The 57,708-nt window shown below is 37.6% G+C and overlaps 1 protein-coding gene, 4 long non-coding RNA genes and 1 pseudogene across 24 annotated transcripts; 3 read left to right on the forward strand and 3 right to left on the reverse strand.

Moving 5' to 3' along the window:
- The first annotated feature begins 10,245 nt into the window (after positions 1-10,245).
- On the forward strand, positions 10,246-10,674 carry LOC121770317 (secreted RxLR effector protein 161-like). The gene has a single exon (XM_042167067.1). It carries the CDS (start codon positions 10,246-10,248, stop codon positions 10,672-10,674), a length of 429 nt encoding a protein of 142 aa, XP_042023001.1.
- A 1,994-nt stretch (positions 10,675-12,668) lies between these two features.
- Positions 12,669-14,653, reverse strand: LOC121771184 (annotated as a pseudogene).
- An 801-nt stretch (positions 14,654-15,454) lies between these two features.
- Positions 15,455-29,116, forward strand: LOC121770672. 19 transcript variants are annotated; one of them, XR_006043795.1, is made up of 16 exons: positions 15,455-16,847; positions 17,015-17,110; positions 17,547-17,706; positions 17,971-18,040; positions 18,294-18,357; positions 18,536-18,610; positions 18,846-19,162; positions 21,562-21,626; positions 22,063-23,470; positions 23,937-24,047; positions 24,128-24,715; positions 24,822-24,932; positions 25,013-25,200; positions 25,442-26,293; positions 26,438-26,530; positions 28,075-29,116. It is a non-coding gene; the product is annotated as an uncharacterized LOC121770672 (long non-coding RNA). The 19 variants fall into 19 exon arrangements; XR_006043788.1 differs by having other exon boundaries at positions 22,063-22,551; positions 22,705-22,814; positions 23,381-23,470; positions 24,128-25,200; XR_006043792.1 differs by having other exon boundaries at positions 22,063-22,153; positions 22,238-22,327; positions 22,404-23,470; positions 24,128-25,200.
- On the reverse strand, positions 21,941-22,601 carry LOC121770675. Its single transcript, XR_006043804.1, has 2 exons — positions 22,478-22,601; positions 21,941-22,335 (listed from the first exon to the last, which is right to left on the reverse strand). It is a non-coding gene; the product is annotated as an uncharacterized LOC121770675 (long non-coding RNA).
- A 6,276-nt stretch (positions 29,117-35,392) lies between the features above and the next one.
- On the reverse strand, positions 35,393-37,465 carry LOC121770674. The gene is made up of 3 exons (XR_006043803.1): positions 37,329-37,465; positions 36,001-36,072; positions 35,393-35,453 (listed from the first exon to the last, which is right to left on the reverse strand). It is a non-coding gene; the product is annotated as an uncharacterized LOC121770674 (long non-coding RNA).
- LOC121770673 lies at positions 36,080-37,855 on the forward strand. 2 transcript variants are annotated; one of them, XR_006043802.1, is made up of 3 exons: positions 36,122-37,110; positions 37,430-37,495; positions 37,705-37,855. It is a non-coding gene; the product is annotated as an uncharacterized LOC121770673 (long non-coding RNA). The 2 variants fall into 2 exon arrangements; XR_006043801.1 differs by having other exon boundaries at positions 36,080-37,110; positions 37,430-37,855.
- The last annotated feature ends 19,853 nt before the right edge of the window (positions 37,856-57,708 follow it).

The following is a 57,708-nucleotide window of genomic DNA, read 5'->3' on the forward strand; positions in this document are numbered from 1 at the left end:
AGTACAAGCTGCAGGGATTCAGCCTTTCAGAGTGCAGCCACTGAGGTGCAAATTCTGTTGGCTGGACTTGCTCCTTTCGACCAAGATCTCCTCTTTTCTTTGGAAAGGTAAGGCTACTCATTCCCTTTTAATGTAGGGTGCTAGTTTGTCTTTTATCTCATGCACTTAAATTCCATTTTGTGTGCGGTTGGCAGGGACAAGGGAGACCTATTTCCTCTGGCTGCAGCCCCTCTAGTTCGGCCCATCGGACCATCGAGAAGATCTGGGCTGCAAGCACGTTCTGAAGAGGCCCAACACTAGTTTATTCTTTCATTTTTCTCTCTATAATGTAATCGAGTAGTTCTACTTGAAATCTCTCTTTTCTTTAACATGTAATAGTTATTTGGTGTGTATTACTTTTCAAGCATTTGCACTTTATTAGCTTGAAATTCTGAAATCTTGTATTTCTTTTACTCTAGAAATAAACAAATGTTCTTTCATTGTTTTTATCAACATCTGTCATTCAAGGCTTAACTCGATATACTAACTGTTTTGTTCTGTATGTTCAAAGCTATGAATACTCTTTCTTTTCTTTTTAATGAATTCTAGTATTTATTTCAAAATTCTCGAGAATCTAGGTCTCGGCTATTACATTCTACCTCCTTTAACAAAAATTTTATCTCGAAATTTTGTCTCGGTCATGCAAAAAGCTCTGGGTATTTCTCTTTCATCTGGTCCTCAAGCTCCCACGTCGCCTCCTCGCGGCCGTGGTGCTTCCATAGGACTTTCACTGTTACAATGGTTTTATTTCTCAACTCTTTCACTTTTCTGTCCCGAAATGCTTATGGCTTTTCCTCATAGCTCAAATCTGGTTCTAACACCATTTTTTCTTGGTGTACTATGTGTTTGGGGTCAAACACATATTTTCTCAAACTGTGATACATAAAACACATTGTGTACATTCCCGAAGCTTGGCAAAAGTGCTAATCTGTACCCCACAGGGCCGACTGTTTCTAAGATTTCATAGGGTCTGATGAAATGCGGTTTTAGCTTGCCCTTGACGCCAAATCTAGTTATCCCTTTCGACGGGGATACTTTCAGAAAGACTGTCTCCTGCCCTGAACTGTAAATCGGTTCTGCGAGCATCTGCATAGGATTTCTGTCTATCTTGAGCTTCTCTGATCCTCTCTCGGATCTGTCGGACTATCTCTATCATTTCCTCTACAGAGTCTAGTCCGAGAATTCTTCTCTCACCCACTTCATCCTAGTAATGCGGTGATCTACATTTCTTTCCATAAAGTGCTTTATATGGGGTCATATTGATGGTTGTCTGATAACTGTTATTGTAGGCGAACTCTATAAGTGGTAGTACTGTTCCCAGCTTACTCCACGGTCGAGCACTACGGCTCTCAACATATCCTCTAGCGTCTAAATTGTCCCCTCAGACTGCCGTCCGTCTGTGGATGGAATGATGTGCTGAAATTCAGCTGAGTGCCTAACTCTCGCTGTAGGCTTATCCAAAATCTAGAAGTAAATTTTGAATCTCGATCCGAGGTGATCGTCACTGGTACACCATGCAGGCGCATGATCTCTTGCACATAAATCTGTGCCAACTTATCTGATCCGTATGTGATACGAATTGGTATGAAGTGAGCACTTTTGGTGATGCGATCTTTAATCACCCAGATGGCAGTATTTCCTCGCTGTGATTTTGGCAATCCTGTCACAAAATCCATTGTTATATGCTCCCATTTCCATCCTGGAATCTCGATAGGGTAGTTGATGTAAAGCCTTTACTTGCTGACAAGCCAGGCATCTTTCTACAAACGATGCCATGCTTCTCTTCATGCCATCCCACCAAAATTGTTTCTTCAAGTCCTTATACATCTTCGTACTTCCCTGATGGGCAGTGTAGGGCGTCTCATGAGCTTCACTCATGATCTCGTTCCTAAGTGCCTCATCATTGGGTACGCACAGTCTTCCTTCGAAGATGAGAGCGTTATCCGCCTCTTGGCGGTAACTGTCCCCTTTGTCGGTCCTCACTTTGAGACGAGTCTTTTCTAAGGCTTCGCGTCTTTGGGCGTCGATGATTCTGGCTCTCAAGTCTGGTTCTATGACTAAGGTGGAAATTCTGCTGTCCACCGTTTCTGGGGCTCTTACTATCTCCAGTCGCATCTTGGCGAATTCACGGAGGATCTCTTCCTCTTGTGTGAGGAAAGTAGCCACTTGGGGTGCAGTCTTTCTGCTCAAGGCATCTGCTACCACATTGGCTTTTCCTAGGTGGTAGTTTATACCATAGTCGCAGTCCTTGACTAATTCTAGCCATCTGCGTTGTCTCATATTCAGATCCTTTTGCTCAAAGAAGTATTTGAGGCTCTTATGATCTGTGAAGATCTCACATCGAACTCCATAGAGGTGGTGTCTCCAGATCTTTAAAGCGTGCACCACTGCTGCCAATTCCAAGTCGTGCGTCGGGTAGTTCAACTCGTGCGACCTTAGCTGGCGTGATGCATATGCAATCACCTTGCCCTTCTGTTGTCTCTATGTGTCCAAGGAAGTTCACTTTGCTAAGCTAGAACTCATACTTGCTAAACTTAGCATAGAGTTTCTCGGCTCTTAACGTCTCTAAGGTGGTCCTCAAGTGCATCCTCAAGCTCCTTCTCGTTCTTCGAGTAAATGAACACGTCAGTTATAAAACTAGAACGAAATTGTCCATCTATGGGTGGAATACGCGGTTTATTAGGTCCATGAACACAACTGTGGCATTTGTAAGCCTAAAAGGCATTACAGTGAACTCGTAATGGCCATATCTGGTGCGAAATGCAGTCTTAGGTATATCGTCCTGTCGGACTCTCAGTTGATGATAACCCGACCTCAAACCCATCCTTGAAAATACTTCGGCTCCTCGCAGCTGGTCGAAGAGGTCGTTGATTCTCGGTAGGGGTACTTGTTTTTTGAGTGCTAACTTGCTCAACTCTCAACGTTCTATCCTTCTTCATGAAGAATTCTGGTGTACCACATGGTCACACACTGAGTCTAATAAAACGTGGGCCTAGTAGTTCTTGTATCTAGATCTTGAGTTCTGCTTGTTCCCTAAGCGTCATTCTATCTAGTGACTGAGATAATATGACTGATTCGAGTCATCCATTAGACGTTTCATTTCAACTGGCTGTTGAAGCCATTCCTGGCTTTAGATTTCATCGTCAGATATTGATTTCTCTAACACTTCATCGATCGTAATCGTAGTCATTGCGCTGGCATAACGACCTCGTAACCTCTCGCTTAGCTGAGGTAGTCTACTTTCACCGCTTTCAAGATGCTTTTGTGCTTACCGTGATTCTTTCGTCATAATTTAGCACAGACTTTGTTCTACTCGCGTTAAATCTTTGAATACTGGATTAGTGCATGTGGAGGTGTTGGCTTCTTTCTCCCAACGCTACTGTCTCCATGCCCTTTTAGTTCGACTGAGTGATTCGATCGGTCAAGCAGTTATATAGGTCTTTTACGTCATCGGATGCCATTCAATCCACATATATTCCTTGACATTTCTCTATTCAAGTCTAGTTACTTCTCTACGTAACATAATATTCAATTTTTTTCTACCAGCTTGTTACAAGCGGAACGTAGACGTGAAATATTTAACGCTTTGTGCTGTCGGTTATGCGACGCTTCTGGTTGGTGCATCATTTTCTGTACGTGTCTCAATAGAGACATATTTGTCATGTGTATCTGAAAGAAACTGAGACCATGCCTTTTCTGATAGTCTCGTATCAATAACTCGATGATTAATCTAATAGTCTTAACTTGGATTATTATTCACACAGGAGAGTATGACTGAAAATTTGAAGGGCTCCTAAATACCCAACTGGACAAGAATAACATCTCTTGTTCAACTCATAAGAATTTTCGTCGATAATCGACCTTGAAGGTAAGTACTGAGTTCATTCAAAGAACTTCGTAGCTCAACTGGTTTCAGATAAACTCATAGAAGCTGAGGCTCACCCCTGGTGGGAGCTAGAAATAATCATGAGATAGGTCATGAAAACTAGATGGAAATGAATTAAATGTAAATTTCCATAGTGAGCGGCCAAATAGAGCAATACTATTGTCCAATTAAACTGAAAGGATCTGAGCATCAAGGATAGTGGTTCAAACATGTCACCGCCTAAGATGATCAACCGCGAAAATTTAGAAACGTAGGCGATTGCAATGAAGGAACATTGATCATGCTTCAAAGGAATCTGGATATGGAATAACAGAATCACATCAATGATCTCATAGGTTCATTAAAGGTATTACACTGAAATGAACTATTCAGAAAAAATCAGCTAAGCCAAGCTCGTTAGGGAAAAGTGCAATATGCTTGCCTTAAAAAAATTCCGAGACTAGGAATAATACATGTACTGGAACCGAGATAGAATAATTTCACCTCTGTAGGGAAAATATTGCTACAAACGGTTTCAAAATAGGGAGGTGAACAAAAGTTCCAACACAGTATGAAATTCTCTGAGGAAATATTTAAATGGTGCGACCATTCTGGAGATCATAACTGTAAGCATCATAGAAATGAAATTTCATTGCATGAGTCCAAGAAATCGGGATATGGATCCCCTATATTGTGGCTCAAAGGAGACAACAACAAATAACGATGCTTGAAAAATAAGAGTATCCCAAATTTGGGAACTGAAACTGAGTCACCGCTTTCGTGAAAAGAATAAAAGTGGCGTACTACTTGCAGAACGCGAGTCAATCAAAAGTCTTAATAGATGACAGGATATCGTTTTCCAGGAGGTTCAAAGAATGTCTGAAGAATAAGCGTATTCTGAAGGTCATATATTTGAACATCTGTAGAATTTAAGGTTTATGACTGGAGCTTACACAGTCGAAACTTTACTCTTTATGAACGATGAGTCAAAGGACTGTAGTCCATAAACTGGAAGTGAGTCAAATCTCGCATAGAAAAAGGAATACTGACATGTTACTTGCTAGTCAAACTAAAGTCTGAATAGACTGGGGTACCATCTTTTGGAAGGACTCTTAGAAAGAATTTCATTGGGAATCCAAGTAAGTACTATTGATTATAATCATCGGTTCTAGTTATGTGACACTCCCCTGTCTGTTCTTGTGGAGCTCGGACATGATAACTGTGTTCTAGGAAATCATACATTCCAAGATGGGGTTTCTCATGCTGTTAAACTGATAACTGTAGCTGGAGGTCATACTTTCATATCGTTCTCGATAACTTAGAATGCTGATTCTTTTAAAACATTGCGTTCTCCATCGTGCTTCATAGCACGCTATAAGTATCGTTTATGGGTCACGTAGCCACTTGGGCCTGTTACGCCAGCTTAGATCACTTTACTAGATCGCGGGTATGATCTCTTTTCATGTAGGGACGTATCTCCCGAACAGGCTTGAAAGTATACTATTTTCGTTATGACTTGGTCTTTATAAAGACATTGGGAACTTCTTGGTTCATCGTCTAGTATACGTATATATGTATACTATCTGTGTGCTCAAAGGAATGGACTTCCTTTAATTGCTGTCTATAGGTAATACAATAGTACTTTCTGGTTCGTCTTTTCTTTCTCATAATTTCTTAGAATAAGAAGCTTACCCAAACTGATGGGTGTTAGTTGGTCTCATCGCCCTGAAAGGCGGTAACAAATTCTCGTTCTGCTAGAACTTGGTCGCACGTGTCTCACCTAAGGTACTTTTCTAAAGCACTCTAAGGTTCGCATACATGGGCCCACATGACAGCTATACATTTCTATCAAGCTCTTTGAAAATAAATCACAGATATGATCTAAATAGCGGCAAGACATTTGGGGAGTCTGTAACAAACCTCGCTGCTTTAAATAGCGGCATACGCTATGATCTAAATTATCATAGGTCCATTTTACAATTTAAAACCTCTTGGATTTAAATACTTAATTATTCTTGGATTAAGTATAAAATATAATTGGATTGGTGAGGTCCAATTGAATTAAAATTCCATGGTATAACTTCTATTGAGGGCAGAGGTCCAAAAACGTGGCCCCGAATAATTTAAATAAAAGAGCCCAACTCTTTCTCTTACTTTCCTTTTTTTTGAACTCCTTGGCCCAAATTAATTTAAAGGAAAGGACCAAATGTCTAAAAATTTCTAGTAGCCCAACTTAAATAAATGGGCACTGGCCCAACTCATATTACTATAGCCCAAAAGGGCTGGCCCAATCTGGAGTTATACCCCATTTCCACCATCGACTCTCATTTCACAATCCAGCAAAAATCCCCAATTTCACTCTCAACCATAACCTTCGATCCCTGAATCGGCGTTAATCACCACCGCCGGACCGCCATTCACCGTCTCTGAACCTCCGTCGCGATGGCGCGACGGAGCTACTCTACTCATTCGGATATTCCCAGAAGGAATTAAACCCCTCCCCAGTAGGGGAGAATCGAACCCCGTCTGCATCTCCTATCTGCGGCGAACCTCGCCGAAATGCCGATCGTCGGGGATTCCGCTGTCATCCGCCGTGCGCTTGCGTCAACGGAGGGAGACGTCGACCTTCTTCATCCCTCCGATTCGAGCTCAGACTAAAATCTTATCGGCACCTTGGCCTCGAGTGTCGGACGGTTCCTCTCCGAGACTTCTCTCTCTCTCTGCAGCTGGTGCCTCCGATATCGCCGCTGGCTACTCGCAGCGACGGCTCCATCTCTCGGCGTTCATGGGCCGCCGGCGTCCCATACTGGCGCAACCTCCGCCGCATTCTTCCTTAGAGCTAAGTCTCCATTTTCTATTACCTATTTCGTTCTATTGAAGTTGTATGTGATCTAGTAGCACTAGGGTTCTGATTTGAGGCATGTTTATGGTCGGCCAAAACATTGGTTAAATCCTTGTTGGTTTCTGAGAAATTGTTGGTATCTAATAGCTCCGTTATTGAGCTCTTACTTCCTATGTTTTAACGGCAGGGGTGTGTGGAAGTTGCACTACTTCTTCTTACTCTATCATTCTGCCTCAATATGCATGGTGTTGGTCTAACATGCTTTAAATACTTACATGATGACATGGGTTTAAAATGAATTCGAAGGAGGTTTTACCTTCCCTGCTGCGTATCTTGTTGTTCCTTACTCTCGGCTTTGATCCCCTCTACTCCCTCTCGCTGCCTCGGTCCCTTTCACTCTATGCCTCACTGTATTACGATTGATTTGTGGTGATGGGGAAGGGAGGAAGAAGCTTAGGCCTATTTATACTCGTTTCCTAACTGAACCCTGAGAAAAGTTGATGTACTTGGCTGAAACGTAGTCCTTGATGGACTGGGTTGGCTGTTTCCTCTGCAGCAAAATCGCAGGGTGTACTCGTGAGCTGGATGAGCCTTTGGCTCCTGGCTATATTCTGATGCCATAACCGAATTTGGTGCTTTGTGCTACCTTGTACCCTAGCTCATTCATGGGTTTTGTCTCCTTTTGGCAGGTGCACAACACGAGCAGGCATTTGGGTGGCTGATTTCTGGACCATGGCAGGTATAAATGAAGTACAAGCTGCAGGGATTCAGCTTTGCAGAGTGCAGCCACTGAGGTGCAAATTCTGTTGGCTGGACTTGCTCCTTTCGACCAAGCTCTCCTCTTTTCTTTGGAAAGGTAAGGCTACTCATTCCCTCTTAATGTAGGGTGCTAGTTTGTCTTTTATCTCATGCACTTAAATTCCATTTTGTGTGCGGTTGGCAGGGACAAGGGAGACCTATTTCCTCTGGGCCGCAAGCCCGTGCTGAAGAGGCCCAACGCTAGTTTACTCTTTCCTTTTTCTCTCTATAATGTAATCGAGTAGTTCTACTTGAAATCTCTCTTTTCTTTAACATGTAATAGTTATTTGGTGTGTATTACTTTTCAAGCATTTGCACTTTATTAGCTTGAAATTCTGAAATCTTGTATTTCTTTTACTCAAGAAATAAACAAATGTTCTTTCATTGTTTTTATCAACATCTGTCATTCAAGGCTTAACTCGATATACTAACTGTTATGTTCCGTATGTTCAAAGCTATGAATACTCTTTCTTTTCTTTTTAATGAATTCTAGTATTTATTTCAAAATTCTCGAGAATCTAGGTCTCGGCTATTACAAGATTGCTCGACAAGATGGTGCGGCAATGCTTGCTCACGGACCCACCACTCAGGCGACTTGACTCTGGCACCGAAGAATGGGTCATACTTCTCCAGGTTATCTAAAATCTTTATTTCCTAAACTTTTTGTTCCCAAGGATTTTTCGTGTGAAGCTTGTGTTTTGTGATATTTGTCGATGTTTGTAGTAGAGTCACATGGGTATATTTTATGAAACAAAAATATGAGGTTGTCGAAAAATTCATTTCTTTCTATAAAATGGTCCAAACCCAATTTCAAACATCCATTAAAATCATGCGATCAGATAAGGGGGGGGGATTTGTAAACAATTCTATGGCTCAATTTTTTAGGGATAATGGGTTAATTCACCAAACCTCATGCCCTCATACACCCGAACAAAATGGAGTAGCGGAACAAAAAATCTGAATCATCCTTGAAATGACTCGAGCCCTCCTTTTTGATTTAAAAGTCCCACCGTCTTTTTGGCCCGAAACTATAGCCACTTTCGTTTACCTCAATCGACTCCCCACCAAATTACTAAACTGAAAAACGCCCCTACATCATTTGGCCACTATGACACAAGTCCCCTCAGCCTTATCCATCCCACCCAAAACCTTTGGTTGCACTGTCTACGTACACATCCCGAAACACGAAAAAACCAAATTTTCCCCATGTGCGATTAAGTGTGTATTTGTGGGGTATGGGATCAATCAAAAGGGTTATCGATGCTACGATCCGAAAACCAGACGGGTAATCACCACCATGAATTGCAACTTTCTCGAAACAGAATTCTTTTACCGCTTTGGGACTCAAGGGGAGTGTGAGAGACAGGGGGAGACCCAAGAAAATGACTCCCGTCGATGGTATGTGCCAAGTCACTTTGATGTGGGACCAATTGAGCAAGTTGGCACTATTCATGAGCCGACCTCATCTACAGAAACAAACCCAACGACGCTTCCGCCGCGTTCCGATGATCCAGCCGTAACGGAATCCGAGGTAATCTCTGGCTCATCTCTTGAAAGAGGAAGAGGATACTTCGATCGATCAAGATACTGGGCAATATGTGCTTCCTCCAAGGAGCACGAGAGGAATTCCTCCCAAGAGATACTCTCCTGAAAAAATTGGCATGAAAAGCAAATACTCTGTAGCAAACTTTGCCGAAGCCAACATCTCCAAAACGGCAAGGGCATTCCATGCTGCACTGTATGAGGAAGAGATACCTCAAACATTTGAAGAAGCAGTGAAAATCAAACATTGGAGGGAGGCAATTCTAGTTTAGATGAAGGCATTAAAAAGAAATAGAACTTGGGAGGTCAGTCCGCTGCCCGATGGAAAGCCTACATTTGGGTGCCGCTGGGTCTTCACAATTAAACGAAGACCAGATGGAAGCATTAAGCGATACAAAGCTCGATTGGTAGCAAAGGGGTACACTCAAACTCAAGGAATCGACTACTCTGAGACATTCTCTCCCGTGGCAAAGATGAACACCGTGAGAGTCCTTCTCTCTATTGCAGCAAATAGGGACTGACCACTTCATCAGTACGATGTGACCTACGCGTTTCTTCATGGAGAGTTGAAAGATCCCATCTATATGGAGGCTCCACCAGGATTCTCAGAAGAGTTCGGGAAAGGGAAAGTATGCAAATTGAAGAAAACACTGTACAAGCTAAAACAATCTCCAAGGGCTTGGTTCGAAAGATTTACAGAAGTGATGGAGAAGTATGGATACAGACAAAGCAATTACGACCACACACTCTTCATCAAACAGGAAGGGGTGAAGATCACATGTCTGATAATCTATGTTGATGATATGAACATTACTGGACACAATGTCGAGGAAATACAACAACTCAAAGAACACATGGCTGCAGAATTTTAGATGAAGAATTTTGGCGATCTCAAATATTTCTTCGGGATTGAAGTACTTAGGTCAGGAAAGGGAATTTTATTAGCCAACGGAAGTATGTTCTTGATCTTTTGACAGAAACATGGATGTTGGACTGCAAGCCAGCAGACACCCCAATCGTTCAGAATCACGGACTTCAGCTCGTCAAAGGGGCAACCCCCACTGATCGTGGAAGATACTAGAGACTAGTTGGGAAACTCATCTATTTGTCCCATATCAGGCCAGATATTGCATATGCAGTGGGAGTTCTTAGCCAGTTCATGCATGACCCTCAAGAAGAACATCAGGAGGCGGCACTTAGAGTGGTCCGTTCTTTAAAGGGAACTGTCGGACATGGAGTTTTGTTCCTGAAGAATGGGCACCTAGATTTTCACGGATATACAGATGCTGATTGGGCAGGGAACCTAGTCGACAGACGTTCTACTGGTGGATATTTCACCTTTGTTAGTGGAAATTTAGTCATGTGGAGGAGTAAGAAGCAAAAGGTAGTGACTCTCTCAAGTGCCGAAGCCGAGTTTCGAGGCATCAAGAGCGGTTTAACCAAAATCCTTTGGCTTAGGAGATTGATGAAGGAGCTAAACTTAGAACTTGTAAATTGTTGTGTGACAATAAAGCTGCAATCAGTATCTCGAAGAATCCAGTACAACATGATAGAACTAAACACGTCGAAATTGATCGGCACTTCATAAAAGAGAACCTTGAGGAGAAGATAATGGAAATTCTGTATGTGAAATCAGAAGACCAACTGGCTGACAATCTGACCAAAGAAGTATTGGGCAAGTTAAGCTTCGGGAATCCCATCACTTAACTTGAGGGGGAGTGTTGGAAGATCCGAAATATTCTGCAAGGCAAAGAAGATTGCACAAAATCAGCATAAGATTGCACAAAATCAGCAGAAGATTATACAATATTATGATCGAAAATTAGGGAGATATGATTGAGGGAAATCTTACCTTGTATAGCTTTATTCTAGCCTATATATGATGTATAATTCCGTTGTGAATAATATAACAAAGATTTACCCAATTCTACAATCTTGGTTGTACTCAATGCCAGTGAATGTTTGAGAGAGCAAAGTTTTACCATAATATGCAACAACAGCTCCAATTGGTTTGCAAATGCTCAAGATGGATTTTCTCATGACTTGGAGTTAGAATAAATCTTAGTTGTGTGTGTTTTTATGTAGCATTTGGTTGTGCTTCCATCTTGAGGGAGGGTGTTGAAATTAAAAATAAATTGTAAAGTTGATATTGTTTTTCTTTTATTAGCTAGTGTTTAGTATTATATTAGTTAGTAGTTTATATTTTTCCTTATCCTATATAAGGCATCTTACTGTAATTTGTAGATTAACACTTTCAAAAATGTAGTCAATTAGTGAAATTTTTCCTTTTCCGCTCTTCTCTCCTGCACTACAGTTTTTCTCAAATTTTATCAGTTTCTTCATCCTTCATTGATGGAGGTTTCAATCCAAATCAATTCTACATTTTCAACACATTCCACCACGTATCATTTCAAACTAATATCTACAAATGAGACTCATATTCCACTAACTTTCTTCCACCTACTTTTCTAACTTTCTTCTACCTACTTTTCTGAATATTTCTTTAAACTCATGCCAACGCCGGAAAAAATGGGAATCCTAATTGTGGACGGAGGAGTAGATGCTACGAGTGGAAGATAAGCTTATTTGCAATCTAAAATGGGTTTTTGAGCAAGGGCTGAGAAATTTTCGTGAATCACAGTTTATTTTAGAATTGTAGTGACAATGATTATGTGTTGCTTATTGTCAATAATTGTATGAAGATATTCATGTGGAAAATAAATAAATCGATTTTGCAGATCTTATTCTCTCTCTCCACCGTTAAAAGAATTATTTTGCTATTTTAGGTTGTCAATAATTTAAAAAACCATCTATTTTTTTTCGCTTTCATATACAGACCCTATATTTCATTAACTTTTTGCACTAATAATTCATTATAAAATTAATATAAAAATGAATTTCTCATTCCACTTACTTTCTCCCTTTATTTTTCTCCACAAAGGAAGCAATTTCTTAAAAACCTTGCCGAACCAAAATGACTCTTTAAATGATGGAGGGGGGGAGTACTATGTCATGTCGAGGAATGATATGCTACATAAGGTACCTTATGTGAGCTCCTTTTGTAAGCACTACTCTCGTTTGACGCATGTTTAACTTTGTTCATTTCGATTTATATATTTAGTTTGATTCTAATAAATTAAAAAATATTATTGAAGTTTTTAATTTCACAAAATTTTATAAAAATCAAAGCTCGATTTGGTCGTTTATTAAAAATTATAGAGAAAATGAGCAAATCGAGCTTTGATTTTTATGAATTTTGTAAAAATTTAAAAAGTTTTATAACATTTTTTAATATATTAGAATCAAACTAAACATATAAATCAAAACGAACAAAGTTAAACGTGAGTCAAACGAGAGTGGTGCTCACATAAGGTACGTAGCATATCATTGCTCATGTCTCTGCAGATATAAAACTATTCTCAAATTTTAGTTTTAAACTGATTCTATATTTCTATTATCGCTTTTGGTGAGTAGTATGATTTGAGTTATATATTGGCCAACGGAGAATTTAATAATTTTGGATCAACCCAAAATTTTATAATTATCTGTTGGTCTTGTTGAATCAAGATCGAACCCCGGAAAATCACAGATTCCATTAGTTCTTCATCACAAAAGAATCACACCTCTTTCACTAACATATTCCTACACTCAAAAACTCGTAGCTACTGTCTAACACCAATTCATCTCAGTACACAGACTCACCAAAATTCTCCACACGAACACACCCCCTCTCTGAAATGGTGAAACCGATTATTGTCCCTCACCACGATCTCGCGCCCCGTTACAGCCGAAGCAACCTTCATAAACTGATGGCAGTCCCCACAAATCCTCAGATTTTTCATGATCCTTATCGGAACAAACCAAGACAAACACATCAACCCGAAAGTAAAAGCCAGCTTCTCACTATGATGCTTCAGCAGCTCCCTCTTGCAATAATCCTCCACATCGTGCAGATCGTGCTCAACTTGCCCTCTGAACCCCGACTTCTCCATCTCCTCAAGCAAATCATCCAGCCTCGCGTATATCTCCCCCATCCACGGATGGCTCCTCTCCCCGACCATGAACGAGTGAACACTGTCTTTGATCTCAATCCAGCTCTTCCCCTTCTCCTTCTTGACTTCACTACTCTTGAGCAGTTTCCTTGCTGATGCAACGTCGTCCCACCTCCCGCTTGCAGCATATACGTTTGACAGCAAAACAAGATTCCCAGCATTGTTAGGCTCGATCTTGAAAAATTTTCTTGCAGCAACCTCTGCCACCTCTACGTTTTTATGAACTCTGCATGAGGCCAAGAGCGATCCCCACATGGACGCAGTGGCCTCAAACGGCATTTTCTCAATCATATCCTTGGCCTCGTCAATCCTCCCCGTTCAACCTAGGATATCAACCATACACGAGTAATGCACAGCGCCCGGATTCAAGCCTTGCTCCTTCATCATGTCAAAATACCTCCACCCCTTCTCAGCCAATCCCATGTGAGCGCTAGCAGATAAGATAGAGACATAAGTTACCTCACTCGGATACAGAAATGCCTGTTGCATCTTCTCGAATAGCATCATAGCCTCCAAGGGCCTAGCGTGCCTTGCAAAGCCCGAGATATCGTGTTCCAAAGGATCACATTTCTCTTCTCTGCTTCGGAGAAAACAGAGTGATACTGATGAATGCTACCACATCTTGCATAAACATTGATGAGAGAAGAAACAACGTACTCGTTAGCACCAAAACCAGCTTTACACACGACTGCGTGCACTTGCTTCCCAATGCCGCCAAGGCAGCCGAGGCATAGAGAACAGAGGATATCATGAAAATATTCATCTCGACTCCATTTCTCGAGAAACAATCTCAATGCCTCCTCGTACAGATCGTTCTGCACGAATCCAGCCATCATCGAGCTCCATGTCACTGCACTCTTCTCCGGCATGGCCTCAAACACGTGCAAAGCGTCGTTGATGAATCGGCATTTTGCATAAACATCAAGCAAAGTTGTGCCAACGAAGGCATTCGACTCCATCGACGACTTAACAACTAAGGCATGTAACTATTTGCTCTCAAAGGGTAAAAAACTCGAGGCGCAAGCGCATAGCACGCTAGACAAGGCGAATTCACTGAACTCCGATCCTTCTCTGAGCATCCAGGCAAATAGAGACAGAGCTGCTTCGCCGTTGCCGTTTTGAGTGTAGGCGCCGATCATGGTGTTCAATGAAACCACGCTTCGCAGGCGCATTTCGTCGAACACCTTGCGGGCATGATCCACGGCGCCGCATTTGGAGTAGAAATTGATGAGCATGTTGGAAGCGGAAGTGTTTGATTGTACCGAAATGAGTGATCTGTGCGTGGGAGGATTTTCCTGACTGGATTACTTTCTGTTTGGTGCATTTTTGAATGATGGTTTGCTGAATTTGAAGAAAAACTTGTCTTGTGCATACCCAAATATGGGATTCTTCGTCTTCTTGATTTTGTTGGTCAGTTTTAGCTGTGCAGATGGTTGAAATGCGTTTTTGATAAAAGGTGAATGTTATGCAAGATTTAGTTTTTCTGTGCAATAATTTCATTTGGAGTGTCCAAAACGGTTGGGAAATAAATGGGAATCAAGATTTTATGTTACGACTTCATTTGGTTGGTTACTTCAAAGGATCAGAATAAAAAAGGGGATTGGTTTGTCAATTTTATTGGTACACATTTGGCCATTATTTGTCCCATTTTTCAATTTTTTGACATGTCTCTTAATAGATTTCACATTTTATTTACTTAATTTTATTCATATTTTATCATAAAATTATACATAAATATGACTAGTACATCATTAACTTTTTTACATTTATCAAAACCCATATTGGGTCAAAATGGAACATATACTGGAGACGGAGGGAGTACATATTTTTAAAGTTGTTTCCTAAAATTAAACCAAATCCTAATTAGAATTACTTAAAATTAGATAATTATAGTAAATTTTAAAACTGAAAAATCAAAATTGAAAAAGAAAAATCTTGAAAACTACTCCCTCCGTCCGTGAAATGTTGTCCAGTTTTGTCATTTCGTTCCGTCCGTAAAATATTGACCACTCTGTTATTACCCTTTTGACTAATTGACCCCAAATTATTTAAAACAAGCCCACCGTCAACCCACCATTAATGAAATCAATATAGACCAATGAATTATTCAACCCTTTATAATCCATTAATTAATCTAGATCAAAGAATTAAACAATCAGCCAATTTAAAGAATTATTTAAATATAACCCATTTAAAATCAGCCCTAATTTATTAAACTCATTGGGCCCATCATGGAATTAATCCCAGCCCAAAGAATTATCCTTTTTAATTAATAATATTGGTCGACAACTAATTTGAATTCCTCCCAAATTTCAATTGCCGTTAGAAAAAGCATGACTCCCCTCCACCATCGGTATTCACTCCCTCATTCTCCATTCACCATTCACCATTTTCCCCAAATTGAGATCCCCAATTTGAGCAACCCTTAATTCCCGTCGCCTCCTCCGACTCACTCTACGCCGGCGACCACAACGCCCTCTCACTCCCTTCTACGTCCTCTCTACACTCCGGCTAAACAACACAGTCAAGTCACGATTCGCCCTTCGTTCCACCACCGCCTTTGCTTTCGGTTCGCGAGGTCTCATCACCACCACTCCGTCGCCGTCAGAACGGAGTTGCTGTGCTACTGTTTGGAAGCCGCTGCCGTGGAATCACCGCAGCCGAACATCAGCGCCTCATTGTCCCAGCTTTGCCGCAATGTCTCGCCGTCGCCACTGTTGCCTTTTTCCCTTGTTTATTTGTATTTGCCTTTTTGTGAAGCTATTAAACTTGTTGTGATGTCCAAACATTCATGGGTTGAAAGAGCACGTCACCGCTTGCTTATTTGTACATTGGTGTTATCCCTTTGAGCATTTATCTTAAAATTTGGGCTCAGCCATTGTGAAAGCTAGACCCAATAACTCTCTATTTCTCTCTCGGTTTTGGTGATGAAACAATTGTGTGATAGTGAAACTGATTGGGAGTAGACAACAAACATAAATGGATTGAAAGAAAATCTTTATTTTGATTTGGTTGCTTTACTAGCAACTTTTATTCTCTTAGAGTGATTTTTTCCACTGCATCATGTAACAGTCTGTTTGCTTTCTAAGGGTATTACTAAGGGTCCCACTATGTGGTAAGAAAATGTGGATTTTGTTAAATGTGTCTTTGGAAGGTTGAAATATAAACTAGAGTGTGTTTGCTTTCTAAGGGTATTACTAAGGGTCCCACTATGTGCTAAGAAAATGTGGATTTTGTTAAATGTGTCTTTGGAAGGTTGAAATATAAACTAGAGTGTGGGTCATGAACCATAATGGAAATTGCTAATTTTTAGGGGACACCATACGTAGTAATTGTGCTATACTATTGGGGGACGGATGGACTAATTGTTACTAGTATCAGTGCGAACCAAATGATTATACAATGTTGGGGAGTCAATTATTTTAAGCTAGATTAGTATTGTGAATTAGCATATGCATATTACAAGTTCTATTAATAGCGCTTATAACTTTATCCTACTGGCTAACTAAAATCTCACACTTCTGAATTCTTTCTTTATTCCTGATTACGTATTTGTTTTCTTCCTTATTTCTTAATTCAGTAGTTGTGTGGCAATGGAGGCGTTCTTGTTCTAGTTCAGGCCATCATGAACTTAAAGTTATCGGGCTCAGACAATATTTCCTCATACATGGCTGCTATCTCCCGCCTAAAATCTAAAGCTTTATCTATTGTGAGTGCACTTTCCAATTAAGATAAGTGGATATATGTCTGTAAATACTACAACTGCTGGTAAAGTTAGCACACCTGAAAATTTTTATGTGCTTATGCTTGTGGTCGGTGTGGTTGTGTGAACAAGCCCTTATGTCTTTAAAGTAAATGTGATTTTTTCCGCTGCAGCTTTTGCACCTTTGTGAAGCTGAAAGTGTATCCTACCTGGATGAGGTGGCCAGCAACACAACAACTCGGGATGTGGCAAAGTCTGTTGGACTCGAGGTATTGATTTCTAAAATCAAAGTGTAATGCAGTTTCTGTCATAACTCTCAGAGAGATACATATTTAGTTGCTTTTATGATAGACAAAGATTTCCCAGACCCTTTAGATCTATTGTTACAATTACATTGAAAAACCAGAAGTTTTGTTCTCTGAAAATAAACTGAAATAATCTCAAATGTGCTGCAGAAATTTTACACATCGAGAAAACCCAAATACGACACATTTCAAACTTTTTCTTGTGATTTTTAACTGCCTATTATAATCCTAGTTTGTAGTATTGCCCAGTCGCAATTGGGTCTATAACAAATGTTTATAGGTATACCGTACAATTAGCATTGCAATTTCTCCACTTTGAGAAGATTTTGCCTTCTATACATATGCAGTTGTCAATTTCTCATTTTGCCTTACTTCTATCATGGGCATATGTTTTGTATAGGTTCTTCAATTGCTGAAAAATGTTTGGTATAGATTCAAGACAGTTAAAAGCTCCCTCCGAGGCAAGTTACCCGAAGGGTCAACTGGAACGTAATACAAAGCGCTTGGCAGATGTCGTCTCAGATGCTTCAAATTTTCGGTCATTCATCATGATAAACTTTGTAAGCTTTCCATCAATACAATTAATTTTAAATATTATAGTGTTATAGATTTCATGGTAAGGTTTCTTTGCTTTTCATGATCAAAGGTCGAAAAGAGTCAAAGCATGATATCTGAGTTTCTAAGAAAATGTCTTTGCTTATGTGAACTTATGTATTCTTTTCTCTACTTCAGAAGCTGACAAAGTGTCTAAAGTTAGCAACTGCTTCTAACTCTTCCCTTGGTTAATCAAACATATCTATATTCTAATACTCTGTTGCATGTAGGTTCACAGTTGAGTCATTCTGAATCTTTAGTTCCAGGAGTTTTGAATGAAGATGATGTATAACTGCTGAGGTAATTTGAATATTTGCCTTCCTTCCATGCCGAAATCGGGCATTGATTATTTCTTCATGTCCTATCTTTCTTATTTTGCAATTTAGACAATGAAACATTCTAGCAGATGGTCACACTGGTGTTTCTTATAGTTGCACTCTTTTTTTCTTTAATAAACTTGCTTCACTCACCACAGTTATTTATTATGTGCATGAGTGCATTCTTTACTTAATGTATTTTTAAGGCTATCTAAGATTGACAATTTTCTTTGTAGGTTATTTATAAGTCAGTTTGAGTGCCGAATCATTCGTGCTACATCGGAAGATCATTTAGTCCATGTAAAACCACTCTGGCTTAACCTATGGATATCATTCATCTTTTTCCATAAAATGTTAAGTGCATCTGTTTGTTGGGTCTTAATAGAAATGATATTTACCTTAGTACATATATTTTTTATCATAATCACATCTGTCGTCTTCTTGATAAGATTTTAATGAAGTTTGTTTTTTCTTGCAGGAGCTTGGAAAGGGGTGGACTGCAGGAGCAACTAGCTTCCTATATTGGACTCTCGGCCCTGATGAGAAAAAAAGAGTAGGTACATTTTTTTTGTAAGAGATCATCTCATGTAACTTTTCTTGTGATGCAATACTTACCTTTTGTAGTGATGATAAGAGAAATGAAAGAAATTCTCTTTTTTCTATGATATAAAACGTTTCCTTCCTTTCGCTTAAGATTTGAAAGTCATGTTAATAAAAACCAAGTTTACATAACACTTAATTTGCTCGGGGTCTTACATGATATGCAAATGATTCACACTGTTTTGTAGGGAATAAGCTTCATAAAAAGGAATTTTAAAGCCACAAAAGGAAGGTAGGAAGGTAAGACGAATCTTGTAAAGATGACAGGAAAGATTGCTGTATATATTTAAAGAAAACAATTTTATCGGTCAATCAAAACTGAATGTTTGGAAAGTATCGAAGATGATCTAAATTGACTGAGTATTATGTTTTTATTCTGATAAAGATACACTGGTAGAGGTTTGTTTTCAGCATTTTGGTATGTGAGAAGGTACCAGGTTTCCCAGCAAGGCAGGAAATCCGAGCTTTTATTGTAGTCGTCAAATCCTGGTCTTTGAGGATTCTGGTAACTCTACTTCTCATCTTTTTCGGGTCTCATTCAAACCCGTATATACTCAACTTGTGATGTTTCCTACTTATACATGAGTGCCTAACTGCTATTTATTCTCATTCATGCCTGATATGTTGATTTTATAGAGAATTTAAATGTTTTTTTTTGGTAATTGAAATGTTATGATTAAGAGTAATTTCCGAGAGGTTGTCTGTCATGGCTCTCTAATATGTGCATCTCCTTAGTTTTTAATGATTTCATACACATCAACAATCGATAAACAACGAATATTACCTTCAGAACTATCCAAAAATTCCCTAGTACTATGCTACTTTGTAGTGAGGACAAAATGCTTCCACGAACAGAGTTTCACCACTTGCTATTTGTGTGTGCATGCAAGATTTTCTCTCTATTGATTGTCACTACTTTCACCACTTTTTTATGGGTTACTAGTGTGGGCTTCATTTCTCTCAAGGGTTGGTCTGTAAACTTGTTGTTGCTTACTAACTTCTGGAGAACTAGGTTTCCCGTGCTTCAGATAAAGTGACAATAGTGTTCTTTGGTGCCCGATTTCTTGAGCTAAGGAGAGAGAACTATTCCGGTTTTGAAAAATTAATTGAAAAAGCCATAGGGCCGATCGACTGAATGAGAGCTTTATCAGTTGCAATCTTGTTGATATTGGTGCATAAAATGATTTAGGCAATAGGACTAAAAGCCTCATATCCAAATTATCACATGCCTAACCCTACATAAACCCCTAGAGAGCCAGTTTGAGCCCCAAAAGCCTTTTTTCTTTGTTGAAAATTTTGAAGTCACTATATTAGCCTACGTATTATATCCATTTGTTGGCCTATATTTTCTACCCTAGTCACTAAAATTAAAGTGCTAGCACATTCTTGGAAGGGTATTTATGGTGGCAAGAAAAAGCTGGAAGTCCTGGAACATTTATTAGGTGGTATTCATTTATACTGAGATACAAAGTGAAAAAGCTGTGTGAAAAAAAGGCAGCCTTTAATGTGTGAAAAAAAGCCAACGCTAGAAAAAAATAAAAAATAAAAAGCCAGCCTTTAATGTGTAAAAAAAAGCCAAGGCTAGAAAAAATAAAAAGGCAGCCTTCATGTGTAAAAAAAAGCCAAGGCTAGAAAAAAAATAAAAAAGGCAGCCTTTCATGTGTAAAAAAGCCAAGGCTTGTAAAAAAATAAAATAAAAAGGCAGCCTTTCATTAGTAAAAAAAGCCAAGGCTAGAAAAAAAAATCGAGCAAAAAACAGAAATATGCTCAAAAGAATAAGATGACTTGGTTTAGATGGTAGAAAAATCTCAAGTTTGGGGTGTTGAGCTGTCAGAATTTTTTAGCATTCAGTGAGATGTGAAGGATGTAGTGAGGGATGTGCTAGTATTTTAAGAATGGTGATAAGCTACTAATCCAAATATGATCACACCTTTACCAAAAGCCCCGTTACATCCAAATGAATAAGACCTTTACATTTATGCATCATATTGACTTGTGAGCGATGAATTTTGCTTGATTTTGGGAGAAAGATCTTATGTGCTTAAAATAAAGAATAGCCGGAAGAACTTCTCTTTACGAATTAGCGACGATGGTTTGAGACTCCCAAGACATAAATCGAACTTACATTGAAGCATTGGATGCCTAGCTCTTAGGGAATTAGTTCGTGTACAATTCTTGTTCTAAAGTCTTACTCGCGAGTGAATTCGGGGTCAACCTATTTTCTCTAAATGATTCGTGTGATTTGACGTCACTTGAAGTAGAGGATTATCTAATGTCTTGTGAATGTGCTTATTTATCTAATTACAGAGGTGTTGTGTACCAATCTTGCTGTATTCAGGAAAGACTTTCTGTTTGAGTCAGATTACAGAGCTGCTGTGTACCAATCCTGTTGCATTTGAGGCTACTGAGATAATTCACCATATTCTCGTGTTACTCTTAGTCAATTTGAAGGCCTCTCTAAGCATTTAGATTCGTTTTTGCAAATGTTATCTCTCGTGGAACTAAGGTGTTTTCTGTGATAGTTCCTAGTGCATAAATAGACTAGAAAGTACTTAGTCGATCTGAAGGTCAAGGGTGGTAGGGGGTAATTGATCTGTTACATATATTATATTTTTGTTTGTTATACTGTGCCTGACGTTTTTCTACTTTTTCTAATCCACTTTTTGCTACCTTGCAGCATAATTAATATTAACAAACATAGCATCCTATTTTTCTTTGTCTCGTATGCCCTGTACAAATATGTGCTATATACGTGTTGCTTTGAAATGTAAAACCCATTGGTTGTCAAATCTTGGCTTCATAATATATCTGTTAAATGTTTTTATAGGCTCTTTCCCATTACTTACTACACACATTTCCTTTTTACTTTGGCATTCGGTTTGCTGTACTTGCATCTAAAAAAAGAAATCGCTGGCCTTGGAAGCTGGTTGAGCACTCAATTAGTGTCAAGTAAAGATACTTTCTATGAGGTTAGTGTTGCCACTACTGTAGCAAGGTGACTGATCTTTCTCATGATTTTAATTTTTTGCAATGCAAGAATGGAAACTGCAGCTTGTTGCCACTATGTAGTAAATACTTTAACTACAATAGATGGAATCTAGACTACTTCGATTTCTGTATATTTGGTCAAGTTCCTCAACAATTTAATTTGACTTAACATCTCTTATATGCCGGTTAAGTAGTTTTGTACATAGTCTACTGTGTTTGAGTTTGTTTTCTTTACCTGTCCGTTTGATGATTATGATTGATACAACAAAACAAATTCTGGTTTACTGAGTGAACATAAGAACAAATTAATAGTGTTGTAATATACTATTCAACATAACTATGAGTTGTAATGTTACCCTGTTCTAAAATTTTCAGTTTACCTATAATGTTTATCCTTTGTGAATGCTTCTGCTTCAGGATCAGTCATTAAGCATCAACGTGTGACTCACCTTACGCTGAGTATTGCTTTACGAGCTGTTTTAGATGCTTTGAGTAAGCCTGCAGATTGGTAAGTTTGTCCCTTCCTCGGTTATCTGTGAATTCAGTCTGACCTTGGATTTATGACATTGAGATGTTTTTCTCTGGGAGTAAGGCATTGGAGCAGTTTGTGGACCGTATCATTGAGTATTACTTCTCCAGTTTAGTTTTGACCACCTCACTATTTATTACATCGAGTTGAAGGGTATAAAGCTGCAACCAATATTTGCTTCAATATTCAAACATTTATTTAATAAACCTAACTTTAGTTTGATATTAAGTGTGCCATTTCATACTAAAGCCATCAATGAAGAACTACTGCAAAATCTTTCTGATGCTCTACACTTATCGGTACCTGATAAAATTGGAGTTGGTCTTGCTTTGTCTAATTCTGAAGAACACGATATCTTTATGATACTAAGAAGTGTGGTTAGTTATTCTCTTCTTTGTACATACATTTAGATATATTATTTTGTTTAGTTGTAGGAAGTGGAATACATACATAAGTTTATTATTTTTTTCTCCTTGGAATTCTTCCGCATGTTTCACTAAACCTATAACCCTTTTCTTGGCTGTATGCAGGAAAGAATTTCTGTTTGACACAATTTAGAGAGCTGTGTGCCAAAACTACTGCGTTTGAGGCTACTGTGATAATTCAGCATATTCTCGTGTTACTCTTAGTCAATTTGAAGGTTTTAATTATTTAGATTCATTCTTGCAAATGTTATCTCTTGTTCCACTACTAAGGTTTTTCTGTTATAGTTCCTAATGCATAAATAGACTAGAATGTACTTGGTCGATATAAAGGTCGAGGGTGGTAGGGGGCGACTAACTTCTTAACTTAAGAGAAACGGCGGAATAGGGTGGAAAACAAAAGGCACAAGTCTATTTATTGGTTTTTGAGCTTGCTTTGCTTGATCTTCTGCTTCTTGGTTGTTGCGCCTACAATTTTCTCTTTATTCAATTCATTCTTTGCTGCCTTTTGCAGCTTTATAATTAACCTGTAACATATATTATATTTTTGTGTGTTATGACGTTTTTCTACTTTTTTCTAATCCACTGTTTGCTACCTTGCAGCTTTATAATTAATACATACATAGTATCCTATTTTCTTTGTCTTATATGCCGTGTACAAATATGTCTTATATTAGTTATTATTTGATATATAAACCCCATTGATTGTCAAATCTTGGCATCTTAATATATCTGTTAATTGTAAGTACTTACTAGACACATTTCCTTTGTACTTCGGCATTAGGTTTGCTGAACTTGCTTCTAAAAAAGAAATCGTGGGCCTTGGAAGCTGGTTGAGCACTCAAATAGTGTCGAGTAAAGATACTTTCTAGAGGTAAGTGTTGCCACTTCTGTTGCAGGTTGACTGATCTTTCTCATGATTTTATATTTTTGCAATGCCGGAATGTAAACTGCAGCTTGTTCCCACTACTATAGTAAATAATTTAATTACAATTTATGTAATCTTGACTACTCCGATTTCCGTATATTTGATGCCATGATTTTTTCTGTTACATTTATTTGTCTGGTCAAGTTCCTCAAAAATTTAATTTGACTTAACATCTTTTATATACCAGTTAATTAGTTTTATACATAGTCTACTGTGTTTGAGTTTGTTATCTTTAACTGTCCGTTTGATGATTATGATTGATACAACAAATTCTGGTTTACTTAGAGAACATAAGAACAGATTAATAGTGTTGTAAAATACTCTTCAACCTAACTATGTTAGTTGTAATGGTACCCCGTTCTAAAATTTTCAGCTTGCCTATAATGTTTATCCTTTGTGAATGCTGCTTCAGGATCAGTCATTAAGCATCAACTTGTGACTAACCTTATGCTGGGTATTGCTTTACGAGCTGTTTTCGATGCTTTGAGGAAGCTTGCAAATTCAAAAGTTTGTTCCTTCCTAGGTAATTGGTTAATGTTATTATTGTGAATTTCAGTATGACCTTGGCTTTATGACATTCTGATGTTTTCCTTTGGGAGCAAGGCATTGGAGCAGTTTGTGGGTCATCTCATTAAGAATTATTGATCCAGTTCAGGTTTGAGCACCTCACTATTTATTCCAGCGAGTTGAAGGGTATAAAGCTGCAACCAATAATTGCTTCAATATTCAAATATTTATTTATTAAACCTAACTTTAGTTCGATATTAAGTGTGTTATTTGATACTAAAGCCATCAATAAAGAACTACTGCAAAATCTTTCTGATGCTCTACACTTGTCGGTACCTAATAAAATTTGGGTTGGACTTGCTTTGTCTAATTATGAGGAACACGATATCTGCACGATACCAGGATGTGTGGTTAGTTATTCTCTTATTTGTACATACATTTAGATATAATTTTTTGTTTAGTTGTAGGAAGTGGAATACATACAACAGTTTATTATTTTTCTCTCCTTGGAATTCTTCTATGTGTTGCACTAAACCTGTAACCCTTTTCTTTGTTGTATGCAGGAAAGACTTTCTGTTTGAGTCAGATTGCTGCGTTTGAGGCTACTGAGATAATTCAGCATATTCTTGTGTTATTCTTGGGAAACTAGGGTGTTTTCCGTGATAGTTCCTAGTTGTCTATAATGTTGTAAAATACGCTTCAACGTAACTATGTTACTTGTAATGTTACCCCGTTCTAAAATTTTCAACTTGCCTATAATGTTTATCCTTTGTGAATGCTTGTGCTTCAGGATCAGTCATTAAGCATCAACTTGTGACTAACCTTATGCTGGGTATTGCTTTACGAGCGGTTTTCAATGCTTTGAGGAAGCTTGCAAATTCAAAAGTTTGTTCCTTCCTAGGTAATTGGTTAATGTTATTATTGTGAATTTCAGTCTGACCTTGGCTTTATGACATTCTGATGTTTTCCTTTGGGAGCAAGGCATTGGAACAGTTTGTGGACCGTCTCATTTAGTGGCCACTGTACTGCCATCATATCCTGCACTTTGTAACATTTATAGGGAGGGCACTTAACAGTATTTCAGCGGCTTATACTGAACTGATGTTAGCCATAGTGCCAATACTGATCACCGACACAGTCATATTCAATCTTCATCTCCACATATAGAGGTATTAAACATGTAATGTTATCTTCCTGTTAAGTAGTTTAACCTGCATATGAGAAACAAATGATTGATTCTTAGAAAACATGACAAAAAGTGTTATCTCGATGTCTTCATCCAAATCATCTTCCCACATGCCTATATGTGGTTTCTATTTTCACCTTGTCTATGTGGTTGTGGATAATACTTCTACTCCAAGTGATTTGTGTGAACTCATGATCACTGCAATTTCATCCTTTTGGTTTCAGACTGCAGGCCCACCATTTTCTCTGATCGGACCCGGCAGCATATTGTCTGGATTAGCAATTCCCTCTTCGATCCCACTACAACAGAGACCACCAAGTTCTCTAGATGAGAGTTCACTCCTAATTACATGAAGCCATCACAACACACCTACCCTTCCTAAGGCAAGTAATAGGGTCTTTGTCTACTTTGATGTAGTTCACTTGATACTTTTTCATTTTTACCTTGTTTTGACTGTATTATTAAGAGCTAATCTACTCAAACCCACAATGCAGTCACTCAGTGGTGCTTTGCTGTCATTAAAATCTGCCTCCTCGGGTTTACCACGTTCTTCTAGATAAACCTCAGCAAGTAAATTGTCACGTTTAACTGTACTACTCTCTCTCATTGTGCCCTTTATGGATTATATTAACATTGGGTCTGGTGTTACAACTGTGCGAAGAGAAACTCCCATAGAGGTGCTTGGATGTAGACGTCTTATAACTTTTTGGCCCCTGTTTACACATTATCTTGATCCTTTGGTTTTCCCATGTTTTTACTCTTGAGGATTTTCTTCCTTGTTATGAGTTAGCATATTACAAGTTCTATTAATAGCACATATAACTTGATCCCACTGGTTAACTAAAATCTCACACTTCTGAATTCTTTCTTCATTCCTGATTACTTTCTCGTTTTCCTTTCCCCTTTTGCTTCTTTATTTTTTGTTTTCTTCCCTGTGACCTGTTTATTAATTCAGGAGTAGTGGGGCAATGGAGGCGTTCAGTCAGGCCGTCATGAACTTAAAGTTATCGGGCTCAGACAATATTTCCTCATACATGGCTGCTCTCTCCCGCCTAAAACCTAAAGCTTTACCGATTGTGAGTGCACTTTCCAATTAAGATAAGTTGATTTATGTGCTTGTACTTGCTTGGTGTGGTCGTGAGATCAGGCCCTTAATTCTTTAAGTGTGATTTTTTCAATTAAGTGCACTTTCCAATTAAGTGTGATTTTTTCCGCTGCAGCTTTGCAACTTTGTGAAGCTGAAAGTATCATACCTGGATGAGGTGGCCAGCAACACAACAATTCAAGATATGGCAAAGTCTGTTGGACTCAAGGTATTGGTTTCTAAAATCAAAGCATCGTGCAGTTTCAGGTTTTTTCTTTTTTGATTCTAGACTACAATAAACATTCCTCAAGTGTACTGGACTTTTTTTTATTCCGCCTCTGAGACCCTCATGCGTCTCCTTTTAATGAAACGCATGACGGAGATGCGTCTTTCATAGAGACGCATGAGGGACACGTGTCTCTCATTTTTTTCAATTTTTTTTGAACGACGCATGAGGCTCATGCGTCTCTAAATACATACACTACAACTATAAGCCATTGAGTAATGTTTGCTATCTGGAGAGAGAAATTGTATGAATACTGTGACACTCAAGGTCTACAAGTCTAGTCACGTCGAAGGGGGCAGGTTTTGCAGAAATTGGGAAAAAGTGGAAGAGTGAGAAAATTTTTAATGTGAGAGCAGTGAAATTTACTACTCCTATGATTTCTTAGGATATGTTACACAGGATATGTTTCTTTAAAATTACTTATCTTGTGTTTAAAATATCAAATAAAGATGTATTAGAATTTGAACTTATTAATCAATTAAATTTAAATAACTAATTAACGCAATAACTAAATTATCTAATTGACATAGTAATTGAAATAAAATGTTTTAATTAATTAATCATAACTTTATATAATTAATATTATGAACCCTAAAGATAATATTACATGTGATTGATAAGGCATGACATAAAATATTAGTACTACTGTGAGATTACAACTGGTCAAATAAATTTCTCAATAGAAAATGTAATTAATTGGTCATATTATATATAAGGTAATAGTAGGCTAGTAGCATTATTATTCATGCTTTATTCATGAATTTATGCTTACGGTCAGAATGGAGTAATGCATGCCTCCATCAGCACACTCCCGACGGCATCAGGGTCGTCATCAGTATTCATACAATTTCTCTCTCCAAATAGCACTCGTTACTAGCTTATAATTGTAGCGTCTCTCCCTAAGACGCATGACGGTCATGCATCGTCTAATAAAATTAATAATAAAATTAAAAACAAAGACGACGCATGATGGAGATGCGTCTCTCCTAGAGACGCTTGACCCTCATACGTCTCACCCAGAGGCGGAATAAAAAAAATCTAGTACACTTGAGGAATGTTAATTGTAGTCTAGAATCAAAAAAGAAAAAACCCTGCAGTTTCTGTGTCATAACTCTTAGAGAGATGCATGTTCATTGCATTTATGCTAGAAAAATATTTCACATACCCTTTAGATCTGTTGTTACAATTAGAATGAAATACTAGCAAGTTTTGTACTCTGAAAATAAACTGAAATATCTTAAACGTACTGCATAATTTAACACCTCGAGAAAATCTAGATACGACACATTTCTAACTGTATCTTGTGATTTTTAACTGCTTATTAGTAATGCCTAATCACAATTGGGTCTATAACAAATGTTTATAGTATTAACTGTACAATAAGCATTGCAATATCTGCACTTTGAGAAGATTTTGCCTTCTATACACAGTTGTCAATATTTTCATTTTTCCTTACTTGGTGCTATCTGGGCATTTGCTTTGTATAGGTTCTTGCCTTGTTGAAAAAAGCTTGGTATAGATTCAAGACAGCGAAATGCTCCCTCCGAGGCACGTTACCCGAAGGGGAAACTTAATACAAAGCGCTTGGCCGATGTCGTCTCATATGCTTCAAAGTGTGTTAATAGTGTTTGTAGTGTTTGTGTGTTTATAATGTTTGTATTTTCTGCATGTATTTTGTGTAGCGTGTAGTTTTTTTGATGCATGTGTAAAGTGTGTATGTAGTACCGGCAGTGTATGTATTTTGTGAATTTTGTGTATAGTGTGTGTAGTGAAGTGTGTTTATTGTGTGTGGATGTGTGAATTTTACGTGTAGTGTATAGTATGTGTTGATATACTTTGTGTGCAGTGTGTGCAGGGCATGTATTTTGTGTGTATAGTGTATTGTATGGATATTTTGTCTATACTATGTGCGTAAAGGGTGTTATTTTTTGTGTAATGTGTTTAGAATGTTTATTTTTTGTATCGTGTACGAGTGTGTATTTTTTGTATGGTGGGAGACAATATATGTAGTGTGTGTGTATGTTACTGTGTGCTATAATGTCTGGTGTGTGTATGGTGTTTATAGAATGTGTGTTGCATAGTGTGTTTTTTGGTGTAGTGAGCAACATGGGCATTGTATGTATATCGTGCGTGGAGCATATACTTTGTGTGCAATATGCACCGTGTGGTATGATGTATAGTGTGTATATAGTGTGCAATGTGTATGAAGAGTATTATTTTTTGTTTAGTGCGTAGCATGTTGATTTTGTGTAGTGTGTATGTTTGTATGTGTTTTATTTATATTGTGTTGGTTTATTTTATTTATACCGTGTTTAATGTATGTAGTATGTGCCATGAATTTAAAATTTGTGTATACTTTGTGTGCAATATGCACCATGTGGTGTGTGGTATGATGTATAGTATGTATATAGTGCGCAATGTGTATGAAGTGTATTATTTTTTGTTTAGTGTGTAGCATGTTGATTTTGTGTAGTGTGTATGTTCGTGTGTGTTTTATTTATATTGTGTTTGCTTATTTTATTTATACCGTGTTTAATGTATGTAGTATGTGCCATGAATTTAAAATTTGTGTATTTTATGTGTGCATTTGTTGTATAGTGTATAAATATTGTATTTTGTGTCATTATCAATTGTGTGTGGAATGTGTGTATGTATGAATGTAGTGCATGTGTATTTTTTATTTATTTTTATTCGTAGTATTGTGTTTAATGTTTAAAGTGTAATGCCACGTATGTATAATGTAGTGTGTTTATAATATTTATATCTTATGTGTATATTTTGTGTGTAGTGTTTGTTTAATATATATGTGTGTAAATTGTGTATTTGTGTGGTGTGTATAATTTGTGTTCAACGTGCAGTGTGTGTGTGTGTTTATTTATATAGTGTTTTTTATTTTTTTTATACCGTGTTTAATGTTTGTAGTATGTGCCACATATGTATATATATATTGTATTTTATGTGTATATTTGTTGTATAGTATATAAATTGTGTATTTTGTGTTAGAATTTGTAGTCTGCAATGTATGTATGCATGTATTTTTTGCGTGTATGTGTATTTTATTTATAATGTGTGTATTTAGAGGGTACTGTATGAATTTGTAGTATGCGTTGGTGTACTTTGTGTACGTTGTGTGTGCGGTGCATGTATTATGTGAAGTTTGTATGTATGTTTGCATTGCATGTATTTTGTTAATATGTGTGTGTGTGTGTGTGCAAGTTTATGAATTTTGTGTAAAAGTGTGTGTAGTATGTTTATAATGTCTTGTGTGTTTATGGTGGGTATAAAATGTGTGTTGCATAAATAATGTGTCTATATTTTTTTGCGTAGTAACCAGTATGTGTTTTGTGGTTGTATTGTGTGTTCAGTGTGTGCTATGATGTATAATATATATATATATATATATATATATACATATTTAGTGCGTTGTATGTATGAAGTGTGTTATTTTTTCTATAGGGTGAAGTAGTTTATCTTGTGTGTATGTGTGTGTGTTTTATTTATATTGTGACTGTGTATTTTCTTTATACCATGTTTAATGTTTGTATTATGTGCCACATATGTATATATTGCGTATTTTATGTATGCATTTTTTGTATAGTATATATAAATTGTGTATTTTGTGTTAGTATCTGTTGTGTGTGCAAATGTATATATGTATTTTTGTAGGACATGTGTTTTGTGGATTTTATTTAGTGTGTTTAATATGTATAATGTTATGTATACTGAGTGTAGTGTGTATACCATGTGTAGTGTGTAGTGTGTGTATTGTGTATTTTGTATAGGCAGAATGTATATTTTGTCAAAACTTAGTGCATTGGGTGTGTTATTTTTTTGTTGCGTGGTTAGTATATTTATTTTGTGTATTGTGTATGAGAGTGTATTTTGTATATAATGTGTGTTGTATGTGCAGTTTGGTGTGAAGTGTAATTTATTTATATTGTGTTTGTATATTTTATTTATACTATGTTTAATGTTTATAACATGTGCCAAGTGTGTATAAATTGTGTATTTTATGTGTACATTTATTGTATAGTATATAAATAGTGTATTATGTGTTAGTATATGTAGTGTGTATATGTATGTATGAATGTATTTTTCCAGTATATATGACTTGTGTATATTTGTGTATTTTATTTAGTGTGATTAATATTTGTAGTATGTGTTGCGTATGTATAGTATGTATATAGTGTGCAATGTGTGTTGTTTTTTTATAGTGTGTAGTATGTTTATTTGTGTAGTGTGTGTGTGTGTGATTGTTTTATTTATATTGTGTTTGTGTGTTTTATTTATACTGTTCTTAATGTTTCTAATATGTACCACGTATGTATAAATTATGTATTTTATTTGTGCATTTGTTGAATATTGTATAAATAGTGTAATTTGTGTTAGACTATGTAATGTGTGCAATGTATGTTGTGTATGGTGTTTTGTATATTTTATTTATAGCGTGGGTAATGTTTGTAGTATGTGCCCCTTATGAGTATATTTTATTTATAGCGTGGGTAATGTTTGTAGTATGTGCCCCTCATGAATAGTATGTTTATAATATTTGTATTTAGTATTTTATGTATAGTGTAGTGTTTGTTTTATCTGTTTGTACTTAAAGTGTGTATTTGTGTAGTGTTGGTAGTGTAATGTATGTTGTGTATAGTGTGTGTAGTGTAGTGTAGTGTGTGTATTGTGTATTTTGTTATTGTTTTATATGTATGTGCTTAAAGTGTGTATTGTGTTGTGTATGTGTGGTGTGTATAGTGTGTGTAGTGCAGGGTGTGTATTGTGTATTTTGTGTGGGCAGCGTGTGTATTTTGCCTATATTGTGTGCGTAAAGTGTGTTATTTTTTTGCAATGTGTTTGGTATGTTTATTTTTGGAATTGTGTACAAGTGTGTATTTTGTATATAGTGTGTAGTATGCGCACTTCGTTTAATGTGTATTGTATTTTATTTATATTATGTTTATGTATTCTATTTATACAGTGTTTAATGTTTGTAGTTTGTTTGTGTACATTTATTGTGTAGTATATAAATAGTGTATTTTGTGTTAGTATATGTAGTGTGTGTATATTTATGTATGTATTTTTTTAGTATTTGTTGTAGTGTGTGCAATGTATGTATGTATTTACTCATTTGTATTTAATATTTGTATGTAAAGTGTGCATGTATTTTGTTTATACGATGTGTGTAAAGTGTATTATTTTTTGTGTAGCGTGTTTAGTATGCGTAGTGTGTGGGCAGTGTTTATACAATGTGCGCAAAGTGTGTTATTTTTTGTGTACCGTGTTTAGTATGTGTATTTTGTGTTAGTATATGTAGTGTGTATATGTATGTATATGTAGTGTTTAGTATGTGTATTTTGTGTTAGTATATGTAGTGTGTATATGTATGTATGTATTTACTTATTTGTATTTAATATTTGTATGTAAAGTGTGCATGTATTTTGTTTATACGATGTGTGTAAAGTGTGTTATTTTTTGTGTAGCGTGTTTAGTAAGCATAGTGTGTGGGCAGTGTTTATACAATGTGCGCAAAGTGTGTTATTTTTTGTGTACCGTGTTTAGTATGTGTAATTTGTGTATAATTTGTGTAGCATGCGTACATTTAGTGTATGTATCTTGTGTATAGTGTGTGTATGCGGTGTGTATTGTATAGTGTGTGTATTTAGTGTGTGCATGCATTTGTTTATAGTGTGCGTAATGTGTGTAGTGTATGTGTTTTCTGTTGTGTGCAGTGTGTGTATTATATTTTTATTCGGTGTTTAGCACAATATCACATTTTGAATATAGTGTGCATTGTGTCCAATGTATGTAGAGTGTGTATTTTCATGCAGTGTGAGTATTTTGTGTATGTGTTAATGTGTGTATTTATTATGTGGTGTGTAGTGTGTATAGTGTGTTTTTGTGTTTCTGCACGCACTACACACACAAAATACACACTGCACACATGCAATGTGTTTGCAATGTTTGTGGTTACTGTAGTGTACGTAATATTTGTATTTTGTGCATAGTGTATGTAGTATGTGTAGTCTATGTAGCGTGTGGAGTGTGTATATTTTGTGTGTAGTATGAAATGTATTTGTACTGTGTGTGTATTTATTGTATAGATTATAAATTGTATTTTGTGTTTGTGTGTGAAGTGTGTGTATTTTGTGTTAGTATCGGTGGCATGTGCAATGTGTGTTTATAGTGTATGTATTTTGTGTATGTTTACCCAACACATAATCAATCAAGAACATAACAAATTAGGTTGAAAAACCATCCCCTATTCTTATGTCTATCCCCATGCAAAGAGATGTATCAACAATAATCAACAAAAACCAACAATCTCTAGTAATCAATCAACAACACAATTCATGGAAGTAATAATAGCCTAGGAATGCTATCAACGTGATTGTGCAGATAAATAATGAAGAACAATAGGGGTATTCACCAAAATTCAAAATCAACATTCAACACTATTCACTATCTTCAACAAAATTCAAAATTTATATCTTGGAAAACATGTGAGATCAATGTCAAACTCATCCCTAATCATAAATCATGTTTTCTAACTGAAAATCTCAACAATTAAGGCAATTCCTACCGAAGAATTCAAACCAAAAGCTTAGAAATTGAAAGAACATCCATGTTTTGGAGATTCAAACGTTGAAAACTTGAAATAAAGATTGTAATGCGAGAACAAGAGTGTGGGGGTCTGAATTTAGGAGAGAATTGGTGAATATATAGTGTGGAGGTCGTGTGCAAGGAATGAATTTGAGTGTGGGAGAAGAAGAAATGAGAAAATTTACCTTTATAAGCTTTAAAATCGTGTCTGCCTCTCGCCAGCAGCCGCAGGAAATGGTTCACCGTACACTGCACTGCTGGGAGGCCATGGAATGCGACGTAAATTTCACCGATATTGTTCTCTCTTACTTTACTTTCACTTAATTTTAACTATTTATTATCATTTTCGCAAAACAACGGCTGAAAAGAGACTGCTCACTTATAAAATGGGATGGAGGGGGTATTATTCATTACCAATACTATTGGAGATGGATAAGGTAAGCATAATCTATTGTCTATATGTACGTATGTTTAGATGGAGTAATTTGTGAAACAATCTAGCATAATTTTATTTGTCCAAATAAAATCATTGATTGAATAAGTATATATTGTTTTAAATAATCAGCGAGTGTGTAAAGGGAGACTTAGGATCCTTACTTTGCTCTATTTAGGTAATGCAGTATATATAATAAGATTAGAAGATTATTACTCCCTCCGTCCCACTCCAAGTGACACATTTTATTCTTTGAGACGTCCTACTTTAAATGGCATATTTCTAAATATGAAAACATCACTCTCTACTTTTTTCCATCTCTCTTACTTTACTCTCTCTACTTACTCACAAAACAACACTACATAAAATCTCGTGCCGAATTAGAAATGTTCCACTTAAAGTGGGACGGAGAGAGTTATATAAATCTCCTCACTAATAGTATGCGCTACAATATTATTTCCTGAGTCAACTTTGTTGATTCAAATTTAAAATATGAATCCTAAACTAAGTTGAGTAGTCCTTTTTTTTTAAAGGACTAAAAACAAAATATCCAATCATTTCTTTTTTAACTAAAAACAAAATATCCAATGACTCTTATTTTATTTTAGAATAAAGCTTAATTTTGGTCCTAAACATATGACTTGAAAAACATGTCCATAACAAATGAAATTCTTGCCGGAGTGGTACTTTTTTTACGGTTCCATCAAAAAACTAACGATCATGCCACTGTGCAATTAACATTGACCATTAGTTTTTTTGACGGAACCATACAACAAGGACTTCTTAGGTGATATTTTAATTTGTTACGGACCCATTGATAAGGCTCATTTCATGCATTGGTTTTGAGTGATATTACGTGCTTTTGGGGGGAGATAATGCACAAACCATGAGTTTAAGTGTGCAGGTTGCAGTTGGATCAAGTAGATCGTGCAAACTGACCGAGCAGACGCAGATTGAGCAGAAATGGAGTGAAAATGCCAAAAAGCCGTCTAATTGATCAAGGAGAATTATCAGAAGGAGCAGTGAACAGGACAGTGGAGAGAGAATTCGAAGACACTCTTATTTTAAGGGTACAAATGTCAAATCATGGAAGACATATCCTAGGAATTTGAGCTTGAAGCCACCCTATATAAATGGACCAACATTGAAGGAAGAGAGCAGCCCCCTTTAGAGCTCTTCTAGCCCACAGCTTCACATAGCTCACCATTCTACACAGTAGTTTTTAGAGAGTTCTTAGCTGCAAATTCACTCCAACTCCAGTTTCAAGCTCTCTGCCTCCCAGCTCGGAGGGGGAAATCCTCAGTTCCGGCTGTTTCAATCATTTCATCATAGTTCCACCGCTCCGAGTAGCGAAGAAACAATCTTTATTTTCTTCCGATTAACTTTCGTGCTTTGAGAATTTTTAGTAGTTTAACATCCTAGCTTAAGAATTTCATAGTTATTTCACTGCTTGTTTTCAATATTGACGTGGGAAGCTTGGATTTGGTTTTATTTCTGAAGTTGTGGAAGGTTTCGTTGAAGTTCTTGTTGGATATGGTGAAGTTGTCACGACCGCATTTTCTAAGGATAGAAAACACGGTTGATCGCGACTAGGGGATGATTAAAGAAGCGGGGAAGAAAGGAGAAAACACAAATCGACCATAGCTCGAAACAAATGGGAATAACTCGAAATAAAATAAGAGTTTTGAACAAAATAGACTTGAGTCTTTTAAGATGCACAACGGAAGGAAATGAACGCGGTTCCATGTATGAAGACATGAACCTCCGAGAGTCAAAATCTGACTGAATTAAATGCCTTGTCTCAATAGCACATCCTCCACCACTTCGCTGCTCAACCTGCACATTTAGAAATATATGCAGGGCTGAGTACAAAAAGTACTCAGTGAACACATTACCGAAAATTACACATATACATTTGAAAATATTGTCAAGCCATCATCATAGTAACACTCGGGGGTGTTATTGAAAAGGCCCGAGCTTACTAAAAATATTCACATTGGACTGCAGTCCCTTTTTCCGGTACTTAGCCATATCTGATCACATTGTGCCGTGGAGATGGTGTTCTCCCACGGTCACCTTACATTCATGTGCCGGGAAGGTGGCCACCTTCCTCGGTCACCTGCTCTGCCCAACAGGTCAGAGGTAGCTTGTGTACACTAGTCCGAGCGGGGACACCACCCTCACTGGGACCCGAATTCGACTTATATCATCATTCATAATTCACTTGGCCTTAGCCAAACAGATAGGCATCATACAAAAACATTTATGGCAAGGACAACATCACTTGAAACAACAACGAACATAGGTTCGAGTTTTCATAAAATATCACATCAAAATAATTTGCATTTTTATCCACATTAGTATGTAGGATAAGAAAGTTCACCTCGTATGCATCTCAAGGTTTTCACGAATCATTCTCTATTTCCCAGTGTTACCTTCCTCCATGTTCTCCCCCCTTTTTTTTTGAAACAAAAGTACAAGCTAAATTTAGCTTTAAGAAAACACAATAACTTGATGACATGCATACTATTTTATTCTGCTTCTTCTTTAAGCCCCACTCTTCAATTAGATTGGATCTTAATAATATGTTCCAAAGATTTATTTCCACGTAATTCCCCTTAACTAAATCCTAGGATTAGAATTTTATTTCGAAGTGTTAAGCAACTAATTAAAGAGAAGATTATTTATTTTGTTCCAGAAGTTCTATCTTCTATTAAATTATTTTATCTTACAAAATAATTTACACTAGCCCAAACTAAACATGTATCAATTATAATTAATGAACTAACTGGGCCAAATAATATCTTATGTGGAAGCTAGCCCAAAGATTAGATATTCGAAAATGGGTTCAAGGAATGTTTTCCTCCACTGGATCAAGGGAAGATTAAATGGGAATTAGCCCAATGGCCCAATCTAATATACACTCACACCAAGTCATCTTCTCCCCCATTCCTACCCTAACTAGATGAGAGCAGCCCCCCTCCATCTCTCTCTTAAATGAAGTCCACCACCGCCGCCTCCGGCGGTGTTTCCTCAACTCTGCTCCGTCATCATTCTATCCTTCCTCAACTCTCTCTATCTCTTCTCTATTCACCGTACCGCCGCCGCCACCGCCGCTACTGTATGCGCGGCGGCTCGCCGTCGCGGCCCTCCACCTCTCTCTCTCTCGGTATCCCCTCCATCTCCGATCGCCGCTGCCACGCACCGCCTCAGTCCTCTCTCTTTCTCCATCCATCCATCCGTCTCTCTCCTCTCTCTCCTCTCTCCCTCTCGGATCTACTCATACCGCCGCCGTCCCCTCTTTCTCTCCAGATTCGCCGCCGTCATCCAATCCGTCGCTCTTCCAAACTCGCCCAGCCACCGCCGCCGTCAGCAGCATCCAGCCACCGCCGCAGTCAATGCACAGAGCCATCGCCTGTCGGCTTCTCCGCCGGTTCGTGCAGTTGTCCGAACTCACCCCGAACAGCTCCGAACAGCCCCGAAGAGTCCCGCTGTAAGTTTCTACTTGGTTTTATGAATTAAAGTCTGGTTCTTGAACTTAGTTCACTTTGATTAAAACGGTTAAAGATTGATTCCAGATTATTCATTTAATTCCGAGTTCAGCGTGGGAGTGTTCAATTGTGTTAATTGCTTGAGTTATGCGATTAGTTCGGATGATGGTATGCAAAAATAGATGATTAAACTTGAAATAGGGGAGGGGCGGAAGTGTACCTTCGACGGATTTTGAGAGGATTATCGATAGCTCTTTCTCGAATTTGGTTCTCGATTTCTTGAGTAGGAAAATTAAAGAATGAAATCTTGTTTTGCTGCAGAAACGGGAGAGAAACGGATTGTGCAACAAATATTATAGAGGAAGAGGATTTGGTTGGGAGGTGGGGGTGAGTAAAAGAAATTGATTGTGCATCTATATGCGTACTCACCAAGGCAGTGAAAGTGACGGTGTAGCAAGTTATTCTTATCTCAAATTATAGATGGAGTGAAAGTGATTGTGTAGCAAGTTGCCTACATTCCTATCTATAATTAAACGCAGCATTTAATGCACTGCTCTTTTTATTTTATTTTATTTTATTTGTTTATTTTGGTGTAGGAAAGAACCTGGTTCAAGCTCGTGGCTGCCCGCGTTGAAATACCCGATTTGCTTAGAATGTAGGATGTATTAAATTTTGCTGGATGTATTGGATATTAAAATTTTAATTTTGGGATCTTATTTATTTATTCATTTAAATGTATTATATTCATATAGGTGTAATATATTTATGTGTTCTATTTACTTGTCTAACGCCTAAACAAACAACAACGATAATCTATCGAAGCTCGGATTTAATCGCATAAAAGTCACTTATATAGGTAATCAAGCTAATAATATTATTTCTAATAATATCGGTTTAGCGGGTCGTTACAGAAGTTGAGCTTTATTTGTGTTTTGTTGCATGCTTTTCGCAATTGGTAGTTAGATCTTGAGATGTTGAGCTTATTTGTGTTTGTTGGATGCTTTTCGCTAACAATAGTTTTTAGGATGTCCTAGTTCTAGCTTATTAACGTCTGATTTCGTAGATCCATGCTAGTTAGAGTTTGATTCCGTAGATCTGATCTGTTCTGTTTTGGAAATTGCATGATTATGGCTTATTCTGGTTGATCACTTAGCATAGATCCAGTAGTTCTTCGCTTAAATTTGTCGTTCGCGTCTTGTTTTGAAGCATGCTTTGTTTTCTTAAGATTCGATTTATGCAATGCTCTGTTCTTGCTTAGTTTTTTGAAGGAGACGAAGTAGGAGGTAGTTACAGATCAGATCTGAAACTTGCTTTATGCTTTTTACTTTTCCAGCTTTTCCTGTCAATCCAGCCAGTTTAGGAAATATGGTCCCCACGTACTTTTCCATCTTGTCTGCCTATTTTGGAAAGTTTTCAGCATGATCTTTTAGATGAAGGTGTTCCTAGTAGCCTTAGCTTAGATTTAAATGTTTGCTTCGTGTTTAGTCGTTCATGTATGTTGTCGTACGTAGCCTGTCTAGTTGATCAGTTAGGTAGAGTCCCCGGTTCATTCTTCCAAGTCAAGTAGGTAAAACTTAAACCCACTTAGTTGCGTGGCAACTGCCAAAAACCTCCCAAAATGTCCCGAACACATGCTTGATACCTCCATCCTTGTGGGATTCAATCCTTACTTCCCTATACTAATTAATACTCCCTCCGTCCCCAAAGAATATGCACTTTGGGTTCGGCACAGGTTTTAATACTCCATCCGTCCCATAATAGAGGTCACACTTTCCTTTTTAGTTTGTTCCTGTAACACCCCGACTTTTTCTACTCTTTTTATTGTGTTCTTGAAAGGACCGTCGTTTGTACACTTGAAAATTTTTTCGACCTTGTTTCTTTTGTCGAGAGAATAATTTTACAATTTGGCTTTGGGCTATTAATTTTAAGAGTGTTGGGTCATCCAAATTTTCTTATTCTTTAACCAACTTAGCCAAACTCTACAATTTACATGTTGGGCCCAATTTCATCAAAGAACTTTAAGTTTCCAAGCCCAATTCATTTTATTTGGAAACCACACTTTGAAGCCCAATTAGAGATTAATGATTTCTATACATGCATCCTTTCCTCAACCCCACGACACCTTCCACCCTTCATCTTCCACCTTCCAACTCCCTCAATTAATCCTACAACCAAAAGACACCCCATTTAAACATCCACCCTTTCACTTCTCTTCTCACTTTATACTTTACAACAAGAACAAAGAGAGAGAGGAGAAGAAACCGAGAGATGAGGGGAGAAGAAGAGTGAGGCAGCGGCGATGAGGAAGAGAAATGGCGACGTTAGAAGCGTGAGGGCTCCGGTTCAATCGAACGCAGCAACGTCAGTTCAGCGGCAACGATCCAGCAGTGGCGACGAACAGTGGCCCTTACACGGCACCCTAAAGAACAGATATGGCAGTTTCTTAAATAAATCAAGGAGAAATGGTTGTGTTTTGAAATGATGAGGAAAAATGATTGGAGGATGAGTTGAAAGGTTGTGATTGAGATATTTTTAGTGTCTTGGGCCTTTTCAAGTTAAAACCCCGAGGTCACACAATGGTGGCATGATATAACTGTTTTGGCATGAGTTCACTGAGTGCATCAAGTACTCAGCCCCTGCATATGTTTTCCCTATGTGCAGGTTGAGCGTGGACGGGGGACGGAGGATGTTGAGCATTGGACAGAGACAGTATTCAATAAATGATCCGGTTGCTATTGTGTCTTCATACATAATAGTAGCTAACTCTCAAAATGCTTCCGCTACGTCAAGTTTTAAGAATTTCTTTGAATTCCTTTGAATTGTCAAACTATGTCATTCACGTTATGTACCTTCGGGATTTGAAACCTTGTTGATAAACGAAATTTCGTATTTTGATCGATAAGTCGTACTTCTTTGGTTGTTCCCCTTTCTTCCCCGCTTCTTAATTCCCCCACTAGTCACGATTTCCCGTGCTTCCTATCGTTAGAAAGTGCGGTCGTGACAGAATGGTATCAGAGCAATTTTTCCTTCCGCTCTGGACCGAGAGTCTCTTATTCAATCTAGTCTAGACTCGTTTCGCTAGACTATGAGGTTGTGAATTGAAGGCTCAACATCCCGACTGTCACACTCAACCGAGAAAAAGGTAAGATGTTTTATGAGAATGTTTTGAGAAAGAAAGATGATGAAGTTTTGATGAGGAACGATGGATTGTTTGTTTTTACATGAAAAGATGAAAGTTGATGTTCAAGTATGTTTTGATTTTTGAGTCAAAGCTTGTACTTCAAAGTTGAAAGTGAGATGTTGAATTTTTGAGAAAAGTGTGAGTTTTGAAGAAAATGTTTTGATTTGAAAGTAGATGTGAAATGTGAAAGCGTTCTGTTTTGGGAAGTGAAATGTTGTGTATTGTACTTGTTATTTGAAGTATGAATGACTGGATATGTGATATTTGTTGATCTATGAGGTGGTAAAATGTTGTGAAATGAGAAATGTTTATGCAATTGATGTTGGACGTGATAATGAATGGAGTATGATTGATAATGTTATGAGATGTAGACTTCAAAGGCCTTAGATGTAGGCTAGTTATACGCGCGAACTATGTTTTCTTTTAAGGCAATATACTTATCGATGGAACGAATGAGGCCTAGAAAATAGCGAATTCCAAGGGGCGTGATGAGATGACGAGGCAAGGAGATCGAGAGTGCGAATGGAGGTCGGTGAACCATGAAACTTTTTATTCTTGGAATGACGCGAAATGTTGGAGCAAGCTTGATGTGCGAACTATTTCACGATTTCCTACGTTTTCCCTGAACGACAAGAACAAAAAGAATACGAGGTAGATTTCAAGTAGTGGAAGATAGCGAAGACGAAATGAAGTTCAAACGCAAAAGAGGGTGTAAGACAAGGAGGGATGACGCGCAGTGCGCGAGTTAAGTTAATATAGTCTAATCTCGCATAAATTGTTAGGAGTGGCAGCGATGTGACTTTGAACTACAATTAAACGACATGAGGAAGCTGCTTGGAAGACAAGACGATGGAAAAATTCTATACTGGAAGGACGTAAGTAAATTTCGGGACGAAATTTTTGTTAAGGTGGGTAGATTGTAACACCCCGACTTTTTCTACTCTTTTTATTGTGTTCTTGAAAGGACCGTCGTTTGTACACTTGAAAATTTTTTCGACCTTGTTTCTTTTGTCGAGAGAATAATTTTACAATTTGGCTTTGGGCTATTAATTTTAAGAGTGTTGGGTCATCCAAATTTTCTTATTCTTTAACCAACTTAGCCAAACTCTACAATTTACATGTTGGGCCCAATTTCATCAAAGAACTTTAAGTTTCCAAGCCCAATTCATTTTATTTGGAAACCACACTTTGAAGCCCAATTAGAGATTAATGATTTCTATACATGCATCCTTTCCTCAACCCCACGACACCTTCCACCCTTCATCTTCCACCTTCCAACTCCCTCAATTAATCCTACAACCAAAAGACACCCCATTTAAACATCCACCCTTTCACTTCTCTTCTCACTTTATACTTTACAACAAGAACAAAGAGAGAGAGGAGAAGAAACCGAGAGATGAGGGGAGAAGAAGAGTGAGGCAGCGGCGATGAGGAAGAGAAATGGCGACGTTAGAAGCGTGAGGGCTCCGGTTCAATCGAACGCAGCAACGTCAGTTCAGCGGCAACGATCCAGCAGTGGCGACGAACAGTGGCCCTTACACGGCACCCTAAAGAACAGATATGGCAGTTTCTTAAATAAATCAAGGAGAAATGGTTGTGTTTTGAAATGATGAGGAAAAATGATTGGAGGATGAGTTGAAAGGTTGTGATTGAGATATTTTTAGTGTCTCGGGCCTTTTCAAGTTAAAACCCCGAGGTCACACAATGGTGGCATGATATAACTGTTTTGGCATGAGTTCACTGAGTGCATCAAGTACTCAGCCCCTGCATATGTTTTCCCTATGTGCAGGTTGAGCGTGGACGGGGGACGGAGGATGTTGAGCATTGGACAGAGACAGTATTCAATAAATGATCCGGTTGCTATTGTGTCTTCATACATAATAGTAGCTAACTCTCAAAATGCTTCCGCTACGTCAAGTTTTAAGAATTTCTTTGAATTCCTTTGAATTGTCAAACTATGTCATTCACGTTATGTACCTTCGGGATTTGAAACCTTGTTGATAAACGAAATTTCGTATTTTGATCGATAAGTCGTACTTCTTTGGTTGTTCCCCTTTCTTCCCCGCTTCTTAATTCCCCCACTAGTCACGATTTCCCGTGCTTCCTATCGTTAGAAAGTGCGGTCGTGACAGTTCCACAAAAGATGTCACATTTCCTTTTTTGAAAAAAGTTCTCTCACATTAATATACATTTATATTATTTTCTCTTTCCACTTAACACACAAAACAACACCACTTAAAATCTTGTGTCAATCCCTAAGTGTGACATCTACTCTGGGACAGAGGGAGTACAAAATTGGGAAAACAAGAGAGAGATAGAAAGAAAAAGTAATTAAAGTATTGTTAGTGGAGAATGAGTCTCACCTCATTAGAATGAAAAGAGTTTTTAAAATTGGAAAGTGCATACTCTTGTGGGACGGACTAACTAGGAAAGAATGCATATTCTTGTAGGACGGCGTGAGTAGTATTTGTGGTTTATGGGTTTAAAAGTAGCTTCGTATTGCGCGTCCGACAACACGTAGATAGGTCGGGAGTCTGCCTAATCAGTTTGGTCCAGTCAGTCTTCTTGATCTGTCTGCGATTTTACTTTATATATTTTGTTTACATCGCGCGTTCTCGAGCCAGGTCTTTCACCCATTTTTTCAACAAATTTCCAATATCCGTCGGTAGAAATAGGATGTCAAATTGACGAAGCAGAAGAAGAATAGAGATTTAATTCTATTGTTGATTTGGCAATTGGGCACGTAATTCGTTTGGAAAATTTTCACAATTACCGATTCTCTTCTTTCTTGCCCATTTCTAATTCTTGAAAATTTATCAAAATCCGTCTGCGCAAATTTGAGATTCTTGAAAATTTTGGAGAAGCAAGAAATAACAATATGAGATGTTATGTTGAATTTAAGCTTGGAAAAAAATATTGTGGAATCTCAATTTGAAGAAGAAAATAATAAAGAGATAGCACAGATTGTATTGTTTGTGATAAAGATTGTGTAGATGATTTTTTTTTACTAATATCGCCGAAGAATACTCCCTCTGTTCCATAGTAGTTGAATCATTTTGCCATTTTGGTATGTTCTATAGTAGTGGAGTTATTTCCTTTTTTTGGTAAAAAGTCACCACATTTCTTCTCACTTACTTTTCCCCCTCTCTTACTTTATTCTCTCTACATTTTCATCTCTCCTACTTTATTATATTTTTATTTAATACATTACACACTTTTTTCTTAATCTCCGTGCCGGAATGAATGTCTTCACTACTTTGGAACGAAGAGAGTAAGAAATAAAACCTGATTTCACATTTTATAAAGAAATAAAAAATAGAACTAAAAATTAGAAAGAAAGAGAAAAATAGTCGCTCAAAATGAGCGATAGCCGTATCAATCCTCTTAGGCCAAATTCATATTTTTGTCCTATGTTTAGGAGTAAATATGACATTTATTCTTTGTTTTATCACTTAATTGACTCTTCTTATCTTTCCTACTTTTTTCCCTCTCTTATTTATTTTACTTTCATTTAATCTATTTAACATAACTCCGCTCAAAAAAGTTTTGTACCAACTTAATTGGGACGAATGGAGTAATATAATATCCTTTCAAACAGACAAAATAGTGCAACCTTATAATGCGAGTGACTGTCTAGGATTGATACCAGTGGCGGATCCAGAAATTTCATATTGGGGGTGCGATAAATAATTATATTCACTTGAAAATATAAAATTGAATCGATATTTTTTCGGCTATGTCAATTTTTCTATCAAGTCATTCCATTAAATAAAAATAATTATTTTTAGGGCTATTACTTGAAAAATTTTCAGTATTAAATTATAAGTTTTTTTAGATATTTATATAAAACGCGCTTTGGAGGGATCAATCTCAGGTCAGTGCCGTGGAAGGGTGATGCATATACCACTAAGCTACTTCCATATTTTGAGAATACAATGGTACCCCATGTTCTTAATTGAATCCGCCAGTGATTGATACCCACTGTTCCCCTAAAATATGGACTATTTTATTTTAAATTTATCCCTTTGAAATATGAACTTTCTAATTTAGGATAAAACTTTTTTTCTAATAAAGCGAGAATTCATTCTCTACTAACAATACTTAGCATATATATATATATATATATATATATTGATATATATATATATATATATTCTATCTCTTTCTTTACTTTACAATTGTGCATGAAATTCGTATCCCTTCAAAAGTTAATATTATTAGGGAACAGAGTGAGTATTAAAACTAAAGTTAAATACAATTTATTAGAATTGTTCCAAGACAATTGTACTGTATATACATATTATATACAATTCGAAAGTGCATATACATGCAAATTGGTCGACTTCTGCCATAGCACGGAAATATAAGAGTTTAAAAAAGATTGAATCTGAATTCGATGTTCTTTCACAACATAATAGATCATCCTATCTCATTTTCCCCTTAATTAAAGCATCTTCAAATTTATTTAATAAACAATTATATGTACACCTAGACGTTGCATATACTTTAAATTTACTTCTTATTCTTGTACTCAATTTTGTGTGAAATACTTGAACTGCGACAATTTCATTTTTATGCATCAAAATAACTTCGATGCATATATCTATGTTCTAATAATATATTCAAATAAAATTATTTAAAATATCGAATTAATGTGTATAACAACAATTTTCGTATATATTATTATAATTATGTACTTGTGTTAACACTATTTAATAAATTTCGAATTAAATCCAATGCATATATGCATGTTTCTAATAATACAGTTGTGATCAAATAATAATTAATTTTCAATATAGAACGCATAATTTTTAATTATGTATATTAAAATTATCAACACAAAGATATAACTTTATCAACATAATATGTAAATTTAAATATCAACACAAAGACATAATTATATTAAAACAAGACAATTGCTCAAGTTATGTCTTAGTGTTGTCTTAGTGTTGATAATAATACAAAACTGAAAAGTTATGCGTTCTAAAGTAGAAATTAGTTTATTATTATAATGGAAACCTCTAATAATACAGTATCTAATATTCATATAAAATTATGTTTAATATTAATGCATGTGAATTATAATAATTCAACTATAGTATTTAATAATTTTGCTAATATATTAACTACAGAAATACATATTTCTGATCATATATCTGAAATCCGAATTAAAATATTATACCTATCAGATGTGATGCATAAGATTTTAATTGGTTTTAATTTTACATTATTTATTTTTGATTGGGAATAATTTTATTATAATATTTCATACTACTATTGATAAATATGTATAACAATAATTGAAGTATACGACAAAAAACTTTAAACTGTATATAAATACAATGCAACATGTTTTTGATCATATTACTTCCCTTCATATCATATTTTAGATTTTCAAAATATGTTACTTTTAATAAGAACAAATTAGTAGGATTCATGTAAGGATGACGAAGGAGAAAAAGTTTATTGAGATATAAATATAGAAGGAGAAAGACTAAGGGTATGCAAATAGTTCAATTTATTTGTTTAAGTAAATGCTCTCACACTCCACATAATTAATATTTTCTCACTCCGTCCATACGTAATTGTCTCGTATTTTTTTCTTTAGTAATATGTGTACTGTAAAATAAGAATAACATGCTGACTAGACTCAATAAAATATTCAACTTAATTAGAATGCATGCATGTTCATTTTTATTTCTCTATCTTTTCTTAGGCAACTTTATGACATTCTTTCGCATTAATTAAATCAAACTTTAATTATTTGCATGAACTTAATCTGGCAATTGACTTTAATATCTTGAAGAATTAAATAAATTCGGATATTAATCGTATTGGAGTTATTAAATAAGCCAACATATTTGACTAATGAGGTGTGATCTGTTGCTAATTCTCTTAACTTGCTAACGTTGCTAGCTCATCAATACAGTGTATTAAAAATTCAATACAATGACATTGAAATGCCAATAAACTTAGTTGATATTTTAATACAAGTTAGCATTAAATAAAAGTTAACATTTCATTTTTGGTAAATGGACCTCACATTCCGCTAACTCATTACCTTCACATTCTATTATAAAACTAATATATAAATGTGAGGCCTACTTTCCACTAACTTTTTCCACTCACTTTTCTTCATATTTCTTAAAACTCGTGGCGAATCAAACATGGACAACATTTTGCGGACGTAGGGAGTACAATTACTACTATTTCGTCCACAAAAATAATTATGGTAATAAATGACACGGGTTTCATGCAAAATTAATAAAACATGAGAAAAAAATGAAGATAAAAAATAGTTAAAAATAAAAAATAAGGTCCATCTCATTTTGAAATTTTTTTTATATTAAGAATACTTCAACGATATTCTTGATATCAAGAGAAAAAAAAATATTACAAGAAATACACAATATGGTTTCAACCGGTAATTGTGAGGATATTGTCGGAAGGAAGTCGAGTCATGCTACAGTCAGAGAGTCATATACATTACACATCACAAAATCCCAACTAGGTCATTCTACCTCGCAAAGTTTCCTGAGTTACACAACTTAGCTTTGCTACCTGCAAGGTATTAGGATTTGCATCGGAAGACTTGCAAAATAAATAAATTTAGATAACATAATCGATTTAAGTAACCATTGGATTAATCCAATTCGTGCGTAAATTACAGATTGCATGCCAGGTCCGCAATTAATTCATAAATAGGAAGTATAAATCCTAAATCATGAACTTTATGGTTTAAATTATTTATTCTCCAAAGAATCGAACTGACTTACTACTCCTCTATGTGAAGATTCTGCAATACTCAACCAATGATCTTTTGCTTTGTTTATCGAACTCTAAATTTTATCATTGGGAGGGCAAAGTTTATAAAGGGCACGTTCAGTTTGCCATGATATGTAAGTTGATGCAGATTTGGAGTGATTATGGCCCACAAAGCTGAAATAATAAAAATGGCGTTCAGTTAGCCCATTTTGGAAACGATTTGGGGCTCCAACCAATATGACGGGAACTTTCGAAACACCCCTCATATATTTATTAACAATTTGAACTTCCCTGAGCTCCACCCTCGATTTTTGTAGCTCAAGATCACTGTTTACAATGTCGTGTATTGAAGAAGCCACACAAAAAAATCGCCATCTCTGGTTGAGCCTACTCTTTCACTCCCTTCTTCTCATTCTCTTCCTCTGCAAATCACAATAGTAACTCCCTTTCCTGCCATGTATCCTCCTTCACAACCTCAGCTTCTAAATTCGACCTCCTCTCCGGCAACCTATCACCCGAGGTCGATGGCGCCTCCGAACCATCCTCCTCAGACCCCCCTTGTATGGAACTTCAAGTTCAACAAAGCTCCCAATGATTGCAAAACCCTATGATCCTTCAAACTACAAGTTCAAATTGTTTGCATCATCTTCACAAAATTGGGCTGCTGAAGAAATCCCTGGTGGTAGGATCTCCATTTCACCGCAGCAATTGAAGAGAAAATGAGGAAGACAAAAAAAAAAAATTCAGCTATGTGCGATGGCAGATTTGGGGTTGCATGCGTCATTTCCTCTCCAAATACGAAGTTGTTGTTCCACCAATAATTCACATACTACGATTTTTTCTAGATACAAAACTCGACTAAAAACGATGAACAATGCGGGCCGCCGTCATTTAACTTGGGCTTGCAAGATTTAAAACATTCATGACCGCCCTTTAGGGTTAATAAATACGGGCGATCGTGATTAAAAGAACTTAATAAACAGACGTAGAAAACTAGGGTTTCAATAAAGAGTTTGACCAATAATTAATATTTTTAAAAAAAGACAAGAGTTTGACATTATCCAAAATATATCAAGTTTTCAAATATCCAAATAATTAGGTTCAAAGCTAAATAAATGATGAGTAAAAATAATGTCTCAGCGGAAGCGTTCAAGAGAAAGAGTGGCGTCATGTGTGGAGACACAACGACACTCGTAGTTCAAAGAAAGCCAAATAATACTTCAATTTTAAAAGCTCAACACCACAACTTGCTCGTCGCCGCTCAACCTGCACATAAGGAAAACACATGCAGGGCTGAGTACTATAAAAATACTCAGTGGACTTATGCCGAAAACAAGTTATCAAAATAATATTTATCATGCCATCCAAAAGTAACCATCGGGGTATAGCTTTAGAAAGGCCCGAGGCACTCAAAATCATTTCCATTGTAAAAAGTCGACTAATCAGTCATTTTCCCATAGACGTTAACCATATCTGCACATACATGACATGGAATGTGGCCACAAACCAAGTCACTAGACCGGCCAACCCATACGCTAGCACACGATCTACCATAGGTGTACACTAATCCAAGTAGGGTTTGCGGCCCTACGAGGACCCGAATTCGATTTAAATAATAATGGCAAAAGCCACATCAGATATGCATGTTAAAATCAAAGCATGGCATGATAAACATAGTTTCATTCCCATCGATAAAATATTTAGGACATCGTCCTTATTTAAAAGAAAGCCCACCTCAAAAGCTTGTTAGGGTTTGTATACTAGAAATCACCTTTCGAGTGATTGAATACTGTAAAACTCTAATAATTATTTTCCAATGAATGCAACAGATTATTTTTGTCATAATGTTGTTATGTTTTACATTTAATGGATGTTTATTGCATATTTAAATGTATAAGCGAACATAACATAAGTCTAAGTCTTTGTTCTAGTAGACCGGTTGTTGGCTGCGCTCAATTTAAGGTACGCGGTCAGTTCTAAACAAAGAAAAATAAGAATTTCACAACCCAGATACACCTAGACTACCTATCGTGAAAGGTTGCAATGTCAGTCCGATTATTTCTAAGCCTCATTGAAATATGATGACGTTGGTGTGGTATAGCACTGAATGGATCTAACAGCAAGACGAGTCTTTATGCTATCTACTGAAAGACGAGGTCTTGATAATTAATTTCTTAATCAATGTACGTTAGCATTGAGCATACGATATTGAGTATCTACTACTTTGACTTACCAAATGTGCGAGTTTTTCGTCACCCAACGATCCAGGTATATTGGGTAGTGGTGATCATTATCTAGCGGTGCTAGGATTGCTATTATGTTGAATCGTGCGCGAGGAGAGTCTCGTTTGATAACATCCACAAGAGGAGCTCGAAACAAGGTTTTATTATCGAGAACCTAGCTAGTTGGAGTTTAATTACTCTATGAATAATAAATAAGAGTTTCTTGCTAAGTCCACTCTTGGAGAATAAAATATGTTAATTAATTAAGTCCATAGCAGACATTAATTAATTAATGGATGTTTCTATCTTAAGCGTGGGAAATGAATTAAACAAATAAAAGGAAACCCGGAATACTTGTAATTTCGGATTTGGAAAGGCAGTGCAATATTACTTCTGTAGTGGCTGCTTGTAATATTCTAATATAAGCTTATATTAAATTGTGGGTTCAATTTAATTAGTGAAAAGCTAATTGGGTGAGGCCATGTCTAAATTCTTCCTTAGATCTCTGACTAGGCCCAATATGTGACTTAATATAAATAGGAGAATAAAGGAGACAGAAATAACAATTATTATTGCTCCCAATTTTCGTCCCCCCTCTAGGCATGCACAAACCGAACCGGCTCGGCGGTTAACCGCTGGTTCGGGCCCGCCGGTTCATGAACCGGAACCGGCGGTTTGAACCGTCTGGCGGTTTGCCGGTTCCAACGGGCCGGTTAAGGGTCAAAGGTTTCGTGAACCGTGAACCGGCAGTTCAAAGCAGGCGGTTTGCCGGTTTGAACCGGTGGTTCAACGGTTCAAACAGTAATTTTCCGGCATAGGGTTTGAAGGGTTTCAGGCACGGTTCAGAAAACCGACGGTTTTAGCCGGTTTCCGCCGGTTCCGGCTACTTTTTAGGCGTAGGGCATAGGCTGCAGTGCGTAGGCCAGCAAAACCGGTCAGAAACCGGCAGTTTTCGGTGCAAAACCGTGGACCGAACCGCTGGTTTAGGCGGTAAACCGCCGGTTCGGGTCGAATTCAAAATTTGAATTTTTTTTCCTTCCTATTTTACTCCTATAAATACCCCACTTCCCCCTCATTTCTACTCACCCCATTCTTGTGTTAACAAGGATTTCCTTCTCTCAATCTCCATTTCTCTATTCTCTCCTCATTCTCTCTAATTGCTCAAGTTGTTTACTAGTTTCTACATTCTAATACGCACTTGCCTCGCTCGACTCACACTCTCACTACTGTAAATTTCCATAGTCAGCGGCCAAATAGGGTAGTACTGTTGTCCAATTAAACTGAAAAGGATCTGAGCATCAAGGATAGTGGTTCAAACATGTCACCGCCTAAGATGATCAACCGCGAAAATTTAGAAACGTAGGCGATTGCAATGAAGGAACATTGATCATGCTTCAAAGGAATCTAGATATGGAATAACAGAATCACATCAATGATCTCATAGGTTCATTAAAGATATTACATTGAAATGAACTATTCAGAAAAAATCAGCTAGGCCAAGCTCGTTAGGGAAAAGTGCAAAATGTTTGCCTTAAAAAAATTCCGAGACTAGGATAATACATGTACTGGAACCGAGATAGAATAATTTCACCTATGTAGGGAAAATATTGCTACAAACGGTTTCAAAATAGGGAGGTTAACAAAAGTTCCAACACAGTATGAAATTCTCTGAGGAAATATTTAAATGGCGCGACCATTCTGGAGATCATAACTGTAAGCATCATAGAAATGAAATTTCATTGCATGAGTCCAAGAAATCGGGATATGGATCCCCTAATTGTGGCTCAAAGGAGACAACAACAAATAACGATGCTTGAAACATAAGAGTATCCCAAATTTGGGAACTGAAACTGAGTCACCTCTTTCGTGAAAAGAATGAAAGTGGCGTACTACTTGCAGAACGCGAGTCAATCAAAAGTCTTAATAGACGACAGGACATCGTTTTCCAGGAGGTTCAAAGAATGTCTGAAGAATAAGCGTATTCTGAAGGTCATATATTTGAACATCTGTAGAATTTAAGGTTTATGACTGGAGCTTACACAGTCGAAACTTTACTCTTTATGAACGATGAGTCAAAGGACTGCAGTCCATAAACTGGAAGTGAGTCAAATCTCGCATAGAAACTAAAGTCTGAATAGACGGGGGTACCGTCCTTTGGAAGGACTCTTAGAAAGAATTTCATTGGGAATCCAAGTAAGTACTATTGATTATAATCATCGGTTCTAGTTATGTGACACTCCCCTGTCTGTTCTTGTGGAGCTCGGACATGATAACTGTGTTCTAGGAAATCATACATTCCAAGATGGGGTTTCTCGTACTGATAACTGTAGCTGGAGGTCATACTTTCATATCGTTCTCGATAACTTAGAACGCTGATTCTTTTAAAACATTGCATTCTCCATCGTGCTTCATAGCACGCTATAAGTATCGTTTATGGGTCACGTAGCCACTTGGGCCTGTTACGCCAACTTAGATCACTTTACTAGATCGCGGGTACGATCTCTTTTCATGTAGGGACGTATCTCCCGAACAGGCTTGAAAGTATACTATTTTCGTTATGACTTGGTCTTTATAAAGACATTGGGAACTTCTTGGTTCATCGTCTAGTATACGTATATATGTATACTATCTGTGTGCTCAAAGGAATGGACTTCCTTTAATTGCTGTCTATAGGTAATACAATAGTACTTTCTGGTTCTTCTTCTTTCTCATAATTTCTTGGAATTAGAAGCTTACCCAAACTGATGGGTGTTAGTTGGTCTCATCGCCCTGGAAGGCGGTAACAAATTCTCGTTCTGCTAGTACTTGGTCGCACGTGTCTCACCTAAGGTACTTTTCTAAAGCACTCTAAGGTTCGCATACATGGGCCCACATGACAACTATACATTTCTGTCAAGCTCTTTGAAAATAAATCACATATACATTAAGCATATCTCATGCAAAGTATCAGCTATCACGTTGCATCTTGAAAACATTTCAAATAAACATTTTCGTTCCCATATAGGGCTGTGAAAATTCTCTTCTTTTCCTAAAAATCTCAAAATTTTCATTTTCCTTATCAAATGGGAAATATTTTATTTCTTTAAAACTCTTTTCTGGACGAGCGGGCATCAACCCCTGTTTCTGGTACAGTTGATCGTGTCGAGCTGAGGTGTTGGGATCTTGTACTGATCATTCTGTTAACTTCCTAGCCTAGTACTATTTATCTGGACTGAGGCTTAGAAGGAAGATTCTTGGGTCAGAGCGAAAGAAAGGTGCTCTGATACCACTCTGTCACGACCACATCTCCCTAGTCAAAGAAAGTGTAGCTATATCGCGACTAAAACTTACTGAAGCTGTCTAAACTCATCATGAATATAACTTAATTCAAGGAAACATTGTCTGAATGTGCTAAGGTAACATAGTACTGAATCAGAGTGAAATCTGGGACATTGTCTTTACAGAAACAAGTCTAAGTTTACGCAACGGAAGAGTACCAAGACAGATGTAATATGAATGAAGACATACTACACCAGCTATCCTTCTACTGATTTAGTCTTCTGTCCCAACACCTCCTTTGCCTCGACCGATCAACCTGCACATTAAGGAAAACAATATGCAGGGCTGAGTACTTGATATACTCAGTGGGCTTATGCCGAAAACTGTTTTCTTTTATTTGTCAACCAAGCTGAGTGAATGCGGGGTTTTTCTGAAAACAGGTCCTGGTCACTAAAATCTGTTATTTCTTTCTGAAATAGACTGCAGTCTTTTAAACTTCTGATGATATGCCATATCAAACTGCATGAATCGGGAATGAGGCCACATTCCACGATCACTGGGCCGGCCAACCTAGCGCTAGCTCACGACCCCTGGACCGGCCAACCTGGCGCTAGCTCACGGTCCCTATGTGTGCACTAGTCCGAGTAGGATTTACTGACCTACTGAGACCCGAATTCGATTTAATTGGTTGGCATAGCCAACAGATAGGCAATCATAAAACAAAACATGGCATGACAACTCATTCAAATAATCATGTTTTCACATAAAACACGCTTTAAAAGAAAGAAGAGAAAGGCCCACCTCGTTTGCATAAATTCTCTCAAACGAGCGCTCCCTGACTGGATTTTACTTGTCGTACGACGACGTTCCTTTATAACAAATACATGCTTAAATTAGGCGTTAAGCAGTTAATTATCTTGCATGCATGCATGCCTAAGCGTGTGCTTATTATTTTACTTTCTGCTTTCTGGATTCATAATTCTTTACTATTAATTAAATCAACGATTTAATTTATTCAGAGTCTTGCCGAACTTCTCGAGTATTAGTTAAATTCCCGATATTTATCTTTAATGTGGCCATCCATCGTTCATGGTGGCATGACATTAGGGGAGTCTGTAACAAACCTCGCTGCTTTAATTAGCGGCTTACGTTATGACCTAAATTATCATAGGTCCATTTTCAAATTTAAATCCTCTTGGATTTAAATACTTAATTATTCTTGGATTAAGTATAAAATATAATTGGATTGGTGAGGTCCAATTGAATTAAAATTCCATGGTCTAACTTTTATTGAGGGCAGAGGTCAAAAAACGTGGCCCCGAATAATTTAAATAAAAGAGCCCAACTCTTTCTCTTCCTTTCCTTTTTTTTTGAACTCCTTGGCCCAAATTAATTTAAAGGAAATGCCCAAATGTCTAAAAATTTCTAGTAGCCCAACTTAAATAAAATGGGCACTGGCCCAACTCATATTACTATAGCCCAAAAGGGCTGGCCCAATCTGGAGTTATACTCCCTCTCCACCATCGACTCTCATTTCACAATCCAGCAAAAATCCCCAACTTCACTCTCAACCCTAACCTTCGATCCCTGACTCGGCGTCAATCACCATCGCCGGACCGCCATTCACCGTCTTTGAACCTCCGTCGCGATTGCGCGACGGAGCTACTCTACTCCTTCGGATATTCCCAGAAGGAATTAAACCTCTCCCCAGTCGTGGAGAATCGAACCCCGTCTGCATCTCCTATCCGCGGAGAACCTCGCCGCCATGCCGGTCGTCGGGGATTCCGCTGTCATCCGCCGTGAGCTTGCGTCGACGGAGGGAGACGTCGACCTTCTTCATCCCTCCGATTCGAGCTCGGACTAAAATCTTATCGGCACCTTGGCCTCAAATGTCGGACGGTTCCTCTCCGAGACTTCTCTCTCTCTCTTTCTCTCTGCAGCTGGTGCCTCCGACATCGCCGCTGGCTGCTCGCAGCGACGGCTCCATCTCTCGGCGTCATGGGCCGCCGGCGTCCCATACTGGCGCAACGTCCGCCGCATTCTTCCTAAGAGCTAAGTCTCCATTTTCTATTACCTATTTCGTTCTATTGAAGTTGTATGTGATCTAGTAGCACTAGGGTTCTGATTTGAGGCATGTTTATGGTCGGCCAAAACATTGGTTAAATCCTTGTTGGTTTCTGAGAAATTGTTGGTATCTGATAGCTCCGTTACTGAGCTCTTACTTCCTATGTTTTAACGGCAGGGGTGTGTGGAAGTTGCACTACTTCTTCTTACTCTATCATTCTGCCTCAATATGCATGGTGTTGGTCTAACATGCTTTAAATGCTTACATGATGACATGGGTTTAAAATGAATTCGAAGGAGGTTTTACCTTCGCTGCTGCGTATCTTGTTGTTCCTTACTCTCGGCTTTGATCCCCTTTACTCCCTCTCGCTGCCTCGGTCCCTCTCACTCTATGCCTCACTGTATTACGATTGATTTGTGGTGATGGGGAAGGGAGGAAGAGGCTTAGGCCTATTTATACTCGTTGCCTAACTAAACCCTGAGAAAAGTTGATGTACTTGGCTGAAACGTAGTCCTTGATGGACTGGGTTGGCTGTTTCCTCTGCAGCAAAATCGCAGGGTGTACTCGTGAGCTGGATGAGCCTTTGGCTCCTGGCTATATTCTGATGCCATAACCGAATTTGGTGCTTTGTGCTGCCTTGTACCCTAGCTCATTCATAGGTTTTGTCTCCTTTTGGCAGGTGCACAACAAGAGCAGGCATTTGGGTGGCTGATTTCTGGACCATGGCAGGTATAAATGAAGTACAAGCTGCAGGGATTCAGCCTTGCAGAGTGCAGCCACTGAGGTGCAAATTCTGTTGGCTGGACTTGCTCCTTTCGACCAAGCTCTCCTCTTTTCTTTGGAAAGGTAAGGCTACTCATTCCCTCTTAATGTAGGGTGCTAGTTTGTCTTTTATCTCATGCACTTAAATTCCATTTTGTGTGTGGTTGGTAGGGACAAGGGAGACCTATTTCCTCTGGCTGCAGCCCCTCTAGTTCGGCCTATCGGACCATCGAGAAGATCTGGGCCGCATGCCCGTTCTGAAGAGGCCCAACGCTAGTTTACTCTTTCCTTTTTCTCTCTATAATGTAATCGAGTAGTTCTACTTGAAATCTCTCTTTTCTTTAACATGTAATAGTTATTTGGTGTGTATTACTTTTCAAGCATTTGCACTTTATTAGCTTGAAATTCTGAAATCTTGTATTTCTTTTACTCAAGAAATAAACAAATGCTCTTTCATTGTTTTTATCAACATCTGTCATTCAAGGCTTAACTCGATATACTAACTGTTATGTTCCGTATGTTCAAAGCTATGAAATCTCTTTCTTTTCTTTTTAATGAATTCTAGTATTTATTTCAAAATTCTCGAGAATCTAGGTCTCGGCTATTACAAGATTGCTTGACAAGATGGTGCGGCGATGCTTGCTCACGGACCTACCACTCAGGCGACTTGACTCTGGCACCGAAGAATGGGTCATACTTCTCCAGGTTATCTAAAATCTTTATTTCCTAAAATTTTTGTTCCTAAGGATTTTTCGTGTGAAGCTTGTGTTTTGTGATATTTGTCGATGTTTGTAGTAGAGTCACATGGGTATATTTTATGAAACAAAAATCTGAGGTTGTCGAAAAATTCATTTCTTTCTATAAAATGGTCCAAACCCAATTTCAAACATCCATTAAAATGATGCGATCAGATAAAGGGGGGGGGGGGATTTGTAAACAATTCTATGGCTCAATTTTTTAGGGATAATGGGTTAATTCACCAAACCTCATGCCCTCATACACCCAAACAAAATGGAGTAGCGGAACGAAAAAACTGAATCATCTTTGAAATGACTCGAGCCCTCCTTTTTGATTTAAAAGTCCCACCATCTTTTTGGCCCGAAGCCATAGCCACTTTCGTTTACCTCAATCGACTCCCCACCAAATTACTAAACCGAAAAACGCCCCTAGACCATTTGGCCACTATGACACAAGTCCCCTCAGCCTTATCCATCCCACCCAAAACCTTTGGTTGCACTGTCTACGTACACATCCCGAAACACGAAAAAACCAAATTTTCCCCATGTACGATTAAGTGTGTATTTGTGGGGTATGTGATCAATCAAAAGGGCTATTGATGCTACGATCCGAAAACTAGACGGGTAATCACCACCATGAATTGCAGCTTTCTCGAAACAGAATTCTTTTACCACTTTGGGACTCAAGGGGAGTATGAGAGACAGGGGGAGACCCAAGAAAACGACTCCCGTCGGTGGTATGTGCTAAGTCACTTTGATGTGGGACCAATTGAGCAAGTTGGCACTGTTCATGAGCCGACCTCATCTACAGAAACAAACCCAACGACGCTTCCGCCGCGTTCCGATGATCCAGCCGTAACGGAATCCGAGGTAATCTCTGGCTCACCTCTTGAAATAGGAAGAGGATACTTCGATCGATCAAGATACTGGGCAATATGTGCTTCCTCCAAGGAGCACGAGAGGAATTCCTCTGAAGAGATACTCTCCTGGTAGAATTAGCAGGAAAAGCAAATACTCTGTAGCAAACTTCGCCGAAGCCAACATCTCCAAAACGGCAAGGGCATTCCATGCTGCACTGTATGAGGAAGAGATACCTCAAACATTTGAAGAAGCAGTGAAAATCAAACATTGGAGGGAGGCAATGCTAGTTTAGATGAAGGCATTAAAAAGAAATGGAACTTGGGAGGTCAGTCCGCTGCCCGATGGAAAGCATACATTTAGGTGCCGCTGGGTCTTCACAATTAATCGAAGACCAGATGGAAGCATTAAGCGATACAAAGCTCGACTGGTAGCAAAGGGGTACACTCAAACTCAAGGAATCGACTACTCTGAGACATTCTCTCCCGTGGCAAAGATGAACACCGTGAGAGTCCTTCTCTCTATTGCAGCAAATAGGGACTGGCCACTTCATCAGTACGATGTGACCTACGCGTTTCTTCATGGAGAGTTGAAAGATCTCATCTATATGGAGGCTCCACCAGGATTCTCAAAAGAGTTCGGGCAAGGGAAAGTATGCAAATTGAAGAAAACACTGTACAGGCTAAAACAATCTCCAAGGGCTTGGTTCGAAAGATTTACAAAAGTGATGGAGAAGTATGGATACAGACAAA

Source organism: Salvia splendens, chromosome 16, assembly GCF_004379255.2.
Source record: "Salvia splendens isolate huo1 chromosome 16, SspV2, whole genome shotgun sequence".
In the NCBI taxonomy this organism is placed as follows: domain Eukaryota; kingdom Viridiplantae; phylum Streptophyta; class Magnoliopsida; order Lamiales; family Lamiaceae; genus Salvia; species Salvia splendens.

Bases quoted from the DNA above. Each gene is read 5' to 3' on its own strand.
- LOC121770317 (XM_042167067.1), top strand. From the start codon at position 10,246: ATGCATGACCCTCAAGAAGAACATCAGGAGGCGGCACTTAGAGTGGTC.